At 31.4% G+C, this 71,696-nt stretch overlaps 7 protein-coding genes across 17 annotated transcripts in view; 6 read left to right on the forward strand and 1 right to left on the reverse strand.

Annotated features, from left to right (window-relative positions):
• The first annotated feature begins 15,792 nt into the window (after positions 1 to 15,792).
• Positions 15,793 to 17,871, forward strand: LOC133671671 (large ribosomal subunit protein uL13z-like). The gene is made up of 4 exons (XM_062092490.1): positions 15,793 to 16,173; positions 16,826 to 16,942; positions 17,035 to 17,122; positions 17,532 to 17,871. The coding sequence occupies exons 1-4, from the start codon at positions 15,902 to 15,904 to the stop codon at positions 17,673 to 17,675; spliced, it is 621 nt and encodes a 206-aa protein (XP_061948474.1). The 5' UTR covers positions 15,793 to 15,901; the 3' UTR covers positions 17,676 to 17,871.
• Positions 17,872 to 18,936: 1,065 nt separating this feature from the next.
• LOC133670474 (probable pectinesterase 29) lies at positions 18,937 to 20,705 on the forward strand. The gene is made up of 5 exons (XM_062090976.1): positions 18,937 to 19,352; positions 19,470 to 19,629; positions 19,811 to 20,017; positions 20,104 to 20,330; positions 20,428 to 20,705. The coding sequence occupies exons 1-5, from the start codon at positions 19,003 to 19,005 to the stop codon at positions 20,585 to 20,587; spliced, it is 1,104 nt and encodes a 367-aa protein (XP_061946960.1). The 5' UTR covers positions 18,937 to 19,002; the 3' UTR covers positions 20,588 to 20,705.
• Positions 20,706 to 36,870: 16,165 nt separating this feature from the next.
• LOC133671285 (protein PHR1-LIKE 3-like) lies at positions 36,871 to 41,379 on the forward strand. Its single transcript, XM_062092009.1, has 6 exons — positions 36,871 to 37,363; positions 39,473 to 39,549; positions 39,651 to 39,705; positions 40,039 to 40,126; positions 40,212 to 40,281; positions 40,779 to 41,379. The coding sequence occupies exons 1-6, from the start codon at positions 37,177 to 37,179 to the stop codon at positions 41,229 to 41,231; spliced, it is 930 nt and encodes a 309-aa protein (XP_061947993.1). The 5' UTR covers positions 36,871 to 37,176; the 3' UTR covers positions 41,232 to 41,379.
• Positions 41,380 to 41,914: 535 nt separating this feature from the next.
• LOC133671584 (probable calcium-binding protein CML22) lies at positions 41,915 to 44,485 on the forward strand. Of its 3 annotated transcripts, none has more exons than XR_009834321.1 (3): positions 41,915 to 42,255; positions 42,593 to 43,521; positions 43,609 to 44,485. XR_009834321.1 is itself a non-coding variant. In XM_062092373.1 (3 exons), exons 1-3 carry the CDS (start codon positions 42,240 to 42,242, stop codon positions 43,881 to 43,883), a joined length of 471 nt encoding a protein of 156 aa, XP_061948357.1. In that variant the 5' UTR covers positions 41,943 to 42,239; the 3' UTR covers positions 43,884 to 44,485. The 3 variants fall into 3 exon arrangements, 1 of the variants encoding a protein (XP_061948357.1); XR_009834323.1 differs by having other exon boundaries at positions 41,923 to 42,255; positions 43,398 to 43,521; XM_062092373.1 differs by having other exon boundaries at positions 41,943 to 42,255; positions 43,342 to 43,521.
• A 158-nt stretch (positions 44,486 to 44,643) lies between these two features.
• On the reverse strand, positions 44,644 to 47,472 carry LOC133671583 (receptor like protein kinase S.2-like). The gene has a single exon (XM_062092372.1). The coding sequence runs from the start codon at positions 47,273 to 47,275 to the stop codon at positions 44,780 to 44,782; it is 2,496 nt and encodes an 831-aa protein (XP_061948356.1). The 5' UTR covers positions 47,276 to 47,472; the 3' UTR covers positions 44,644 to 44,779.
• A 13,175-nt stretch (positions 47,473 to 60,647) lies between these two features.
• Positions 60,648 to 65,603, forward strand: LOC133671574 (uncharacterized). Of its 2 annotated transcripts, none has more exons than XM_062092355.1 (4): positions 60,648 to 60,736; positions 61,113 to 61,853; positions 63,176 to 64,767; positions 65,054 to 65,603. In XM_062092355.1, exons 2-4 carry the CDS (start codon positions 61,169 to 61,171, stop codon positions 65,111 to 65,113), a joined length of 2,337 nt encoding a protein of 778 aa, XP_061948339.1. In that variant the 5' UTR covers positions 60,648 to 60,736; positions 61,113 to 61,168; the 3' UTR covers positions 65,114 to 65,603. The 2 variants fall into 2 exon arrangements, with proteins under 2 accessions (XP_061948339.1, XP_061948340.1); XM_062092356.1 differs by lacking the exon at positions 60,648 to 60,736 and adding an exon at positions 60,748 to 61,004.
• Positions 65,604 to 69,698: 4,095 nt separating this feature from the next.
• Positions 69,699 to 71,696, forward strand: part of LOC133670673 (high mobility group B protein 15-like) — a 5,594-nt gene continuing 3,596 nt past the window's right edge. For 2 of the 8 annotated variants that reach the window (XM_062091234.1, XM_062091241.1), the window contains exons 1-2: positions 70,475 to 70,727; positions 71,145 to 71,356. In XM_062091234.1, coding sequence (XP_061947218.1) covers positions 71,175 to 71,356 — 182 coding nt within the window. In that variant the 5' untranslated portion in view covers positions 70,475 to 70,727; positions 71,145 to 71,174. The other 6 variants (XM_062091240.1, XM_062091236.1, XM_062091239.1 and 3 more) reach the window with 6 other exon arrangements.

Here is a 71,696-nt window from a genome sequence, read left to right on the forward strand (position 1 = left end):
TATAATGAAAAATAAATTAGAAAATATTTTCCAGTGTTTGGCTATGTCATGAAAAATGAGCTGGAAAATAACTTATTAATATTTTTCAGGTTTATTAAAATAATAAGAAACAAATCTTATAAATTAAAAAGTTAAATGAGAATGGAATTGAAAAAAAAATCTAATTTCATAAATTATCTCAAATAAAATAAATAACAATCAAAATAATGGAGATCAAATCTAATAGATAAAAAAATTGAAAGATGATAAAATTAAAAATAAATTATTACAATTTCATAAATTATTTCAAATAAAATAAATAACAATAAAAAGAATAAGGACCAAATCTGATAGATAAAAAAATTTAATTAAAAAAATAATAAGAGAAATGCAAATAAGAATTATAAAAATAAGGACCAAAGTTGATATAAAAATCAAATTCTAAGGGATGAAATTGAAAAAAAAAAGTTTCAAAACAAAATATATAACAATCAAAAGTTTGAGGACCAAATTTGATATAATCAGCAAATAACATGACTCTTCTAAAATTTTCACAATTTCTGAAAAGCGTTTTCCGCTCAAAATAAACGGAAAACACTTTCCTGGAAACCAAGTCAAATTTTTCTTTGACTGGAAAGTGTTTTCTGTTGACCAACTTTTCTAATAGCAAACAAACATAAAAAAGTTTGAAAAGTGATTTGCAGGAAGTAACTTTCCATGAAACAAACAGAGCCATAGATAAGTAGGTGCTCTTCAATAGCTTGCATTGAAATAAACTAACATCTATTTTGTGATTAACAAGGCATGTTAGTTCATCCATTCTCCCGCTAACATGCACTAGTTGGTAGTTAAACGCATCTTACATAATCTATATGGTATTTCATCTTTTGGTTTGTACTTGACTCGTTAGAGTGATCTCTCTTATTGAGTTTAATGATCTGATTAAGCTAGTAGTGTTGATGATCAAAAGTCTACTAGTGATTATGGTTATGATGTTTTTCTTAGCCGAAAATTAATTTCTTATAAATATAACAAACAACACATTGTTGCTCGATCTTTTATAAAGGCAGAGTATAAAGTCATTGGTAAGGTTGCTGCATAATTACAATGGTCAAGTCTCTATTTCTTGAACTTGAAAATTTTGATACAACTCCTTTTTTATAGCATGATAACTTGTGAGCCATTTATCTGACAACTAGCTAGTCTAGTTTTCATATTCGCATGAAACACGTGGAGATTATTTTCATTTTGTTCATGACATTGTCACTAGCAAGGATGTCCAAGTTTAATTTAGGCTGTGTTTGTTTTCCGGAAAGTGGTTTCCGGGAAACCACTTTCCAAACTTTCATGTGTTTGTTTGCCATTTGAAAAGTTAGTCAACGGAAAACACTTTCCAATCAAAGGAAAATTTGGCTTGGTTTTCAGGAAAGTGTTTTCCTGAAAATTTGGGCGGAAAATACTTTCCGGAAGTTGTGAAAAATTTAGAAATGTCATTATTTGCTGATTTTATCAAATTTGATCCTCAAACTTTTGATTGCTATATATAATTTGTTTTGAATATTTATTTTTCAATTTCATCTCTTAAAATTTAATTTTTATATTAATTTTGGTCCTTATTTTTATAATTGCTATTTGCTTTTTCCTTATCATTTTTTTATTGAAATTTTTTATCTATCAAATTTGGTCCTCATTCTTTTGATTTTTACTTATTTTATTTGAAATAATTTATGAAATGTTAATTATTATTATTTTAATTTCTTCACCTTTCATTTTTTTTAATTTTTTAGATTTAATCTCTATTATTTTGATTATTATTTATTTTATTTGAGATAATTTATGAAATTATATATATTTTTTTCAATTTCATTCTCATTTAACTTTTTAATTTGTAAGATTTGTTCCTCATTATTTTAATAAACTTGAAAAAATAAAACATTAATAAGTTATTTTCCAGCTCATTTTCCATAACATAACCAAACACTGGAAAATGTTTTCCAACTTATTTTTCATTACTCTACCAAACATCAGAAAATACTTTCCCAGAATTCACTTTCCTGGAATTCACTTTCAAAAAAAAAAACTACTCTCTCATCACCACAATTTACATTTCTACCATTCAAGTTGAAGATGATATCTTTCCCATTCAACTTGCGTGGGGTATTGCAGCAATATGATTAAATATAATTTTAGGTGAAAGCTAATTTGATCACAACTTTCAAAACAAGAAACGAGTCCGCGTGAAGTGTCATCGTCATACTTATGATTCATATAAATCTACAATGGGGTTGACTTTTATTTTTCTTTATAAGAAACAAATTCCTGCTGGCAGCTAGTACTATGGTAATCAAGTGTCTCTGGCCTCTTGTCCTCTGCGTATGTGGATCGAAAGATGCTCTGGGAGAGAGGAGAAAAATGGGTCGTGGAGACAGGCTCTGTTGCTGACGCTTGAACCACAATGACTTGCACTTATTCAGAGGTAGAAGGTCAACGACTCACGTACCTTCTTGCAGTGGGTTGACTTGTCAGAAATCAAGATTTGGTTGTAGCAGGCTGCACCCAGACGTTGCCATTCCCTCTAGGGTCCCTTCACTGGGAATTATTTTAGATCTCCACAGATTCATTCCCTCCTACCAGTTTTTGGATTTCAGTTCGGTCTTGCTTGCCCACCCCAGTTTTGGCCTAATAAATGCATGGAAATTCGGTGTTGCTCGTGAGCTGTACCCTCTCCAGAAGGTTATCTTGTTAAATCTACGAGAAAATCATCAATAGATTTAAACACAGCTGAACGAAAGTGAGATTCTTACATTTGGCTTTAGGATCAAATTCTCTTTACAGAGTATTTGAATTTTAGAAATACTCTATAATAAGAGGAGGTTAGATCATATTACCTTGTCATTTTAAAGTTGTGCAATATATTTATATGTTTTTAAAGGTGTATATTATAATATCTTTATATAATATTCAATTATCAAATGTTTCCTTCAGTCAAATTTTTCATCCAAATTGACCGAATTGTATTTCTTAAAAAAAAATTATTAGAGAATTATATGTTTATATAAAAATATAATAAATATAACTAGAAATATAGGGATATATAATAAAGACTAGTCTAATTTTATAAAGACATAGTATAACATTAATACAATAATTTCCCATGTATTAGATTTGATCCAAATGGAATGTTCATGATGGCTAACAACCCAGGTAACAAATTATTATGGAAGGGAAGGGATTAGGATCAAGTATTTGGAAAATTATTATTAAAAAAACTAAAAAGACTTGGTCTTTACTGTACCCTTCTCACATTACGTAGATTCCAACAACGTGTCGTGTTTTATTTTTTATTTGTTTGTTTTTTTAATTGCCTAGCTTCTTCTTCTTTTTTTTTTTAATTTGATCCTTGAATCAGGTTGATTTAGGCTTAGATTTTATAATTTATTTTGATTGGCTTTATATGAGGTCCTCATGGTGCTGAGAAACAAATCCAACACTCAATTTAATGCTTGATTTGACAAAACTAATTTATTTTTAGTTCATTCAAAACAATATAAAACTCAGGGGCCAAATTGAAACTCAAACAAAATTTCCAGTCCCTTTCCTAGAAAAGTCATAGACCATAGTGAAAGAATTGTTGGTGAATGTTATACATGTGCCAGCATGTGGTGGGCCTTTCACTAGACTTCAAAAGGGGTTTTCACCAATGTCGTTTGAATCATGGTGGTGCCTTTCTTTTAAGGTAATGCGTGTAATTGGGAGAGGTCTGGTGTAGAGCCGGCGACCCTTTATTCTTTTTTTTTATTTTCCTTTCTCCTTTCTCTCTCCTCTCATTGGTTTCCACACCTCACTCTCTCCAAATTAGAAAAAAAGGAGGCTATTAATTTTTTATGTCAGATTTGGTTCTAATTATTTTGATTGTTATTTTTAGAAATCTTTTTTTTTTCAATTTCATCCCTCAATTTTTAGTTAGTTAGAAATTGAGTTTTATAACTTATTTTGATTAACTTTACAAAGGTTAATTTTGACCTCATAACTCAGGTCATGGGTTTGACATATCTATCATATTTTGTCACTTTTCTTGATTGATATTTTTTCCTTCAATTTCATCATTGCATATTTAGTTATGTTTTAATAGGCTTTGTAATTTTCTCAATTTAATTTCTTTTGAATTATTCTAGTATCATTATCGATTTGGGTCACGGGTTTGACATGTTGACTTGAGGTTTTTTTATTTTTTTTTATTTAGTTTTTTTTTAATTTCATCCTTCAACATTGAGTTGACTGAAAATTGGAAATCATGATTTTTTTAATTTTCTTTCTATAAGGATGTCTTAGTCTCATAACCTGATTTGTGTCGTTGGTAGGTTAACCCAAGTTGTGTTTTTTTTTTGTTATTTTTAAAAAAATTATATTTTTTCCCATGTCTCGTCCTTCAATATTTTGTTAATTGGTATATTCATTTATATTCTTTCTATGGGGGTTTTTTGATTTTATGACCTGAGTCACGTGTTTGACAGGTTAACCTGAGTTAAGTAGATTTTTTTTAATTAAATTTTTTTCTTAGTTTCGTCCTGTAATATATTATTGATCAGTATATGCTTTTATATTCTAAGATTAATTAAAGTTGTATTTCATATATTATTTTATTGAGTTCCATTTGATTTTAGCTTTTTTATCAAGCAAGATTATAAAAATGTTATCATAATATTGACAACATTATTTTTATGTGTGTCATCATGATCATTTTTTTAATTTAGTTTATTTATCATGGTTGCTTATTTTTATTATCAAATAATTAAATAAAATAAATTTATTAAACTCGGTAGGAACTATGATATGAGTTGCAAACCTTTCTTGCTTTTGGAAAACACGCTTTCAATACCTGAAAGTTTTTTTTTAGGTTATATTTTTTTAGGTCCAACTCGTGGTGTAGCACAGGCCACCAATTTAGTAAATAAACGGACTCGAAATGGTGTTATTTTGTGCCTCTAAGCACATAAACAATATTCACTCACTTCAACAAAATAATTAACACTATGGTTATATGAAAAAATAGCTTTGGTCTCTGAAATTTAATAGTTTTATAATTTGGTTCTTAATCTTTATTTTCATCACTTTTTAGTTAGTGAATTTTAAAAAACAGAGCGAAAAGTCGTTGAAAATGGTGAGGAGAGAAAGAATTCGCCAACCACATTCTAGCCACAAAAAAGATCAATCTTGATGTTAATAGGTTTGATTTAAAGAGAGAAGTTCAATGGTGGTGGTTTTACTCATCAATCATGCTTGGAAAAATTAATCAAGGCCCGTAAAAAAGTTATATTCAGTTTATTTTTTATTTTTTAAGTAATTCTAAGATGTCTTGGGGTCTAAAGTAAGGCAATTTAAGTTTCTATGTGTTTTAGATGTGTTTTCTAGTCAAAATATACTAAAAATGAGCTTTGAGGATAAAACACCTCAGGCTTGAAAAATTATTACAACAATCAACACGTTGAGCTTACAATGTGTAGTCCGCTCAATGTAAAATGGTGGAGGCTTGTGGGCCTAGTACAAGCCTATACATGTCAGGTTTGGCCCACTTAAGGCCAGACATTTGAGCCTAGCCTCTTAGATAAATAAAATATTTTTTAATTTAAAATAAATTTTTATTTAAACTAATAATTGCAATGCTAATTAACAAAAGTATTGATTATGTCATATTTTTAGATATTTTTATAATACCATTTGCTTACAAATTATATATAAGCATGAGGTTTTAACTAGAATACGAACTTCATAAGAGGATGCCCTATTATATTAGCAATAAATTGTAAAAATTCAAACATTAATATTCAATGGGAATTAAACAGCTTTATGATTATTGATTTTTACATGACATTAATGAATTAATTATTTTTTATTTTTCTCATATAGCCACACAAATTATGAAGAATTTTTTTTTGTTTGAAACTTGCCTTTGTTTTTTTTTTTACATTATGATGAGCTTTTTTTCTTAAAAAATAACATGCTACTAATAAAAAAAACCATGGTTTTTTTATATAAAACAAAAATAAGAAAATAGGACTTTTGCCTCCAAAAATAAATATTTTCAACCCTTTATTTAAAATTTTTTAATAAATTTATTAAAAATATTTCAATCTTGTATAAAGAATGAGTTAGTTTTTTTGTTTTTTTCCTGTAAAGTTATCAACACGTAATTCTAATTACTTCTTAATAATCAATTCTCCCAGAAGAAGAAGGATCCCACGATTGCTCTTGTTTTGCAAGGAATATTTTGCTCGTAGTATATAATCTATATGAACGGTACATGCTAGCAGCAATATTGTGAATAATGCTTCTATTCTAGTTCATGTAAAAAACAAAATGATCTGAATGCTCAAAAATTACCTCAACATTAAGATAAGAAAAACAAAGATAAAAAAAAAAAAATTGTACCTCATCATGGTTCAAAGATAGAATTAAGCGAGCAAAAAGCACAATTTGTTTTTTTTTTTTTGTGCTGGACTTTATTTTCCATATTTCCCATTTCCATGTCAATGTACAAACACTTTTGGAGAACCCATGTATAGTCACTGCATATTAGCTAAAATGATTGAGCATAGACCATCACAGTGATCCAATATCAATCGACAAATGTACACGCGAACATCTTCCATAATATGTATATACTGACCATACCTACCCTTTGGTCAATAAGCTGTCACCATGGAATTTTCTTATATACGAGGAGCTAGGATCTTGCTTCCAAGTTAGAAAGGTAATGCTTGCATACGATAAGGAAATATGATGTTACTCAACATATATATATTGCACTATACTGTAAAAATGTTCATACAAAGAATAAAACATACAAAGGAAAGAAGGAAAAGACAGCTTTAAAAGTTATGATCGAAGTGAGGGAGGGGGAATTGGAGATTGTGAAAAACAATTTGAAGAACACTTGGTGAAACTAGGCTTGTGAAAAACAACTCTTTCTCGTTCATGGACGAATCTAATGAAATGGTCTCCACAAAGTTTGAAAAAAAAATAAATTAAAATCACCCTTGCTCTTAGAAATTTTTCAAGTAAGTCCTAATGACTTATGAAATGTCTATCAAAAAATAAAATGTATCAATTTGTTCCAACATTATCATGGTGAGTTTTAACATGATAAGGTCATGTGTATCCATTCAACTTGTTTTGATTGGATGATTTGTCTAATATCCAATGCAAAATGATGTGTATAAAGCTAGTTTCACTTTTTTTATAAAAAAAAAAGTGAAGAAAAAGAATATAATGGTTTCAAGCATTTGAATTTGCCTAAAATGTTTTATCATAAAATTGTTTATCCAGAAAGCTTTCTACAGTTTTTAATAAGTAATGACGTGAAAAAATATGATGGTAAAAAATAATGATGATATATTTTAATGATAAAATAGAGATAGTAATGGTTACATGACAACATGGTGGCGGTGCAAGGTGGTTATGGGGGTGATAATAGTGAGTAAAGATTACAATGAGTATTCACGAATTAGATTTTTGCATTATTTATACCTGAATCTAAACCCAAAATTATTATTCATAACTAACACAAAATCCAAGAGAGATGAATTTTGGATATTCAACACTGACTTGATTGAGTTTTAGGTATCCACTAGATTAGTGGCCTACCCTAAGTTGCGGGCAAGACCACAAAAAGATTTAATGCAAAAAAGAATGCTCATGTGTTAATTCTTACATGTAGCTTGAGTTATAAGACTACGGGATCTCCATAGAAAGAAAACAAAAAAAACAATTATGATGCCTAATTGTAAGCCAATCTAATATTGATAGACAAAATTGAAAAGAATAATTAAAAAAAGAAAAAAAATCAACTCAGGTTAGCCCACCAAACTTGCAACCCAAGTTATAAGATCGGGAAAACCTAATAGAAATCAAATTGAAAAAAAATTATTAGGCCCAATTCAAAACTAACTTAATATAAAAGAATGAAATTGAAAAACAATACATCCAAAGTAAACCCAGGTGAACCTTCTAAATCCACGATCACATTATAAGACCAGGATAGTTCCATAGAAAGCAAATCATAAACAATTATAAAGTATAATTCCTAACCAACATAATATTGAAGAATGAAATATATATATAAAAAAAACTTACCGCTAAAAATAGCAATTAAAAGAATGAGGATCAAATTTGATAAAAAAATTATTAACAACCCCCTTTTTTATTTTTGAGAGAGTCAATTGAAAGACCAACAAGAAGAGAGAGGAAAAAGAGAGGAAAAGAAAAAAGAAGAAGAATGGATTGCCACAACTATATTGAAGCACCATGTACATACATGATCTTCTAAGAAAGATATTGTCGAGACGATTTCATTAACACTAGTGAAGGCCCCTTTTAGAGCCTAGAGAAAGGCACATGCACTACACAAAAGCAGTTGCTACTTTGAAACACTAGTACGTGAGTTACATGCGCTAACTATTCTTTCCATTTGGTACCTTTCATCGTTAGAAAAAGGCTAAAAGTGTTTCTAATTTTAGATTGTTTTGAATCAACAAAATTGAATTTGATTTTGCTAAACTGATGATTAATTAAGCGTCTAATTTGTTTTTTGACACCACTAGGACCCTATATTAAGCTCAACCCTAAATCAAACTAATGTAAGAGGATCAAATTGGAAAAAAAAAAAGAAGTTAAGTGGCAAAACAAAACAAATGAAAAATAAAAAAGAAATCACATTGCATTGTTAAAATCTATCATGCAATACGAGGGAGGCTACAACAAAAGACTAAGTCTTTTTAGTTTATTATACTAGATATTTGGCTCTCATTACACCATGGATTGGATCTTTTTTTTTTCTGGCCATAAAAATATGTAAAGACATTGCTAACATGTTTCTAGCAAAAACACCCAAATTTTGATGGATACTAGATGAAATAATATTAAAATATTGAGATGGTGATATATTAGACAATATTTTTGTTTTTTTATATATAAAAAAAGCATTAGAAAGACGACATATTGGATCAACATGGGTTAACCCTAGTTAATTAGAAAAACTCGCAACCCAGGTCATGAGACCATGTCAACTCTATAAAAAAATAAATCAAAATAAATTAGGAAGCCCAATTCCAACCAACCAAACATTGAAGGATACATATCAAGACAAAATAATTAGTTTTTTTTTCTAATTAACCCTAGTTAATTAGAAAAACTCGCAACCCAGGTCATGAGACCATGTCAACTCTATAAAAAAATAAATCAAAATAAATTAGGAAGCCCAATTCCAACCAACCAAACATTGAAGGATACATATCAAGACAAAATAATTAGTTTTTTTTAAAAAAAAAAATAAATGACTCAAATAAACTTAGGTAAACTTATCAAACTCGCAACCCAAGTCATTAGAATAAGATTACATTATAGAAAACAAATAAAAAAAAACAAAGGCTAATTCTCAATCAAGTCATCGTTAAAGGATAAAATTAAAAAACATATATAAAAACAATAACTCGAGTAAACTTGCAAAACTTATGATCCAAGTCATAAAACTAGGATAATTTCATAGAAATCTAACATGAAAAAAATTATATTATTTTTAGAGCCAGCTGAAAAATGAAACTTTATCCAAGAATAATCTTTAAAATATAATATTTTTGGTGATCGATATAAAACTCTATCAATTTACCCCTTGTTTTTGTTTCAATTTGATGAATGAGCCCTTATAAAAAGAGTTTCATTATAGATACCCTATGTTCATCACATTTCTTCAATTCAATCTAATTGGATTAAATACATTGTATTATAAGCAGTAGTCTCTTCTTATAGTATAAATTCGTAATATTATGTTTAAAATAGAGTTCAATCATGTTGAAATGGTGGGAAATAATAAATATATAGTATATTTGACAAAGTATGTTTTTTTTTAATTGACATATAATTGATATAAAGATGAGAACTAAATTATGAGTTTTTTTTTCTTTTTGAGATTTTTTCATATATTTGTTTTCTTTTTTTCCCTCTCAAATCCATATACATGTTATTGTTGGATATCTCGAAAGACATATACGCAATAGAAATAGTAAAGGGAGTCCCAAAAATTTTGTTAAACAGATCTAGAGTTGTTTATGGTTTATACAAAAATTACATGAAGATCAAATGTTTTTTTTTTGCTTTGAATAATTGCTTTAAGGCTAGATTATCGCAAACCATAAGTGTTCAAGTGTCCGACTTCGAACAGTAATCCACATGAACCACCAATGAAACATCTTCTAAACTTGTTTAGAAAAGAGAGATTGATATACTTTTGAGTGCTAGCTTTTTTTGTTTCAACTGTTTCTATAACTAATGTGCTATTTTTCAGTTGTATATACTGTACAAAAAATAAAAGGCATAATATTATATTTATAGGGAAACCCGAAAACCATATAAATAGTAAAATATTAATTTACCCCTTAAATAATATTACATATATTATTTTAGGATAAATTTAAAAATTTATTCAATCAAGTCCCTACTTGATTTTTTCTAGGTCTAGAATTATCATCCCCGGTATTAATTACATTATATTCCTCAATTTCTAAAACTTATTTACAATCAAGTCACACTTTATTAATTATCCAATTTTAATTTCTGACCAATGATTCTTAAATGTGTGACCCATTAGGTTTTCTAATAACTTGGCCAAAATATAAATCATTATCCTAAATAAAATAGCATTAAATAAATTAAACAATTTAATTTATTATCAAATGAAAATTGATTAATTTATATTTGAAGATCAAGTACAATGTTTAGCAATATTTCATGATCCCTAAAATACTAGGAAAGTCATAAGTAATTTAACTTAATTTTTTAGTAATTAGTTTTTCAATATAATTATTATTCTTTCATCAAAAATGTTTTTATTTAGACATTATAGCATGATGTCTGCTTTATTAAATCATTTTTTTCTTAACATTATAGTCATTAATTCTTTAAATAAGATTTAAGACTCTTTTCAAATCTCATTCCATCTTGGCCAAAGATTTCATAATCAATATTATTTGAGAATACATAAATATTAATTCACCTAAGGTGATAAATCATCACTTCATTACTCAAATACCTTCATGTAATTTATATTATGCCTAATATTTACTCATTTGTTAACCTTAATTAAAACAATGTGTAGTCAGAATCAAAGCATAACACTAAATTATAAGATAATTTATTAATCTTAAGTTTAAGGATCACTTACATAATTGTCACATAAATCTTTCTATAGACATAAGTGATCTCTCTATATGAAGTTCTCACGCGGGTCAATTCAATGTAGACGTCATCTGATAAGCTTCTATATATTAGTTTCAAGTATCCCTTGCACATTAGCTTATGAGAGTAGTTGTTTTCTTTCATAAAAAAAACATAATATGTATCGGTCTCAACAACTCTAATTAATGTTCAATCTTATTTAAACATTGACCAGAAACATTTAGAAACAATTATTTGATCCAATATGAATCTCATAATTATAACAATTTATAATTTTCTTTGCAAAAAAGTTTTATCCCATGAACTTTATCTTTACTCTAAATTCATTAATCAAATATTAGATTCTTTAATCAAATATAAATAAATATTGAAGATAATTTTTTATTAATAATAAATATGTTTTCCATTAATAAAATTAGTTCTATGTGCAATCAAGTAATTGACTATAATACATATTTACTAACGGTTATGATATCACAAAAAATCCAAAAACCCTAAAAAACTCAAAATATAAATTAAAAACATAATTAGTGATAATATTGGAAGCTTTTAAAAACTAAAGATGTAACTTTTAAAGATTTCAATCTATAAGTATAAAATAGAATATTAATGAATTGATAAGGTGAAAATGAAGCTTGATTACAAAATATATATATATATATATATATATACACACACAAACAAACGTGGTTAAATTAGGTTAAGATTTTAATTTAAGATCTCATAACTAGTAATTAATTCCCCTTCTATATCGGGAGATTCATATGCTTCTCAGTTAAAATATCAAACCTCACCATCTTTCAAACAAGTAGAATGTTTTTTTCCTTTGTTGTCAAATAGGTGGTGAATCTCTGCCATCTCATCTAGACTTGATCGCCATGTGGCAATTGAAACCCGTGATCATCACCGTCTCATGGACCTCTCTACCTCACACCAGTTTTCCCATCAATGATCAACCAGAAGATGAAGAGTGGGGTAGTTCTTATTTTTCCTTGTTTCCTCTTTCTTGTTTATGTTTGTTTCGCGGAAAAGTAAGCAAGGTTGAATCTTTGTCTAATTTTCTGAAGTTTTAAATTAATTTTATAATCAATATATAAGGTTTAATAACAAATAGTTTTTCTAGTTTTATTTTGAAGTAACAATAATATGAATTATTATTGTTCGGATTAGTTTGCGAATATTTCGATTAATCCCACAAGTTCTGAAATTAATGATTATATAAGTTTTTAGTAGTTATAAGATTTGTGACCTCTAAAAAACAAATTTAAGATCTGATTAGTTGAGACATACATTTAGAATTAAGTAAAATCATACATGTAGAGGATCCGGTTCAGCATTTCTAGATGTAAAAATGCTTTCTAGCTGTGTGACTTCCTTGCCTTTTTCCCAGGCTAAGATTGAGCACAACATTTACCTAGGACCTCACGGGGTCCTGCCTTAACAACCAAAGCAGCAAGACCCTTCTGGCTTTGAACAGCGGTTCAAGCAGAAATTGAAGGGATCTTATCAGAGAATCGGCGGGACTGGGTGGAAGAAGAACAAGTTGGAGAACCTGAGAGAGGTAGTGGGTGGTGGAAAAGTGAGTGAAAATAATCAAGGTAGTGTTTCTTTTCGTAGTTTAACTGTATTTTTAAAAAAATTAAATTTTTTTACTTTAAATTAATTTTTTATTGGTATTTTTGAATCGTTTTAATATATTAATATAAAAAATAATATTAAAAAATTAAAAAATATTATTTTAATATATTTTCTAATAAAATATACTTTAAAAAATAATCATTAATATAACATCAATCATTACATAATCATTTTGCTGCATAGAAATACGGAAGCATGATGTTATAAATCTACTCTCAAGACAAAAGTGAAATGCTCAAGTGCTGTTATGGTTGCTGTCCTTGTTCGGGCAGTTCTATGTGGTGAAACAATCTAACCAGATATAGTTTCTTATTTTCTTTTTAATGTGATCGAAATCTTTCTATCTATATAATAAAGACGGAGGATTTGTATTGAGTGATGTTTGTTAATGGTCATTAAGAATGTAATTAATAAATTATTTGTATATGCACTTGAGGGTCTAGTTGTTGTGGTCAACAGTGTGACTTGTTCCGCCCCCGTCCCGGGTTCGACCCTCTATGTGCACGCCTGTCACCCCCGTGGTGCCTTACCTGCTCCTGGGCTTGCAGGATGTCCAGTGGGCCGTGGGGAATAGTCGTGGTGCGCACAAGCTGGCCCGGACACTCCACGTAAATCAAAATAAATAAATAAATAAATAAATTATTTGTATATGGATGAAAACTTAAATAAAATCAATAGATTTATTGTATTTGAGAAATGTCTTGATTCTACAACACTGCAGAGTCTGATTTGGTAGAGAATTTCATCATTAATAGCGTTTGTTATTCGAAAAATGTTTTTAAAGAAAATGTTTTTCTCTATTTTTTTATAGGGAAATAAACATTGAAAATTAAGATAATAGAAAATATTTTTCAATGAATATTGTCAATTTAAAGGAAAATGTTTCATCCTCATGAAATAAAAAAAAATATATTTCTAGATATGTAAAAGAAATATCAATTGATATGTAGATAAAGATGGTAGGTTTCTATACCTCAACCATCCTTTATATTCTTCTTGGTGTTATCCTAATTATTAAAGGAAAAAATGAGGGTTATAATTTTGGTTAAATATAATTGAAAGAAAAAAAAGCTATGAGAGAAATAAATAAGCCATGTTCTAGATATAAGTTTGTACTAATCACAGCTACCAAATTAAGCTAATAACTAAAGAGAGCAATGTGAAAGCAATAAAAAATAAGAGAAAGAAAGCTTGATTACTCAAGCTAAGCTTAGTCCATGGCCGAATATAATTAGGAACAACTGGATCCCCAACAAAAACATTCAAACTCCTCTCTAATTAATTTGTACCAAGAACTTCAACATTTGAATTCAATGACACTTCTTTATAATTGGAATTGGATTGTTTTCGAATGATATTTGAAGAAGGGTAAAATGGAATTAAATAAAAGAGTCTCGAGGAGTTCAAATAAATCTTGAGAATGAAAGATTGATAATTAAGAAGTGAGGCGGAAAAAAATCTTAAACTCTCTCTCTCTATAAATAGTTTAGATTCAAGTAAAATATAAATTGATAAAATTAGGTTTTAGGCTATGTTTGTTTTCTGGGAAGTGGTTTTTGGCAAACTACTTTCCAAACTTTCCTGTGTTTGTTTGCCATTAGAAAAGTTAGTCAACGGAAAACACTTTCTAATCAAAGAAAAATTTAGCTTAGTTTCCAGAAAAGTGTTTTCCTGGAAAATTTGGGCGGAAAACACTTTCTGGAATTTGTGAAAAATTTAGAAATGTCATATTATTTGCTGATTATATCAAATTTGGTCCTCAAAATTTTGATTGCTATATATATATATATATATATATTGTTTTGAATATTTATTTTTCAATTTCATCTCTTAAAATTTAATTTTTATATTAACTTTGGTCCTCATTTTTATAATTGTTATTTGCTTTTTCCTTATCATTTTTTAATTGAAATTTTTTATCTATCAAATTTGGTCCTCATTCTTTTGATTGTTACTTATTTTATTTGAAATAATTTATGAATTATTAATTATTATTATTTTAATTTCTTCATCTTTTATTTTTTTTATTTTTTAGATTTGATCTCTATTATTTTGATTATTATTTATTTTATTTGAGATAATTTATGAAATTATTTTTTTTTCAATTTCATTCTCATTCAACTTTTTAATTTGTAAGATTTGATCTCTATTATTTTGATTATTATTTATTTTATTTGAGATAATTTATGAAATTATTTTTTTTCAATTTCATTCTCATTCAACTTTTTAATTTGTAAGATTTGTTTTTTATTATTTTATTGAGAAAAACAAAACATTAATAAGTTATTTTCCAGGTCATTTTCCATGACATAACCAAACACTGAAGAGTGTTTTCCAACTTATTTTCCATTACACTACCAAACATCAGAAAATAATTCACTTTCCAAAAGAAAACTACTTTCCAGCAAATAAATGAGGCCTTAAATAAGCAATGAATGCAATTTTTTTTAAATTTGAAAAAATTTTATTAGTCATGAAAGTAAATTTTTCAAATTTTATAGATATAAATAAATTTCAGTTCGTGTTCGAGTCAAGTCGAGTAAAATAATATCCATAAATTACTCGAAACTCGACTTTGTTTCTTAAGAGTTCCATATTAATCAAGTTAAGGTGAAATTGATATTTTTAAACATGATGACAATGATAAATTTATAGTGACTAAAATTGTTAAATGATATCTTGAATAAATTATTTTTTATAAAATAATTTATAAAAACATATTTTAAGAAGTGAACTAACACTTAAAAAACAAACAAAAACTAGAATGAAAATATTTTCCACAAAACAAATTTCCCGCAAGTATTATTTAAGATTAAAAAAACTACAAAGCTAGGTTAGAAACAAATTGTGCGTGACATCATTCATCATGGATTTTGCTCGATATTGTATATAGTTCTAAACCCAATCCCAAAATCAAGACCTAAAAAACCCAACTCTCCGCAGCCCATAAAAAAGCAACCCCATATATTACAATCCGAAACCCTAAAGCCTCACTCTTGACTTTCACTTCCCTCACAGCAGCCGCTTAGCCAGAGAAAGCAGAGGCACAGCTACAATGGTGTCCGGGTCAGGGATCTGTGTAAAAAGAGTTGTTGTTGATGCAAGGCATCATATGCTAGGCAGGCTAGCATCAATAATAGCTAAAGAACTGCTAAATGGACAAAGAGTTGTTGTTGTTAGGTGTGAAGAGATTTGCATCTCTGGTGGGTTAGTGAGGCAGAAAATGAAGTACTTGAGGTTCTTGAGGAAACGCATGAACACTAAACCTTCTCATGGTCCTATTCACTTCAGGGCTCCTTCGAAGATTCTCTGGCGTACCATTAGAGGGTGAGTTTTATTTAATAAAGTTTGAGTCTTTATTATTTGGGTTTTCATTTTGTTGTTCAGAAAGTTGGTTTTTTGGTTTGGTTAGTAACAGAAGGTGATGTTTGGATAGTTAAGAGAATAACCCATGTTCTGATTTGTGAATTGGTAGCATCTTTAAAGATGTATTATTGAGCTTAAAGATTGCTGATCCTTATTAGCTAATGTTGGAAATTTCTAAGCTTTAACAGTTGAGAGTCCTGTAGGCATTAAGATTTGTTGTATATCAGGGTTGATTGTTGTAGTTACACTTGTTCTGCTGAAGGTTTTTCTTTTTTTTAATTGAAAACCAATATATGATTCAGTTGTGTGTAGATGTAGGGAATAATAGTTTGTATGTGCAGTTGATGAATAAGAACTGTAAGCTGAATACTGTATACAAAGTTTAGTTATGTTTTTTTTTAATGTTTGAAATGATGTGTTTGTGTTGTTGAGGTTGTATGTATAGAGGAAATGCATCGTGTGCAAGAATTATATGGTTGTTGATAGTTCTTTTTGTGTTTTGATTGTATGCCTCTTTGAATTCCTGCAATGGTTTTGGTAGTCCGAGATACAACTTTAGGGACTCTATGCTGTTTTCGTTTTGTCTATGATCTAAAATTTATTTGGTTTGAAGGATGATTCCTCACAAGACCAAGCGTGGAGAGGCTGCTCTTGCACGTTTGAAGGTTTTTGAGGGTGTTCCTCCTCCATATGACAAGACAAAGAGGATGGTTATCCCTGATGCTCTCAAGTGAGTCTTTTTAGAAGCAATTTATGCAAGAAATATGTTTTGTTGGTTAAGGCAGTTGAATGCTTATTCTTTCTATGTTTTTGATGAATCAGGGTTTTGAGGCTTCAGCCTGGACACAAGTATTGCTTGTTAGGTCAGCTTTCATCTGAGGTTGGATGGAACCACTATGATACCATCAAGGTATGAATTGTCTACCTGGTTTCTTCCTTTTTCACTTTTGCTGCCAGCTTGTGATGTTATTATTTATGGCTTATTTACTTGGATTTCACCTATTTAAGAAATTCATTACATTGTATTTAATTAAGAATTAGAATCTCTTCCCCTGTTTTTCTTTTTTGTTCTTAAATTATGTGGTGCCTTAGTGATGACCACTATTGGCATATACTGGACAATTATTTCAATTTGCCACTATTGGTGTTTCTATTTGCATCAGTAGATTTTGTCTTTCATTTTAGTTTTAGCTTCAAGGGTGACAGTTTTTGTATGATATGGCATGATTTTACTGGCAATCATTTGCAATTGTCAATAAAAAACTGTTCATTGAGCATTTTCTGAGGCGTCTTTTTTATCGATCTGTTCTTTCCTGCAGGAGCTGGAGAAGAAGAGAAAGGAAAGAGCTCAATTGGTCTATGAGAGAAAGAAGCAGTTGGCTAAACTGAGGCTCAAGGCTGAGAAGACCGCAGAGGAGAAGCTAGGTCCCCAGCAAGAAATTATTGCTCCGCTCAAATATTGATTGAAATTTGAAGAGAAGGTTGCTATTGAACGAGGAACTCTGATCCGAGAATTACTGTTTTGCATCTAAATCTGTTTCCTATTTTGACAACTTCTGTTTGAGTGAATTAACTTTATGCTATTTATATTAACAGTTTTCTTGCAAACATTATTCGGCTTTCCAGTTTAGATATATAATAGTTTGAACCATTTCTTTATCCCCATAGCTGTTCTGCATTTCTGAAAATTTTATGGACCGTTTTGTCTCTTGGATGTTGAATGTGTTCCATCGGGAAATCGAGAAGTCAGTAATCAAGAGCAGGAATTGATAACAAAAAAGGTTAGAAGTTCCAGCATTCACTTAGAAGGATTACCATGTAAACTCAAATCGAGTTTTGTTCCCATTAGCCGTCCTTGTCTCAAACTCAAATTGAAAGGCCATGATTAACCCCATCGACGTGGGCTGGTCTTGATCATGAGAAATTCTATCCATGCATAGAAATACTCTTTCATTCTTTAATGATTGATGTTTGATGAATTTACCTGTCCCCACTTGTTACTTGCCCCTTCTGTTTGAGTTTGTATATCATCAATAGAGATTGCCTCGCAATACCAGACCTTAATCATGTTTATAATGCCAATTAGGCAAATCCATGTTCATTATATCTGTGGGAATGGAATTCGTGCCCATGATCTTGGTAACGAATAATTCTTCAAACAAAAGATTGAACATCATTTACTTGTGAAAATCAAATCTTCAGTCTTCAAAAGGAAATCTATGTTGCTAGCTGATCGCATTCAATTTGAGGAGGGGTTTTGGGTGGGCATGGAAATGCCATCCCCTCTCATGGAGGCCGGTAGGGTTTTTCTCTGTTTCTATACCTTTCCTTTTTACGTTACTTCTTAAACATGTGATGGAGCATGTTTCTAAAACAAGTTCCACGATTTTAAGTTCTTTATTGCCTCATCATTCTGATTAGCTGTGCTCATCTTTTGCACCTTTATTGATCTAAATTTCTCTGTGGACAACTGAAAATGGACAACCAAAAGATTTTAGTCCCGCCACTCCAAACGGTCAAGCTTTTCTTCATGGCAAAATGGAGTTTCCAGTACTAGGATGTTCTAGTCATTTTCTTCTGGAATGCCAAGGAGAAGAAAGGTCAGAGGGAGCTGAGGAGGAGTATCAATCAAAATGAATAAATAAGGAAATAAAAAAAAGTTTGCCATATGAATAATCTTTAAGGATCAATTAACTGATTCTAATTCCATAAAAACTCTTGGCTTTCCCTTATCCCCTCCAAAATCTTTAAAACTTTGATCCCTTCTTATTTAAGAATTGCCAAGTATGTATGTTACAACTTGCAATTTCATTTCCCCTACACATTTTTTTGTTTCTTTGTTTAGTCATTTTCTTAACTCAAGTTTTCCCATCCCTTTTCTCCATCAAGATGTTGCTTCCATGGTGTTCATGTTTATATTTTGCTCTCTTGCTGTGCAGTTTTCAATTAGGATTTGCCAATGAAAACTTCCTAAAATATGGTAAGGGGTCTAATCCTCACAGAAAGACACTGCCTTACAGAACACTCCTTATTGATAAGTCAGGCCATGGGAATTTTTCTAGTATACAATCTGCCATTGATTCAATTCCATCAGACAATAAGAACTGGGTTTGTATCCACGTAAGGGCTGGAACATATAGGTAATGTCTTTTTCTCTACTTTTTCAATGTTATCTGCTGACAATCAGGTGCTTTTCTTATGCATGCATGAACACTGATTTTTCTTTTAGTGTCCTGATTATTTTGTGTATTTTGTAGGGAGAAGGTTAAGATCCCTTACAACAAACCATATATCATTCTCAGAGGAGAGGGGAAAAGAAGGACAAAGATTGTTTGGGATGATCATTTTTCAACAGCACAGAGCCCCACTTTTGTTTCTTTAGCAGATAATATTGTAGTCAGAAGCATTACCTTTGTAGTAAGTGATCATTGATCTTAACATACTCACTATTGTTACATGTAAAATAGAAAACTTTCTTTTGTTCCCTAAGAAACTTTTGTGTAAAGCATTGGGAAAATCTTGCTTTCGTTCTCCTAAAGTTTTCAAAAAAAATTATGTTGATTTGTTCCAATTATTGATTTTTTTTTTTTTTTGGCAGAACTCCTATAATTTTCCACATGATAACAACCCAAGATTGCCAGCAGTAGCTGCTATGATAACCGGGGACAAGACTGCATTTTACCAATGTGGGTTTGCAGGGGTGCAAGACACACTGTGGGATGAGGCAGGCAGGCATTACTTCAAGCGTTGCACCATTCAGGGTGCTGTTGATTTTATCTTTGGAAGTGGCCAATCTATTTATGAGGTATAATTTTCTTTAACAATATATAGAGGGTTTCTTTTAATTTTATTGTTTTTTTTTAGTCACTGTATCCTTTCTTTATTTTGTAGGGTTGCTCCATACAAGTACTTGAAGGAGGGTTCATCACAGCACAAGGAAGAACGAATCCAAGTGATGCAAATGGGTTTGTGTTCAAGGGGTGCAATGTGTTTGGCAAATCTTCAGTTTACTTGGGAAGGCCATGGAGAGGTTATTCTAGGGTCTTATTTTACAAGTCAAATTTTTCAAATGTTGTAGATCCCGAAGGATGGAATGCATGGAACTTTGTTGGCCATGAGTAAGCTCTCTAAGCTCATAAATCATACTTGGCCAGTTTGATTACTGTAACTGAAAAATGTGTTTGATTAATGCTTTTATGTTCACGTAATTTGCAGGAACCAAATAACATTTGCTGAGTATGGCAACTTTGGGCCAGGAGCTGAGACTTCAAAGAGGGTTAACTGGGCAAATAAGCTGAGCCCTCAATCCTTGGAAGAATTAACCAGCATGTCTTTCATTAATGCTGAAAACTGGATCGAAAAACAACCTATTTAGATGCAAGCAGATATCTTGTGTCATACAAATCCCTCGAAGTCGTTTTTTAGATAACTTTTCAGGCAAACTATATGCTTATTTTCCATTTTCCATGAATAAATTCAAGCTCGTTTTATCAGATGATGAAGCAGTGGAGTGCACAAAGCCATAAAAACCCTTGGATCCATCATGTACACCATTTGTGGAAAAGGTCCCGAGAATGAAGAGTCCTTGATGTTGTGGATCCTACTTCCTACGCTGATATAGACTAGTACAAAACCTGTGCAGCAGATGATGCATTGGGTTCAATAGGCCTGCAGAAACATGCAACCTCGAGTAAAAGGCACCAGAAGCTTGAAGTTGAAATGCCAAAATTTTACTTATTTCATTACAAACAAATGGATGGTTAATATGAGTAAGTCAATAGTGTTGTATATTCTTGCAGGTGCATTCAGCATTATGTAGTCCAGTATGCCTTCGCACAAGTTCCTGATCCACTACCGATTTCATATATCTGCGTACATTATCAAACAGAAAAATCAATTCTGGATAACTCATTTGCCATGCTGAACTCGAAGCATCAATGTAACTGGGAAATGGGATAAACCATTGAATCTCTGTTATGATTGCTAGATCAGACTCATAATTTCACATGGACAGCTATAATCCATACGAACAGAGAAAAATCCCAAAAGGGTCTATGTCATACAATTCAGTTTGCTGTGACCAGAAGCTAAAGAATAGAGCTAGTTAAGTAAATTTATAGAATCTAACACTATGTTTGGAAACCAAATGCACTAACTTATCTCAAACTACTTGACTTGTGTCAATTTTATGTAGGTGCATCAAAATGTATATATTCCCAGCAATACCAAAATAAATCCGAAATTCATTTGAACAGACAGTTCTATTCATCATGCTTTTAAGTTTAAATCTTTATTTCATGGAGTATAAGGAGCCAAACCCAGTTCAAAAAACTCAAAACTTCATTAAAAAAGTTGTTATCGCCCTGTAAAAAGATTTGAACTTTTTCATTAATTCAATATCAGAATTAAAAAAAAAAAGGATTTTAATTACAACTTATCAGCAATGTCTGATAATGTTAATCTGTTGTAAATTAGTTTACTAGAGTTAACTTAAAATTAGATATGGCTGAATTTATTGAGAGAGAGAGAGAGAGAAGGCAGTAGCAGCAACCAAAAAGTGAGGCAGAAACAGAGAAGAAAAGTAGGAGTAACTCGTGTGTGAACTCTCTCCAATATTGTAACCCCTATCTTGGGTGAGTTTTGTACAAGAAAATTACAGCAATGATATGTTATGGTCGACTATGTTTTGTGAGTGTTATTAGCTGTAGAAACTAATTATACTATAACCAACAGATTGGTATTAGGGCAGAGGTTAAAGAGAAGCTTTATCCAAGTTTAAAAGAAAAAGAAAATGTCCAAAGAAGATAGCTCAAGTTGGAGTTCAGTCAAACCCTCAATATTCAAATGATACAACTATGAGTTTTGGAGCATAAAGATGAAAACTTTACTCATCTCTCTTCACTTGTAAGAGATGGTGGAGGTAGAATATGAAGAACTTGAAGATATCGACAATATTCCTAAGCATAATTCAATGATTTGAAAGGTAAGAGAAGTAGAGATGTTATAAGAAGAGCTGATGATCCTATTTTTTTCAAGGATCATGAGAGCCACAAATACAAAGCAAGAATGGAAGACTTTGCAAAGTGAATATGAAGGTGATGTGAATGTAAGAGATATTAACTTATAAAGTCTTAGAACAAAGTTAGAGAACATGAAAACATAGGAAAATAAAGTTGTGATGATGAGTTGTAGAGAAATTATTGATTAATTATTGATTAGCATTATGAAGAAAAGTTTGATCCTATTATGGTGATTATAGAAGAAACAAAAGATATGTCTAGTTTGAGTGTTCATGAGTTGGTAAGGTCTTTGAAGTCTTATGGGAAGAAATTAGTGAAAATGAGTGAAAAGTTATTAGATCAACTCTTGGTAAACAAAGCCAACAGAAAGGATTTACAAGTGATGTGAGAACATGTGTTAAATCCTTTAGAGGTGGAGGATATGGTAAGGTAGAAGTAGAGGAATAAGTAGAAATTAAAAGAGAAGAGGAAGAATGAATTTTGGTAGTAGATATGGTAATGCTAAAAGATGTTATTCTTATAATCGATTAGGTCATGAGTCTAAATATTGTTGGTATAAAAGGGAGACATAAAGGGTTTGGTTTAGTTAAAGATTATGGTGCAAGGAAAAATCAACAAGAAAATGTTATCAAAGATAGGGAAGGTTAAGGAAATATTTATAGAAGCTTCCTAATTATTTTTAGGCTGAAGTAATGTGTATAACTATTTATTTGATTAATAGGTGTCCTACGAAGGTCATTTAGGATAGCACATCAATTGAAGTTTGGAGTGGGAGAAAGTCATTCATGAATTACTTGAAGGTATTTGATAGTGTTTGCTATGCTCAAATACCGAAAAAGAAGAGGCACAAACTAGATGAGACAAATGATAAATGTATATTTGTTGGTTATACATCAATGTATAAAGTCTATAGGTTATACAACTTGAAGACAAACAAAGTGATTGTTAATTAATATGTGATTTATGATGAAGATTTTGTTTGGAATTAAGAGTAAAGCAAGGTTGAGAAAGGATTAGCCTGATATGATAAGTTATTATTGTAGTAGTAATTAATTAATAAATTATATTAATTTAACTCGTCCTGCAACATAGCGCAAGTCACCTATTTAGTAGACTAATTATGATGAGATATTATTGTAAGAGCAATTAATTAATAAACTATATTTTTCTCCCTACATTTCTAGTGCCAATAATAACAAAAAAAGGAAGGGAAAAAATTATGGCTATATACTGAATTGACCATTCACCATTACAATGTATTTATGTTCTTACCCTTCTTAAAAAAAATCAATGAACTTGTCTTTGGGAGTAATTCGGTCTTTGCATATAATGGTCCATTAGTTATTATGAAATTGTCTACGAACAACTTGGTTTTTTCACATTTCTTTACACAGTTAAATTATTTAACTACCTTTATAAAAAAAAAAGTAGTCAAACAGGGTTGTTTTCATCGTTTTCTTTTTATCTGAATAGTGAAAAGGCGATTGTGCCATTAAAAAGCAAAAATGGATAAATTGTTGCCTAGGGGTTGTCTGTCCTTCCACTCTAATTTTTTTTTCTTAGGGATAATTTAATCTTTTAGTAAATATAAAATGTTAAAAAACAAAAAAAAACATTGTTGACACGTGCATGACAAGTGTCAGCGCGTCAGATGCTTCGTTGTTTTCGAGCAGCACGTGGAAGTGATTACAAGGTGGACAAGCTTGTTTAAGGTGGACAAGCTTGTTTGATTAGGTTGGATTCGTCTCAAAGGCCTCTCCCTTCCACATTGGACCATGTTGCATTCTAACCTACAATTTGATTCTAGTGGGCTTTTTTTCCCTTTTCTTTTTTCTCTCAACTTCAGATTCTCAGAATTTCAAACCACCCTACAATTTGAATTTTTATATAGATTTGATCCATATTGTTTTGATTACTATTCTTTTAATTTGAAATGGTTTATATATTTTCAATTGTTTTTCAATTTCATCTTCCTTTTTTTTTGGTCTCATATTTGGTCTCCATTTTTTTTGTTTTTATTTATTTTATTTTAGACATTTTCTTGAACTGAATTTTTTTTATACGATTTCATCCTTCTACAATATTTTTCTTGTATGATTTGATCCTCTTCTTTTTTTCAATTTTTTTTTGTTTGGGAAATTTTTTAATTAATTTTATTTTACATTTCATCTTTCAATATTAAATTGATTGGCAAATGAGCTTGTTGATTAAATCCAAGTCTAGAATTTTATAGGTTACAAGTTTGAGGGATTAACTTAGATTTAGGATATTCACATGGGCTTGCCTTTTTTTTCTTCTTTTTTAAGTTAATATTTTTCTAGTTTCATCTTTCAACATTTATTGATTTCTTAGATGTTGTCTCTGTTCTTTAATGGAACCCAATGTCAGTTGAAACCTGATCAAGAGGATAAGAGAATGACAAAGACAAAGATAGATTGTCCAACTAGGTTAATTCATTGTTGTCATGTTCATTACTCAGTTAATCGATTTCACGGGTTAGCACGGGTCAATACAATGTCCCAACACCTTTTCATTTCATTCCCTAGATTTTTTACGATGCAATTATTTGATGGTAAATTGTTTCACAATGACAATATTAGATTTTTGTTTTCAAACTATATCACCTTTTGAATAAGGTGATTAGTTCACTCTTATCTTGTTAAATTGAATAAGCTACACCAATTTTATTTTTTTTATGAACTCATATGATAATCAATTAGTTTTATCTTATACATTGGTCTAGTTTTTTTTTATCCTCATTTCAAATATTTTATCACATGCATGAAAAAAAAAAAAAAGAAGAAGCAATGCTCAAACTTTTTAATGCAGTAGTTGAATTTCGATCCAGCCTACAACAAAACAAAACATAGACCCCGGACCTAACACGGACCTAACACAGATCCCAGACCTAGTATAATAATACAAGTCATGACATGCTGGAAGCTGATGGCGAGATCATAGAACAAGGAAAAAGAAAACACCTTCCTAATAATTTGATTTTTCTTGAGAATCATAATACATAATTTCATCTTGGTAGATCATTTGGTTAGTATTTTATCATATGTACTTACAAATTCGAAGGGCATATTTGATCTTTTTTCTTGGAATATAGACCGGAAAAAGTCTTTTCCAAAACTTAAAACAGTGCACTCTAAAGAATAAATTATTTTGATTCATTTAGATGGTTATCAAGACACAATGGCTTTCAAAACTGTTATCTCGAGAGTTGGAGCAAATTAAGAAATTCATTTTCTTTTTTCTTTTTTCTTTTTTCTTTTTTTCTTTGTTTTTTTTTTTTAAAAAGGAGGGTTTCTAGCAAGATGTATTTATAGGTATTATTATTATTATTATTATTATTATTATTATTAACGTGGGTGTCCGAGTCAGTTTGTGCGCAATTCGACTAATCTCACAGGCCCTGAAATTAACGATCATGTAAGTCTCTAATGGCCTTGAGGTTTGGGAAACTCAAACTAGTGATCTTTAGGGAGTAAATTTAGGACCTGACCAGTTGAGCTGCACTTCTCAGAATTGGTATTATTATTATTATTATCCCATAAGTTGTTTCAACTTCAATAATGTGAATGGTTATATATAAACTCGAATAATAATTAAATTTAAGATGAAAGTGATATAAATCAAATTTTTAATAATTGGATAATTAAGTATCTTACATTATGTCAAAAAATCACAATTCAATCTAGGTAAAACTTTAAAAATAAATTTATATTATATGATATCAACAATAATCTATTATTAATAGATCTCAATTATAACCAAGCAAAAATAACATGCACCAAAAACACAATTCCTATCCATAAAAGTTGGCTAAGCATGCTTAATACTTGCATTATTGAGGTAGACCATTTCTCTATGCCATGTGATACACCTGGACACTTGAGTGTTCTTTGAATATTCAAATGCAAAATATGCAATGTATGCTAAGATGCTTGGCGCTTGACAGATCATTTGTGTTTGATAATTCTTTTATTATAGACTTTTTACCTCCAAACCTACCTGCTTATCACGTAATAATAGTAGACTAGTTATTTGATATACATGTTAGGTAGAATAATTTTATTTCCAATTAAAAATACAAGTTTTTTCCACCTGTTTTTATCATGATAAAAATCTCAATTAAAAATAAAAAAATTTATGCATATATTTAAATAAATAAATAAATTATCTATGCTAATAAATATATAAAAAAATTTATTAATGATAAGTAAAGACTAAACTAGAAAAATCAAGAGATGGATGTATATCAAGATATTTGATCTAATAACACGAGTTATATATTCAGTTGTGTCTAATAATTTTGTATCTTAGAATAAATTATTTATTTAATTAAACAATAATAGAATTGGTCTGTGTTATGTTGCGGGTCAGAGTAAAAAAAAAACTTTGAATGCCAAAAAAATATATATATTGGCATTGCTAATGTGTTTCCTAAAATAAATAGATTTTAACCATGAATTCAAAAATAGTTGCATATTGGATGGTATTTTTATCTAATATTGAGACGAAAACATATTGAATTTACATGGGTAATCCGGGTTGACCTGCAAAACCTGCAAGGATAATCTTTCAAAAAATAAATTAAGTTTAATCTCCAATTAACTCCATCTTAAAGAATAAAATTGATAAAAAGCAACACTCAATGAAAAAAAAAAAAACTAAGTAAACTCAAATTAATCAACCAAAATAGTGATGCAAGTCACACAAACTAGTGACGCAAGTCACACACATTATCATAATCAATAAAGTTTTTTAACTCAAAGATTATTTTTCATTTAATTATACAACAATAAAGCACATGAGATTTTTTTGTATACAATATTTTTTTTAAAATAGGACAGACATGCAGGACTAAGATAGAAAAGGTAGATCATTTATAACAAATGGTGAAATTGTATTTTTCTAGTTTTAAGTTAAATATAAATAAATAAATCATCGATAATAAAGATTGAAATCACTACCAGAAAATCGATAAATACAAACAGAAATACCGAGGGAATATTTCTATCGGTAAATTTCCGAGGGATTTTACCGACGGAAATATTCCGTCGGTATATACCGAGGGAATTACAGTGGGGAAAAAATTAATGATTTACCAACAGAATTACTGATGGAATTTATTCCGTCGGTAAATTCATTGGTAAAACTGTGAACATTGTTCATCATGTCAATTACAAAGGGAATCACCAACGGAATTTTTCGTCGGTATTTTCCAGAGAGCTCCAGAACTGTTCACTTTCCAATTGCACTGTTAATTGTTGTTCTTTACGGACAAAATCACCGATGGATTGAAAAGTCGTCAGTGTTATTTGGCGGTTTTCTGAAAAAATTCAATTAATTTAAAATTTTCATTTAGATATTACAGACGGAATCACCGACGGATTGAAAAATTATCGGTAATTATTGGCGGTTTCTGAAAATGTTTTACGAAATTAAAAATTTAAATTAAATATTACCGATAGAATAATTAAAAAATATTAATATTCAATTATCTATCAGTAAATCTATCGCTAACGCATGCCAATAAAAAGTCTGGATCCCCTTATTTCATAAGAGATAAACGCATTTCTTACTATTCTTCTTCTTCTAATTCTTCTTCTTCTTCACTATATGTAAAAACATCAATATATATTTCTTTCTTTTCTTTTCTCTCCTCATCTCTTTCTCTTTCCTTCCATGCTCGGGGTATGTCTTCTTCTTCTTTCTTCTTTTATCTTCTTAGTTTTTTTTAATTAATATGTTTTACAAATTTTTTTTCTCTCCTTAGCTTCACTTGCAATATATTAAGGTAAGATTTTTCTTTTTTCATGATTTTTTTCACTATATTTGTTTTTTATTTTTATTTTAATTTTTTTGTTCTTAATAATTGTATAAATGTTGTTGTGAAATTTTTTTTTTCATATGAGATCAATTTTTAGTTGATTTATTTATAGGGATTTTTAAATTTTTAGCAATTGCAACTTCATTTTTTTTCATATGAATTTTTTTAGTTGAATTTATTTTTTCATTTTATTTATTTGTTGCAAATTTGTTTGAGTTGATTTTCTTATTCTTTTTTCCAAGCATTTTGAGTATATATTATAGAGTGTTGATTTATGCTAATTTAATTATTTTATAATTTTATAAAATAATTTTTTTAAAATATTTTTATATAATTACAGACGGAATTTCTATCGGTAATTCCGTCGATATATCCCTCGGTAATTCTGTCGGTAATAAAAAATATTATTACCGACGCGTCTGTTCCGTCAGTAAATCCATCTGTAATAATATACCAACGGATTTACCGATGGAAAAAACATTACCGACGAATGATTCACCGACGGATCATTTCCGTCTGTGATTCTGTCGGTAATATAATTACCGATGGAATATGTGTCTTACACCGATGGAAAATTTTCGTCAATAAAACTGTTAAATCTTGTAGTGAATTATATTTTTTAAAATGAGGGACAAAAATGCATTAAATAAAAAAAATACTTAACCCATCAAACCTACTATCCGGATCATGAACTCAATCGAACTCAATAATTTTTATTCTTAAATTCATATAGAATCTAAATATAAAATAAGATGTTGAAAAACAAAATAGTAAAAGGCTAAAAATAGCTAAGACGTGTGGGCCTTCATTCCCAGACCTGTGCGTATGGGCTTGGTTAATTTTGTTGTTTTTTAATGGATAGATGACATGTCATTCACTTTTATGTAAAAAAAAAAAATAGGTAGACAATACATCACCTTTTGAGGTAAAAATCTCGTTCAGCTTAGATTCCGATCACTATTGTGAAGCTTAAAAAATTAAGTCAGTTGGAGTTTTGCCCCAAAACCTAATTTTGGACACATTTTTACCCAAAAACACCTTTTCAACACCCTTAAAACACCTAAAAACAATTCTTCAATAAAAAAAATTGGTCTGAAAACCCAAAATCAAACCAAGTTAGATTTGTCTTTCTTGACTTATATCTGTTTTTTAGGAAATATTAAAACTCTAAGCAACCACCATCATACGCATTTCATCATATGGAACTCGTGAACATCAAGAACATTCATTTTTGTGGTTGAAAATGGCTTGAACGATGACTTTCTTTCTCAATGTCAAAATCCAATGATATCTCTCTTTTCTCTCTCAAACCAGGGACTGCAAAATAATAAAAATAAACTTTTGTATCAAAATTGAATTTTTTTAAAAAAATTGAAGGATCATATGGATGAATTTTTCACGAGAATAATTTGCAAAGTGGGAGGACTAAATTGAATTTTTCATGAGAACTTTGAGCCCACCACCATTTCCGACGCCTTTCCCACATTGATGATCCTTCTTCCAATCTTGTCATTAGTAAAAAAAAAATGAATAAATTGTCATTTAATTTGGCCCCAAACGGATGTAACCGCCCAAAAATAAAGTTTGAGGATGAAAATGAAAAGAAATTGTATAATGAGTCCATAGTGAAATGTGAGAGGCTTCATGGTGCAAATGTTTATAGTTATTCTTCAACATGTTTTAGAGTTTTGTTAATAATAGATCAAGAACACATAGACGAAAGGATTGTTAGTTGCCGACAAAGGAAAGTTAGTCACTTGTCATCTTTGGATGACAAGTGTGGCCCACTAAGATCACTGTTGGTAACTTTTCTTGGTGTTATTGGATTTGTGTTGTTGAAATCTTTATGATGATACTTATTGTGTCGCAATTGAAGCTTCAAAGTGCCTCACTGCTTCTAAAATCTCTTTCTTTATTTCTTTTGCTCTCTTTAATCTCTCTTATCATAATTTATGCAATTTATTTCATAATTTATTTAAAATATTGTGTTACTAGCAATAAGTTTAAATATTGTGTTTCCTAATTGTGACATATATAAACTACACTATTTCACCAATTTTTTTTCAAGTTGTATTATTTTATCAATTTTTAGAAAAAGAACATGCTCATTTTATATATATAAAAAAATCCTCAATCATATCCTTTAAAACCATTGGTATAAAATATGCTTACTAACTAATATTTTGAAGATTTTGGATTAGAATGTAGGATAACTAAAATTTTAAAAATTATAGATTAGATGAGAATATAGGAGGTTATAAGAAAGAAAAATGTTTTTACTGTAGCACTTAATCCAATTATAATTATTAAATTTTGTTTGGTCTTGATAAGTTGATTCGAGATCCAACTCCCAACCCGAGTCAAGTTAAAAAAAATAGTCAACTGGAGCTAACTTTGTCAATTCAATTATCAAAACCTCACTTAATTTTTTTTAAAATAAAAATAAAATAATATTATTTTAATTTTATTTTGAAAAATAAAAGAATAATTTTTTGATTCACCTACACATTCTATAACCCAAGATGCCAGAGTTAATAACTTCGGTATCTACAACTTCACAACTTGATATTGATGCCCTACTACTACTGCTACATTTAATTTTACTTAATTAACAGCTATACGAATTCATAATTTTCGAAACCATATAGAATCAAATATTTGAAATCAGATTGAGAAAGAATATAATGTTCTTTTTTCTTTAAAAAAAGAAGAGAAAGTTCAAATACGTTTGTGTGTGTGTGTGTGTGTGTGTGTGTGTGTAAAGGAGGAAGAAATAAAAGAAATCAAGAAAGGGGTGCCAAAAATTGAAAGTCAACTCCAGAGACATTAATGGTCTCATTTAATCCCCATAATTGATAGCACATATGCCAAAAAAATATAGCATTTCTTCCAAAGTTGAATTCATTGAACAATGGAAGTCTCCATTATTGCAGGGTTGAATTGGCCAAGAGACGCATAAAGAATATATATATATATATATATATGAAGCGGTCCTTGCATGCCATCGATGGCTGACTTGAGCTTGTTTTTACCATAACTTCCAAAAATGGCAGCTCTCTCTCGAAGAAAAACCCTACTCCACTGCACAAGTCACAGCCATCTCGTTGCTCTGATAGAGAACAAGGGACCAACCTCCTTCACAAATGTCCTCTTCCCGAGAGCGATGTCCATAAAAAAATTATCAATTTAGCAGAAGGTGGAGGGCCCCAAAAACCCAACACACCATCATCAAAGTTAAGCTGCTTAATGCTTAATTTTGCCCTAACTAACACATGCATGACGCATATAAACTATATACCATGGTCATTTTCTAGACCATTGAATAATAATGTGTATATCAACGGCATAAAAGCAAAGATCTTGAATGAAAATCATCTAGTAGGTGACCCAGTAATAAGAGTTTGGAATTAAAGGATTTGCTCTTCCTGTAGTCTCATGTTCGAGTATTGAGATTGCTAATATTGATCACCATTTGAGGTTTACCTGGTCGTTAATTTTAGGACCCGTGGAGATTTATTAAGATGTGCAGAAGCTAACTTGGATACCTCACGTGAATAATAAAAAAGAAAGATCTTAAATGAATAATGGAAGATGGAAGTGGTCATATTTGGTTAATATTATAATTGGATTTAATATATATATATAAACACACACACCTTCATTTACTTTCTCTACAACAAGCTTTATAGTTTTTGAAACACAACATGACCATTTTTTATTTAGGGTTAACATTTTTATTATCATACAACTTGATAAGAATATTATCGAATCACCTTTTATATATTAAAATTAAATTTTCTCAGGGTCCGTGAAAATTAGTTAAGGTACACGCAAACTGACCCGAACACCTCACATTAATAAATAAATAAATAAGATCTTGAATGAATAATAGAATATAGAAGTGATCATATTTGGTTAATATTATAATTGGGTTTAATATATATATATAGAGGGTTAACATTTTTGTTATCATACAACTTGTAAAGAATATTAACGTCGAATCACCTTTCATATATTAAAATTAAATTCCCCCCCAAGAACTGTAACCAAATTATTTAAACTTGAATTGATATATTCATCAAAACAAGTTTAATGGCATCTATTTTAGGATTCAAAATCTGGATTAATCACAAAGAGAAGACGTCAACTATCATTTTAATCTCATCAGGTTAAGCAACAATTCAGGCAGAGAGAATCTCTTTCTCCTGTTTGGTTCAGCTTAATATTATTTTGTCTGAGACTTCGTTGTCGGATTGTCTTGGTGGTTGGAATACACATGCATGAGTTTTGATGTTGAAAATAATAGGAGTGATAATTGAATGGCAACCACCACTCCTTCTTCTTCTTCTTCTAAATGGGTGGGGTCAACAATGGCGGACCTCGTTTTGTCTGTGGACTGGCCTTGTCCCTTCCCTATCCACTCCTCTCAATGTACTCTACCTCCCGGTGCGTCATTGCTGGGGGGCAGCAAATTGTGCTCTACAAAATAAGAGCAATATTCACATAGTAAATGTTGAAGTCTTTCTTTCTTTCTTTCTTTCTTTCCTTTTTCTTTTTCATTTGTGTTCATGAACTTCTTTTATAAGTATGTTGTTGATAAATTGATCAGATTAAGTTGTTATAAATTGGGTTTGGACTCGTTTCAAGCATTTGTTTTTTTTTTTTATTCGATGGCAAAAGTTATTTTCGATTAGTTTACATGTTAGCCTAGATTAAATCTCCTTCTTTTATGATCTTATGGAGTTTATAAATCTTTGTTAAAAAATATAAACGATAAATAAATAAATATAAAAATTAAAAAAAAAGTTATCAACAATAAATAAATATAAAAATTAAAAAAAATTAAAAGTCAGATATATACCAGTATATTTGGTCAATATAAAAATTAAAAAAAATTTAAGAGTCAGATATGGACTAGGATATTTGGTCTCACGACTCGGATCTTTAACACTATTGTATTTAACAACTTAGTTAAAAAAATTATTTTTTATTTAATTAAATGATAATAAAAAATTAACACGCATGAAACTAATTAAATAAAATAAGAAGCAAAAAAATATTTTGCAATGTTACATATATTATAAATATTATCTCAAAATATGTATCTTGAACATGCAGTCTTTTTCAATATGTTTTTTTTCCATAAATAAAAAAAAATCTTACGAACACATTTAACTAAATAAGTTGAAAATAATTTGTTTCAATAAATGAAAAGAAAATCATTAGTGATAATCAAATACGTATTTAGAAAAGTCAAGAGGTGAAAGTAGATCAAGATATTTGATTCCACAACATGAATTATTTATCCGATTATGTTCAATGACTATGTTTAATAAAATTTATTTTTTTATTTAATGAAATAATAGTGGAAATAAACACACATATAAAAATAATTGAATAAAATCAATGAAAAAAGATATCATGCAATGTTGCACTTCTTAGAAGTATTATTTTTAAAAATAAATATTTTTTACTTTTAAAAATAAAGTTCAATTATATATAACATAAAAAAAATCACAAATGAATTAGAATAACCTCTTAAAAAAATTAAATGCATGCAAAATAAAATAAAAAAATCACTATTTAAGAAAAGCTAAATACAAAAAATAAAAAAATCAGAAAAAATAAATATTAATTGAAATATAATTTAAAGAAATATTGAAAAAATACATATAAAAAAGCATGCTTTTAAAAAAAAAAAAAAAAACAAATGCCAGCTTTTGGCCCAATAAAGGAAGAGTGGGTTGCAAATGGGGTCTACTAACTATATTTTGAAGAGAAAAAAAATCAAGACTACAGGTGTTTTGGGACTCCATATATTAGTCGCTAGAAAAACAATGTATATGTTTTTTTATACAAAAACTTATTTTTAATTTATTTTTGATTCAAAACACCTACAAAAAAGCATAAACACCTTTAAAACCCACATAAATGACCTTAAACAAAAAACACACAAAAACCCAAAATAAACATGAAATAAAAAATCTTCTTGAGATTAGATGTGGTTTTTTAAAACATTTCAAGGTTAAAAATCACATAAATGAAACCTCGTTTAACACCAAGATCGAACATTTTGACAACAAGAATCGGTGACAACATTGATTTTCTCTCTCTATTGCTGAATTTCAGTGATTTTTCTCTCTCCTTTCACAAACCAGAGATTAAAAAATAATAAATATGAACTTTTGTACTAAATATATATAGCTTGTAAAGTTTGAGGACTAAAATAAATATTTTGTATGAAATTTAAAACCATCATCTATTTATAGAGTCTTTTCTATTTTGGTCCTTTATCTTTCAATTTTATCCTTTGTCAACAAATTTGACTCAATTGTCCTTAAATTGACCAAAAATGATGCAATCACATAAAAACAACTTTAAGGACCAAAAAAAAAATAAAAAGGAAAATTTTTTAACAATATATCCATAGTAAAAAGTGAGAGGATGAACAATATTATGTGTGAACAACATTTACCCATGTGTGTGTCTACACACACACACACGTGGGTGTTCGAGTCAGTTTGCGCGTATCTCGATTAATCCCACATGTCATGAAGTTAACGACCATATAAGTCTCCAGTGGTCATGAGGTTTGTGAGACTCTAGTTGGTGACCTCTAGAGAGCAAACTTAAGACCTGAACAGTTGAGTTATACCCTTCAACATTATTTAGCCCATATATTTGAGATTATAGGTAATGTGAATTATATATTCGGACTTTTCCAAATATAAAATCAAATTTATATTATACTTCCATTTCTTGATAAAATATTTTTCAAATAAAATTAAGAACATATTTAGCATGTGTTTGAGGACACGGTTAAATTTGAATTTTTCTTGTTTAAAATTATTATTTTTATGTTTTTTGTTGTTGTTTTGATGTGCTAATATCAAAAATTATTTTTTAAAAAAATAAAAAATATTATTCTGATATATTTTTAAATAAAAAATATTTTAAAAAATAGTCACTACCACACTCTAAACATCCCATTATATTTCAAATCAAAGTTTCTAGACATGATCTAAAATAATTGAAACCATCCACCTAGCCAGCCAAGAGATTATATTCATATAACATGTATCAATTTGTCAATGCTCTAATGATTAAAAGCTCTAGTGTGAAATCTATATATATATATATATATATATATATAGAGGGCATTCCATGTGTTTTCTATAAAATAAAGATATTTAAGAGTATAATAAAAGTTGCGTTTTGAAATGTTTTTTTCTTGAAGAAACATTAAAATAATTTTTTAATTTTTTAAAATTTATTTTTAACATCAACACATCAAAATAATTTAAAAATATTAAAATAATTTTTAAATTTTAAATAAATATTTTTTTTGACCGCATTGCCAAACACTCCAAACTTTAAATGGAAGGGTATTTAAAAAAAAAGCAAAAAATACAGAAATAAAATGTAAATATTTTCAAGATTTGTGGTGCCATGGTCCCACTCCTCAACTTAGCTCCACTCCTCCTCTAATAATTACAATAATTACTTCATGCATGGCCTAAAAATGAAATTCCCTAGAAAAGAAAGGAAAAGGACCGAAGAACAAAATAAGAACCCATCAAAACCAACAGAAACAAGCAGACGACACCATGATGTGGCAACTGGAGATGTTCCCTCCTATTTGCCTTCACATACACAAAGTACACTCCACACCACACCTTTCCTACGCACCACACACCAAAAAAGGAACCTTTATAAAAACATTAAAAAAGAAATAAAAAGAATTATCTCCATATGTGGGTGGCTTCTATGATGAACGAGTTTACTTCCTTCCCTCTATAGTTATGTGCTTGAGAATGTGGATTTACATGAGGTTGACAACTTTTTCGAAAATGTATTAATTTTGAATCTAAATTTGTGGTGATTATTTTTGTTTGGTTCGGTTTTTAGGATAAAACCCAGTTTGAACTGGTTTTGGCTCGGTTTTTCTGGTTTGGCTCGGTTTTTTTAGTTTGGCTTGGTTTTTTTCCGGTTTGGGTTCGGTTAAGTTCGGTTTTTTCGGTTTCAGACTTATAAAACTGAAATCGAGCCGGTAGGTTTTTCAAAATTTTAATCGATTGTTTTTCACAGTTCAGTTTTTTTGGTTATTTTTTTTATTTTCCCAATTTAATCAGTTTTTTTAATTTTTTTACTCATCTCTAATCTAGATTATAATTATTAAATCTGAGAAGAAGTTGTATAATGATTTTGTAATATGTAGATTTCAAGTCTGGTATGAATGTTTTTTAATGAGAGTATATATCGACTTGTCAAATTTGGAATTATTTGATGGGTCGAATTATGTCTCAATTAGCTTCACTATTTTGAGTAAGATTTGGTTGAGTCAATTTTAAAAGAAATTTTTTAATTTTGTTTTAAAAATCTAAAATAATATTGTTTTGTTTTGTTTTAAAAAACCCTTAAAATAATCTTGTTTTACAATTAATTGGAATTAATTCAAGTAACTTGTAACTCAAATTTCAAATCAGCTCTTGATTAGAGTCTAATTATATAGTTATGATTGATGTATTTGAGATTTTTGTAAATGAATTTATAAAAAATAACTTATTAATTGAAGATTAGATGGGATAAAAATTTATGAGATGTTTTGCCTATTATAATATTTTATTTGTTTTTAAAAATATTTTTAAAAGAATTTATTTATTTTATATTTTTAGATTGTTCTATATATTGAAATTAAAAATAATTTTTAAAAATTAAAAAAATATTATTATAATATATTTCTAAAAAAAAAAACCTTTAAGCCACGATATGTAGTTCAAACACAGCCAACAAGCTACCACAATCACATCTCAACTACACGCATCTCTCTGTTCAGACATACAAAAACACAATGTACAAATCGCTGTCTTAAAAACACCTCTCTCTCTCTCTCTCTCTCTCTCTCTCATAAAAACAATAACTTGCAGACGCTCACCTCTCTCTCTCTCTCTCTCTGGAATACCAACACACGCATAGACATCCTCTTTTTTCTGACCTCAAAGTCGGGGCTCCGAAGCCCCGAAAGGAACCCAAAAATCGGATCTTGGGCACCATTTCACCATTTTATGACACTTTTTTTGGAAAATATTTAAAGGGTATTCAAGAATGTACTCTGCAATACACTCACTGCCTTTGGATGGACATGGGGACTTTCAAGCTTCATTAGATGGAATTAATCTGCCTGGGGATGCGTGCTTGGTTCTCACTACGGATCCAAAGCCAAGGCTCCGCTGGACTGCTGAGTTACATGAGAGATTTGTTGATGCTGTTACTCAACTTGGTGGACCTGACAGTAACTACTACTACTTCATTTTATTTATTTTTTTTCTTTGTGTTTGTTTCTTTGTTTCAATTTATGAGCTGTTTTAGCTTTTGTGTGTGTGTCTTTGCTTTTTTCTTGAATGTGGTTTTATTGCCTTAAAGTTTCTATTTTATTCGCTTGAAAGTGTAAAAATGGTTATTTTGTGATGCTTTGTGTGAAGAATGTTTGTTTTCACTATGTGATGTACTTGAAATGCGTTCTGGGGTTTATTTAGTTGGTGAAAAGGGTCTTTTTTTTTCTGTTTCTTTGAAAGAAATGTGGGTTTTGATTCTCAGTCTGGTTAATTAGTGCTTGAAATATTCACTGGGTTTTGTAGTTAATTTTTTTTTTTAATATTTTAGGATATGTTTTCAGATGTGATTATAGTAATTGATGTGGTGGTTCTGGATGTGATTAACCCCTATTGTTGATGATGTATTGAGTGATTAAAGGAGGCCCCTTTTTTCCTATTATTCACTGGAGGGTTTATTCCGGCTATTTGTTTTTACCAAATAGTTTTATGTGTTTATTTTTGTCTTTGTTAGGTCAAATGTTTTTAATGTGTATTGTTAGGTCAAGTGTTTTTAATGAGTATGTTGCTTAAGAAAACTTGAGATGGCCTGCCAGTTAAATTTCTTTAGTATGGTTTAATTTAGAACGATTATCATAATTTTAGCGTGAGAAGATTTCTCTTTCGTTGTTTAGTTGTTTTTGATTGACTAGCTGTCTAAGCTGCCTTGATCTCATATGCTTTTATTCTTTTAATGTTTGTGTTTATTTTCTGGTTATTGTGCACTACATGTTTTTCATGTATTTCACCTACTTGAAAATACAACTAAAAGGACAAATTAGATGAACTATAGCAGCTTGTCCTTGTCTAGGAAAGAATATTCTATTATTTGGGAGTATTAAATTTGTAAAAATTTGTGGTTCTGTTTTTGAATGGAGATTTCACAAAGAAATACCAAGCTTTTACTATCTATAATAGCAGTCAAAGCAGCATCATGCAAGATCTTTGCTCCTATTTCTAAAAAGTTTAAATCACTATGCGATATAATTATTTTATTTCTTTCTAAATGAAAATGTTGAGCTTACTTGTCATGGAGGATTGAATTCTAGTACTTCTAGTAGGGCCCCATTACTAGTATCAACTATGGAATTTAATTGATCTCCTTGCTAGTCTGGAATCACTATACTTCCGGTAAAACAAAGCCACCTTGACCAGGCTGCTATGGTGATTTTACCATTTTTCACCAACCTGCCATTGGTGCAGCAGCTGCCTCTAGTATGAGAAGTACGAAATATGAGGAAGCTAGAAAACGCCAGGAGTTGTGAAATAAACCATTTTCAGAAGGCATAATAAGACGAGTGCTGAAATCTTCGATGGGTCTTGGTAGTATTGTGACGTTCAAAGTCCCCCATTGTGTCTGTGGGGAAGTTCTTGAAATTGCAAATCAGAGTTGGTTATCCCGAAAGCAACTCCAATTTACACTTTTGGATGGTAGGCCCATGCTGTTGCAACCTATAATTGTAAGAACTTGTAAGAGATTTCCATTGCATGAGGCAGCTACCATTTCAATACAATGCATAATAGGCCAATGTAGAGTTCCTTAACCAAAGGAACCAACTCTTGCCTTGGCGTTCTGAGTCACGCACATGCTTGCATTGTAGTTTGTTGTCAAATGATAGACAGGAATCTGTAAATGGCCTGCTTATTAGAAACTATGCTTTTTCAATAGGATATTGATAGCTAAGAATTGGTACAAGTTACCAGGGATTGTTCATGCTTGAGATATTGTCCCTCCAGTATCGTGGTTTCGAAGCATGTTTTTGTTAAAAATATTGTTGTTCTGTTCTAGTGACATTAGGAACTTAATAGGAACATCATTTTGTTCCTCAGCATGTCTTTGGCTCCTAACTGATTTGTACATGAACAAAGTGTAGCACATTGACATCTCAATTTTGAAGAAACATTTATAAGGCAACCTCCATTTGTCAGATGACTTTACAGACTACTTACTATACTTCATTTTGTAGGCACACAATCATGTCGATTTGCTAATTGAAGTTTTTGTTTTGTTTTCTCAATATGAATTGCAGAAGCAACACCAAAGACAATTATGAGAACAATGGGGGTAAAAGGCCTCACCCTTTATCACTTGAAATCTCACCTACAGGTCTGCTGAAACCGTTGTCTCTCTTTATTCTTTTTGATCTTCTAGGTTTTAGCTTCATATGATTTCATGCTCTTTCCTCTAGTTAACATTTGTACTTGCAGAAATACCGGTTGGGAAAGCAGTCCTGCAAGGAATCAACTGATAACTCCAAGGATGGTATTGACCTCTTTTCTTTAGAACCTTTTTATTAGCTGTTTTCTTTTATCTTTTCTATTGAGGGCTTCCCAGGGGCATAAGACTATTCTTCAATTTGTGAACTCCTCTACCTTTTTTCCTGCCAGCTGCATGTTTTTTTTTTATTATTATTCTGTGTATTACCATATTGGCAAATGTCTGCACATTAATTTTCTATCTAGCATCAATTGTAAATGCACATGCACAACACTTTTTTTTTACCAAAATTTTCATACCTTGGGTACCATAGATGAACTGCTTCTGGTGGTAAATTGCTGTGGTTGAAAACTTACTGATATAAGGAATGACGTGTAGTTGGGATTGCACCATCAGTTGCAGAAAGTCAGGATACTGGTTCATCAACATCCGCATCATCAAGAATGATTGCGCAGGATCTGAATGAGTATGCTGTCTCGACCCTAAACATGTCAAACTTGTTCCATCTCTCCTTGTGTTCCAATCTTTACTGCCTTTTATCTTTCAAACAGTGGTTACCAGGTTACTGAGGCTTTGAGAGTGCAGATGGAAGTCCAACGAAGATTGCATGAGCAGCTGGAGGTTAGTATTCATTTATGTGGCTTTTGGACTTTTGGGATAACATAGAAGTTAGAACTGGAACATCTAAGTTGCAATGAGTTAGCCTCTTTTTTTTAATTATGCATGAGACAAGTTAAAGCCTCAACGGTCCAAGCTTATCACTATCTAATCAACTCCAAGAAAAGATTAATTAAAAAGTATAGAAATGTAACCTCATTTGAGGGAGAAGATATTAGGTGAGACCGGTTCACCATGTGCCCACTTTCATGAATATTGGGACCCACCACTTTGTGAGTGTGGGCTCATGGCGAGCCAGGCTCGTGGCAACAATTCCTCTGTATTCCTGGAGAAAAAGCTTTTACCGGTGGTTTATTACAAGCTAAAATAATTATAACTTTTCCCTCAAAGGTGAGACTCCTTTTTTCACTTCTAGAAATTTGTCTTTAATCCAAGTAGCTCAGTGTCTCGGCAATGATTTTGAAATTTTAAGATCTTTCTAAGGGTTTTACCATAAGCAGGTGCAACATCATCTCCAACTTCGCATTGAAGCTCAGGGGAAATACTTACAGTCAATACTCGAGAAAGCTTGTAAAGCTCTGAATGACCAGGCTGTTGCAACTGCAGGACTTGAAGCTGCTAGGGAAGAGCTTTCTGAATTAGCAATCAAGGTTTCCAATGAATGTGCAGGAATTGCCCCTCTTGATACCATGAAAATGCCTTCCTTATCTGAACTTGCTGCTGCTTTAGGGAACAGAAATGCTTCCAATGTGCCTGCTCGCATTGGTGATTGCTCTGTCGAAAGCTGCTTGACCTCAACTAGTAGCCCAGTTTCTCCCATGGGTGTGGGCTCACAAGTTGCTTCCACGAAGAAAAGATCAAGGCCTGTGCTTGGTAATGGAGATTCATTGCCCTTCGAAGGCAACATTCGGCAAGAAGTAGAATGGTCAATGAGTAATATTTTGGATGAATAGCAAGGCATTTCCATCTTAGAAACAGAAACTTCTTTGTTTCTTTTTTTAGCTGTCTAGCTGATCTAAATGTCAAGTCTTAATCAACTATATCATCAGTGGCCTGTATATTCTCAGATCTTTTGAGTTAGAGGATATCATTTTCTTATAACTTGGAACTCTCCCTTTCTGCAAAACGAGTGGCATGCTATTCATTTATCCAGCTTGCCTTTCAAGATGGCATTGAAAAGTTGGCAATGTATATATAGAGTTGAATTGAGGTTTAATTATTCCCGTTGTCTTCCACTTCTAACGTTGACCATTGCCAACTGTGCGTAGATGGACGAGGTTGCGAAAGGCTGCAAATTTGTCTGTCCAAATTCTTGAAGATGTATTTGTTATGGCTCAACACTCAATACTTGAACATCTTACAAAAGTTGATGAATGCTAAAAGTTCAGGCCGTCAAGGGATAATTAGTGGTAGAAAAAAAGAACTTTTCTTCTCTGCTTGAGAATTCACAAAACGACGGGTGCTTCCTCCCCTCCCTCCCTTCCTCTCTTCAAGGGACATATTTAATTCCAACTTTCATGTGCCTGTGAATTAAATGAATTTTTTTTTTAGCTTTGGAACAAATTTATGTCTGCAAGCATGTAGAATTTTCATATTAAAATTCTACATGAAAATTCGGTGACTTATTTCCATGGGAACCAGATAGGATAGCTTCAATACTTGAACATCGGTATGACAAGACTTAAATCCAAGAAAAAGCTTTATTCTTTCTTACCTTGACAGTATTTGAATATTCAATTGAGAGAGAGAAAAGTAAAGTATTTTCTGGCTCTGCATTTGTTGTGGAAGCCATGATGGCATGTCCACAGTAAAGCACTTCATTTTGCTTATTCTGAACTATTTTTTTGTGCCCTCTTTTTCTTTCAAGACAATCAAATGCTCCTTTTCTCCTTTATGAACTGTACCTCAACTCCTTTACTCTCTTGGGGCAACCAGCTGCCTCCTTTCTCTCACTTGCAGGCATGACAGACTCACTGGGTAAATCTTATCTCTTAGTTTATTTTCTTGCTTTTCTTTCTTGGTACTTGCTAATATTTTTTTCTGGACTAAGGGATTTTGTAGATATCCAACAAAAGAAGAAAAAAAAATCCAAAGAATGTGGAAAATTAATGCAAGAAAGCTTCTGCCTGTAGATTAACTTTGAAAGCTTTAATTTTGCCTATTTAACTCATTTTCACTGAGTGAGTTAATACTGTCAGTACATTTATCAGCTTTCCTGATCCTTGCATGCTATTGTTGTCATGTTCTCTGATTTTCTCCCTTCTCTTGTACTGATATTCTATAATTGCTCCTTTTCTCTATCTGTCTATTTCAGTTCTCTTCTTGTTCTTTCGTGAAATATGATGCCTGTTGAGGTGCCATCACTTTCATGTTATGTGACCAGTGCTCCAGAATCTATTTCATTGTAGAGTGCTACATTATCCATTGATGGTACAGTAGAACAAGCTTTGCTAAACTGAGAAAGCAGACAATAGAAATCCATATATCAGAACTAAGATGTCCTTATAAGCTGCATTTAGGTTTTCGAAAGAACGGCAAGGAATCACTCAAGGAAGGAATTCTCTTGATAGAATTTTCATTCATTGCCTTTTCCTTGGTTTTTCCAAGTAGCAGTTTTGCTTGAACAATTTCAAACATGCAGATGGTTGAGGGTAGGGTTCATACTCATTTGAGAGCTAATGCCAGATTTGTCATATAGTAACCTACATATAAGATTTTATTTTGTTGAAATGCATTCAATTATCCTGATATGAATTCATGCTAATTCAGGAACAAATAATAAATAAGCTTTTTTTTTTTGTTCTTTTTCTTTAGCTTTAAGCTTTCATCACAGTCAAGTCTATTGACTGATATTGGCCTGCATAATGCAGCTTCGTTTTAGTAGCATTTAGAAAGAAGTATTGTTACCTTTGAATGAAGCAACATAGCTAGAGAGAAGGAAAAGAAAGGGATTAAATTATGTTTAATATGCATTAAAAGATCTTTGTGAAATTAGTAAATTAAACAGATCTTATGTCTTAACTCTTTTGTTGAGCCTGCATTTTGATTCCTCCTTGTGTCTAGTTTTCAAGGCACATCCCACCCTTTCCCTTCTTTCAAGTCCTTGTCATCTAAAACAGGAGGGATGTTTTGCCATTGTGGATCACCAAACAAATATAAGAGGCTGGATGAATATACTAATCTTGTGGTTTCCTCAGTTTAATGAAGAACTGAAACACATCAGAGGGGTATTTGAACAGTATGGTGAGTTTAAACAAGGTTGCTTTTCTGTTCCCTGAGATGCAATGGTGGACTTTTTCTGCATATTGACTCTCTATATCCTCCTCATAGATGAAGATGTAAATGGATCTATTGACCTTGAGGAACTCAAAAAATGCTTACAAAAGCTGACACTCACTTTAAAAGAGGAGGAAGTTGAGGATCTTTTCCACTCCTGCGACATTGACAATTCAATGAGTTCAATGTTCATTGAAGTCATCTATCTCCTAGTAGAACATTCATCCTCTCCTCCCAAGAGCATCCACCTTAAACTTGACTTTATCTTCATTCATATGTTTGACTTAAAGACGTCAACTTATTGTGATCACCCATATATGATGGCCTGAGGGTTTTGTTTCAGACATCAAAGATGGGTTCCCCAGAGCTTCAGGCCACTTTCGATACAATTATAGAAGCTTTCTTATTCTTGGATAAGAATGGTAATGGGAAGCTGTAAAAGAAAGAGATGATCAAAGCATTCAAAGAGGATTCTCCTTGGGAAAAATCCCCAGCACACATCACCGGATCCAGAATTAGTTCTATCTCTTTCACATGATATATTTCTACTTTTGACTTGTAGTTCCAGTTGTTTTAAAATCCTTAAACCATCCTCTTGGAGATTCCTGTGAATATATGCAGAAGAAATGGACTGGGACAGGAATGGGAAGGTCAGTTTCAGGGAGTTCCTCTCTTCTTTAATCAACTGGATTAGGATTGATGCTGACGAAGAAATTCCTGAGAAGGGAAGTCAAACCAGGCACAAGAATTTGAGCTGGATAACTGTCGAATATGAGGTCAGGTTGAAGCATTTATAAATCATCCAAGTGTATTATTCAAAGCTGTCGCTCCTCTGCCATGCTCAATTGTGCATGTAATATTTGTGGTGACAGTTAACGTTTCTCATATGCTCTATGAATCACCCGGATAAATTAAGGGTTCATTTCTTTCTCGTCCTCACCTTATAGGCTTTGGGGATCATTTTTATTTTCCTTTCATGATTCTGGTCTTCCTCTTCTGTCTAGGTTGTATTGCAAGTACTGTGTATGGAAAGCCAGCGTAGGGGTGGTTATGGCAAGAAGCTATAACTGCAGCGTTACTAGATTCTAATGAAAAAAAAAATCATGGTAGCCTATTGAAAAGCAAAGCATATACATTGATAGTACACAGAAGTTACAGGAAGGGAAAGAACTATCAATCTCCGCAGAAACCTATAGTGACTATCTAGTTGTCACTGACACTCTACTCACTTAATCCCCAGAGCTTGGATTCTTCTAATCAATGACAAAGAACTAGCATTGTTTTGTCTCCATTCTTCTCTGCTTTCCTTCCTTTTCCCTCCTTCCATGAACCATTGATCGTTTCCGTCAAGTATCCTTACAATCTGCCTAATGCTTGGCCTTAATTCTGGGTTGGACCTGGTGCATGCAATCCCCAATTTGACGATTCTGATCAATTCTTCATGATCATATTCACGGTTCAACCTTATATCAGCCAGATCCTCCATTGGTCTCTTCTGTGTCTCAAATTCATGAACTCTAAGAACCAAGAGCACCTCTGGTCTCCGAAAATCAACTGCCATTTGTCCACTGACCACCTCCAGAACCACCACACCGTAGCTATACACATCAGCCATTGGGGTTGCCTCACCAGATTCCATGTACTCGGGAGACATGTAACCAAAGATTCCACGGACTGATTTATTTTCTTTTGCAGCTGCTTTATGGGCATGATCATTTCTTGCCAAGAATTCGGCAAGTGCAAAGTTACCAAGTCTCGGATTCATGTCTGGATCAAGAATGATAGAAGAGGTAGTAATATTCCTGTGGATAACTTGCTCATCCCACTCCTCATGAAGATAAAGAATTGCAGCAGCAAGAGACTTGATGATGTTATATCTGTGCCGCCATTGTAGAATAGAATGCCCAATTCTGTTGTCATGATGGAAAAGAAGGTGACTCATCAGGCGACTTGCTGAATAATCATAGACGACAAGCATCTCTCCATGTTCTGTGCACCATCCACGGAGTTGTATCAGGTTGCGGTGGCGGAGCCTGCCTAAGTTTAGGAGTTCAGTTGAAAATCGCACGCGTATTGCAGGGCATTGGGTCATGCCAAGTCTCTTCACCAAGACTTGATGGCCATCTTCAAGGATGCCATAGTAAGCAGTTCCAAAGTCCACCTCTGCTACCCTTTGTGAGTCCGAGAAATTATTTGTAGCAGAAATGATTTCCTTGTAGGATATTTCCCTGGGAGTTTCCACCATAAAGAAAGCATTTTGCCGGTGACTTCTGTTGTTCGACTTAGAAGAGCTCAGTTTATTACTACTCTCAAATTCTGCTGTTGCATACATAGTTTCTTCCGTAGCTGTGACATACGCTGATGAAGTGAACGAGATTGTCATGTCAGAACTTGGAACGGAGGTGGTCGCGGTGGTGTTGGTTTTGCTTATGCTAGTGCTTGCAGGTGATATAGCTATGTATCTAGGATGAGACCGAAATGATGGAAGAGGTGGCAGTTTGCCCAAAATGTTGCCAGAAAGTGCTTCCACAACCCATTTCATGTTAGGCCGAAGTTGCGGGTTGTGGAGTGTGCATAGAAGCCCCAGATGAATCAGGCGTTCAATATCAGAAAGCCCAAAAGACCCATCTGGAAGCCTATTATCCGCTGCTTGTAAAAGCTTCCCTTCATCGGACAACCCCCTTATCCAGTCAAGCAAAATGATCCGATCATCAGGATACGTCAGATCCACTGCCCGCCTCCTAGACGCCACCTCTAACACAACAATTCCAAAGCTGAAAACATCAGATTTAGCAGTAGCGACACTTCGTTTCTGGAAGCTCTCGGGTGATAAATAACCGATAGTGCCACCAATTCTGGTTGATTCAGCCAAGCGAAACTGGTGATTTTTCATTGAAGGTGTCCGGATTTGATACTCAAGTTCATGTTCTAACCACCGCGCCAAGCCGAAGTCACCAAGTCGGGCATTATAATGGGAGTCAAGCATGACATTGCTTGTCTTCACATCCCGGTGAATGATCTGAGTCTCCAATTGTTCGTGGAGATAATGCAACGCTGCTGCCAAGCCGCTGACTATCTTCCTTCTTCGTTCCCAAGCAAGGGGTTCCGCTTTCAGGTTTTCAGGCCTTCTAAACAGAACCCTGTCCAGGCTGCGGTTAGGCATGTAGTCATAAACCAAGAACAACTGGTCTTCATGAGCACACCACCCTCTTAGCCTGACAAGATTCCTGTGCCGCAGTTGAGCCACAGCAACCAACTCAGCTTCAAAAGTCTTCTCAAACTGTTCCCCTCTCTCAGCCAAGCATTTGACTGCAACAACAGTACCATCACTTGGTAAAACTGCTCTATAAACCTTTCCAAAACCTCCACTTCCAAGAACCTCATTTTCACAAAACCCTTTAGACCCTATATAAAGTTCAGCATAGCTGAATATCCTTGGATTATCACCACCAACCTTCTCAGATATTTGAATTCCTTCCAGGTCATGAAACGGACCAGACTGCTGTTTACTTGGTTTATCGTCCTGAAAACAACCAATCCATTTCGATTCATGTAACCGGCGTAATGAATCACCTAGGACATGAAGTATTTGCCTCCCGCAGCCGCAGTGTTGGCGCTTTTTGACATCATCATGCACAGGTGGTCGGATTTGGGGCTGATCAAATGGCTTGATTTCTTCGAAATCCGCCGGTAAAATGATACAAAAGCAGTTGAGTTTCATGGTTTTGGTGTCTGGAAATCGGCTAGATGAACATTGAATGAAGATGGCGAAGTAAATGAAATGGATGAGACTTTGGTTGTGTGTATATTATGTGATCACGTAATGCCTTTTTTGGGCGTGGGCTTTAAATTCAACACGGTTAGGTTGCATTTTGGTTGAATTATGTGCTGTCAACCGGCTTGAAAAGAACCTACCCTTATCTTAGGAAAAAGAAGTTTCTAAAATATTTGATCTTGGCTCCTATAGCATATAGTTTCTGAAGCATAAATAGAATTATCAGCGGACAATTATCGGGTGGTGAAGTTGGTCGATCTCTTAATTTTATTTTTATTTTAAAAAAAAATCAACAGATTAAGGATCAAGTTTTGATTGGATCAGATCTGGGTAGATCAGATTGATCTGAAGTTTTGACTAAATCAATGAAGTTTTTTTTTTCTTTAACTTGAATCGATCTAGATCCCATGTCAGTCGGGTTTCAGGTTGACCCGTCAGGCCAATCCAGGATTTATACCTATGCTCTGAATCATAACAAAGTGGTTGTGATGGTTGAATTTCATACCTTCTAGCTTTGGTCAAAACTTGCCAAAAACAAACATCCTATAGTCCACAATTGACAAAAGAAGAAAGAAAAACAATGTCAATCAAGGCGAATTGGTCTCTTATTATGATAGTTTATAGAAATGCGATTAATTTGGTAAAGATGAGAGGCATGTGTTCAAATGTATGCGATGGCAAAGACTATCAATAAGAAGCCATGGACGTCTCTGGAAAACATATCATGAAAAATCACAGAAAGGGATGCAACAGGACGTCTAGAACCTAAAACTTCTTATGATTGAAGTTACCTTGCGCTCTTCGATCTTTGAGATGAGCACCGGGAAAGTAAAGCATGCTTCAAGACGGGAATTATATGGGTGAGGATGGATAAAAATCAACATCTTTATCATATGCTCCCATTATAGCTCTTAGTGCTTTGCGATTTGATAGACATAACCTGACGATCTCATTCAAGTTTTGAATAAAAGCACCTTGGATAGAAGAAGATTCTCCCATAATCAATCATGTTCATATATATAGATTTAAAGGAAATTTATTGTCATATGAGAATTCGGTTTCTTATTATTGGATTAATTGTTCTAGTGTTATTTTAATTACGAGAACAATATAGATATTTTACGGTAAGAATATCCTTCCTTATAAATCGATAAGAAAAAGAAAAAGAATTATTATGCTTCTATTCTTGCATCGTTTAATGCAAGTCATGCCTTTATATATAAATTTAGAAAAAATAGTTATTTTTTTTAATAATTTCTCTAAATATTTAAATCATGTTTATTTTTTTATATACGAGCCAAATCTAACCCAATAACCAATAATATATATAATTTTACGATCAATTTTATTTTATCTTTTATTTAATATGATTCATGTCTTCATTAAGTACAGTTTTTCTTACACTCCTGCCTTAAAATGTTTACAAACCTAGCTGGTTAAGCCTCATGATTATTTATCACTCAAGATTAACTCATTGAACTAGATTGAAATTACCTGAACACAGCTAGCTGAAAGCGTAATTAGAGCATACAAGTCTGAGATCAAAAGTCATCATCACCGCTGTGACTCAGAGTTTGGGGCCCTTAGGATTGCTTGATGGCAGAAATCTGAGCCGGGGATTGTTGGCATATGGTTAAATCTAAGGTAATGTAATTCATTGTACGGAGTGCCTCTTATTCTGAATTTGGTCATGCGGGTTGCCCACTTTTTGTTCCGTGTTTTTTTTTTAATTGTATTAGCAGTTATTATTTAAATATTTTTTATTTAAAAATATATTAAAATAATATTTTTTTTATTTTTAATAAAATAATTTTAAGATGAATACCTCAAAACGATTTAAAAATATTAAAAATATAACTTTTAATGAAAAACAAAATTTAAATTTTTAAAAAATATGATTTGCATAGCTTTTCTATAATGCTCTGTATATCAATCAATTAATGATATGGTCCCTTTTTGTGTGGCAAATTCTTGAGGGTGGGGTACTTCTGCTGCCGGTTGGAACTGGTGTTCACCGGGATGTTATCTAATTCGAGCTTGTAGTGTGGTTGCGGGTATTTTTTAAATAACTTTTCATGTCAAAATACATGTTAATAATGTTTTTTTATTTTTAAAAAATTATTTTTGATATCAGCACATCAAAACGATTCAAAACATATAAACCATATTAAATTTTAATAAAAAAAATATATATTTCAAATTTTTTAAAAATACAAGTTAAACCTCGTTCCCAAACATTACTGCCAGCTTATAACACAATTCTTGGGCTTCAAGAGCAAGGAAAAGGAGGGGGAAAGAAGGCTTTCAATGAGATGACAAGGCATGAAGGAGGGAATCAAGAACTTGGACCATCGAGCCATTGAACCTTTCTAGGTTTCTCGAAAAGAAGTTGTAGTTGAGCTATCATGGAGACGAAGAAAATGATAACTAATGATTTCATTCCTTCACTTTTACAGTTGCAGGTACAAACAAAATCACCAACTACTACAACTTCACCTAACCAAGTTTATTTTATTTACTAGGAAATGACATTCTCAATATGAGCATTTTTCTAGTTAATTTCCAAGTCAAAGAATAAACCATGATCATATCCCTTATTCAATATATAGTCGAAGAATTAGAGAAGTTTTGGAAAATCTTTCCCTTTTCTAATCCTAATGATTCCTTCCCGACATTTTTCTAGTTAATTTCTATGTTGAAGAATAAATATAGAGGTGCAGTAGTAATTTCTTTTAAAATATTTTTTACTTTAAAATATATTAAAATTATTTTTTTTATGAAACTATGTTTGAAACGCAATTCTAAATAATACCGTAATATCTCTTATACTCAACCACCTACATCTACTATGCTTGCACACAATAATATATAGTTCTAATTAAATCCCGGCCTAAAAACTTGTTGGGTTAAGAAAAAAATAGTTGTTTATTTGGAGGATGCTAAAAAGTAATATAAAATTTTTATTAATATCTCATTTAAAAATTTAAATTATTGGGTTGAGATAATTTTTTAACATGATATTAAAATTTTGTTGATTAAGCAATCATGAGTTTAAATTTTATCACCTCCATTCTATTCGATAAAAAAATAAGTACAAAATAATATGAGTCTGTGTAAATTTTAAGTTTAATTTTTTTTATTTAAGATAATATATTAAATAATTATACAAATTATATTTTAAAATCTCATCTAAAAATTTAAATGATTGAGAAGATATAATTATTTAACAGAGCCAGTTCTTGCCACTTGCTTTTCGACATTTTATAAGCATCAATTAAATGGGTTTTAGTTCATGGTGTGATATGTCGAACTGCCAAGTGCATAATAGAGGGTTGAAAAGAGAAAATTGTTATAGAAATTAATGCTCGAGGAGCCCTTTCGAGTTGCATCATCTGGCAGGAAATTTTTTTTTTTTAAAAAAAAAAACCTGCCATGAATGAATCATGTTGAGCTCATTGGTGTCTTCTCCTCAGAATGGGGACCCTCTCAGTCCCCATTTGAAAATGAAAAGGAAGTCTTTAGACTTTGGTCAATAATAAATGAGAACAAGAAAGAAAGAAAGTAGCTTTGGTAGCCCTTTCTATCATTATCACCTTTTAAATACGGCCATGATTTATGATGTGAAAATTGTCCACCTAATTCAGCCGAAGATTTATCCCATTAATTCTTTTCTTTTTTTTTCTTTTTCCAAGAAATTTTTCGCATTTTATTAACTTATTCTTTTCCAGCATAAAATAAGGTTTAATTCTAGGTTATTATATCCATAAAGGGTTAGCTCCACCTATTTCCAAAGCCATCTAATTCACTGATAAATTCCCATATCAAATTAAGGATTAAACCTTATTTTAACCTAGAATTAACCTTATTGCACTATCATTTTGATCATATTTAGGTATCTATTGGATCCAACAATATGCTTGTATTAAATGCATGTTTTCATATCAAATTTATTTTAGTTTTTTAAATATTTTTTTTATATATAGTATATCTCCCTAATTAGAAATTAGGTATCTAATCCATTTTTTTATTCTTGTTTAAAAGCTTATAATGAATTACTAGCCTTAGAAGTCCTCATTCTAGCTCAACAACATTCTCAACATAAAAAGCCGGGAAACTCCATGGACATAGGCTAAGCCTAATTAGGCTTTTAACTAGGAGATCTTCTTTTGACATATGTCCAAATTCCTAGACTCATGGTAATAAGACCAACCTTTAATTGTGTTTGAGATTATAGGTTAAGATTTTTTTTATTTGAAAATATATTAAAATAATATTTTTTATATTTTTATTTTTAATATTAGTATATCAAAACAATAAAAAAAATATTAATTTAAAACTTTTAAACAAATTAAAAATTTAGAAAAGTGTGGTCAAACTGCGCTCCCAAATAATATTTTAGTTGAGATATATATTATAATAAGACAGGTTGATGACATGACATTTTCTATCCTAAAAGGCACTCGGGATATCAACACATATTTCCTTGATTAAGATATCTTGAAGTTGGGTAATTTTGTGTTGAACTTCGAGTCTTTTTAACCTTTCTCCTATATGATTGTATCTACTTCCTCTTGTAGAGAAAGAGAGCAAATAAAAAGAAATTATAATTTAAAAGGGTGTGGATACAATGAAAAATATGTTGGGTGAAAAAGAAAAATTGTATTTTAGAGACCCTTCATTGTAGTTGTAACGCCAACCTCCTCAAGAGATGTGTTAGGAATAATGTATGAAGAAAAAAAATTCCTAGAATTATTCTTGAGGAAAGGCTTTTAAACATGATAAAAGTCATTGGGATGTTGATTCTATTTTTACAAATAGCAGTTTATGTTGAATTAGTGAAGTTTGTTTATTAGTAGCAATAAGAAATTGAGTGGTTTTTGTGAGATATTTGAACGGTAATAACCTTTTAAAGTATGCAGTTCAATTCAGCTTTTAAATCAACTAAAGTTTTAATAGTTAATCCTAATTTTTAGTTCATTACAACAATTAATTTGAGTTTTTTATTGATTACAAGGGTGATTTGAGCATATCATTTTTGAGTGATAGCTCTATAAAGAGTATTAATCTATTACATAATATTAATCTCTAGATTAGAGATTTTCGTAATATCTTCTAAATTGAAAGTGTATTCCTCTAAGTTTTTTCTAGAGGATTTATCTCATTCATCAGATTCCAAATAAGCAATATGCTATTTCAAGTCTTTGATATGTTATTTATTCATTTTAGACTTGAGATCCATAGTCGTGGGTTCTTTGATGAGAGAACTCTTTTTTTCCTTCCTAAGGACTTCTTGCAAAGAATATATTGTTTTGGCCATTTATCTAGTTAGAGAAATAAAACTCGTATTAGAGTTTGGACTTGGATTTATGATATTGAGGTAGGTTTCAAGGAGATCTCTTTTTTTTTTTTTTTTTTTTGGATCTTGAGTCTTGTTTATATGAAGTCTAACATAAAACCCTTTTTTTTTATGAGCATGTTTATGCTCGTCTGAAAAAGTCTTTTAGTGATGTAATTGTCACAATCACACTTATTTTTACAACATCGTCATTCAAAAAGGGTAGAGGAAGAGTCATAATCCGATTCATCATTTGACGAACCCGATTTCTAAACTACTTTTAACTATAGATCTTCACCTTCTAATTCATTAAATAAAATCTCACATAATGTTTTCTTAAGGATCGCAAGGGTATTAATCTTCTTATTTGCCTTGTATTTGTTTTCATAATGTCCAGCCTTGCCACACCTATATAGTAAACCAAGACAGTCTTTTAAAAAGTTTTGAACTCCTAAAAAATAAGCTTTATAAGTCTTACTAAACCCTTTTCTAAAAAACTTCTTATTGGAAGTATATTTTTTGTGTTATAAAAAACATATATTTTCTCTTTTTGAAATGGAGGATTAATTCTCCCTTTTCTGGTTGGCTCAACAAGGCTTATATTCTATCAGTTTATCTTCCAAAAGACTGGAGACAAAGGATTGAATAATTATTTTGCTGAACTATGTAGTTAATTAAGAGGACTTCATCCTTAACGACACTCTTGTAAGGAGTGGCAATGACCTCCTTTACTTAATTTTTCACGACAAATGAAGTTTCTGGAGAGTGTATAGATTGGATAATGGCTCATGTTGTGTCAGAACATGACTGATAAGTCACTTCAATGACAACAAGAGCGGAAGAATTGGAGAAGTTTGGAAAATCTTTTTCTTTTTCTAATGATTCCTTCTTCTAGTCAGCTAAGGAAATCTGGCTCATGGAAGGCTTGAACCTGACATTTTTCTGGAGAATTTCTCCGTCAAAGAATAATCCATGATCATACTCCACCACCTGCATCTACTCTGCTTACATACAATATAACAGTTGTGAATTCTGGCCTAAAACCTCAAGATGGTTTGGTGGGCACAAACTAGGCTCAAGAAAAAGAAAAAAAAAACCAAGTAAAAAAAAAAATTGTTGCCTCGTTGGTGGAAGTTCTTGCCACTTGCATTTTGACATTTTATAAGCATTAATTAAATGGGTTTTAGTTCATAGTGTGATTTGTTGAACTGCCAAAGAAACTAGGGCATAATATAGGGTTGAAAAGAGAGAATTATTATAGTACTTAATTAATGCTGGAGGAGCCCATCGTCTGGCAGAAAAAAATACCTGCCATATATGAACCTTAAGAAAGAAAGCAGCTTTTAAATACGGCCATGACATATAATGTGAAAATTGTCTAGCGGAAAATCATGATTAACTTTATCCCATTCTTTTCTTTCCTTTTCTTTTCTTTCCAAGCAATTGTTCACATTATACACACATCTTAACTTAATTCTTGTAATAATACTGAGGAGTAACTTAACTGGTCAGGTCTTAAGTTTGCTCTTCAATAATTATTAGTTCGAGTTCTCTCATAACTACTGAAAACTTACATGATCGTTAACTTTAAGATTCATAAGATTAGTCGAGGTACGTGCAAGCTGATCTAGATACCCACGTTAATTAAAAAAAAAATGTATGTTTTCTAAGGCGGCTGAAAGTATTTTTTCTTGCAAAAATATTAAAATAATATATATTTTTAATGTTTTTAATATTTTCATATCAAAATCAACTAAAATTACTAAAAAAAATCAATTTAATGTCTTTTCATATATAAAAGAATACTTTTATGTCCAAATCTCATTTTTTTAAACATGCCTAAGTCTACTATATCATCGGAGTCCTTGCTAACCCACCCTCTTTTGGTTCATACTGATACTATACTAGATATTCAAAGATAGAGTTGGTGATAAAAAGATTTAATTGCAAGTAACTTGAATTTAGAATTTGCTAAAACAGGACCACAAAATGTGCTTTAGCCACAGCTGATGGCTACGGAGGAGCTGAAAATATTAGTAGCATTAGTTGGCCGTCACCAGAGACGGTGAGAATGACATGCATTGAAAGGTTTTCATGCACGACGTCTGGTGTGCTATCCTTTTCAACTTTGCTTATTTTTAGCTTTAAAAAACGAGTAGTGTGGGAAACAAGAAAAACGTAAGGGTTTGAACTAGCAAAAATATTTTAATATTGTCGAATGATGAACAATTACAAATAAAAACTTGGTGAAGAGAGTTGGCCACTGTTTGCGTCATAAAGAGCTCAATCAAATGATCGTTGTTTGATAATTCAATAACCTGGGAAAACTTTTGTTGCTTTCTTAAAGAGTATTTGGGTCATTTTTTCATATATCAAGGTCAAGTCTTTCTCGATCTAATTTTTGTCCAGCCATTACCTTAGGTTTATAAAGTCTTCCCCCTTGAATTAAAATATTGTTAGATAGACTTGTATACATGACTAATAAACATAAATCCACTAGATATTTGATATCTTATGGTATTATTTCTTAAGATTTTGTCAGGGTTGAAAAAACATTGTTGATTCACTCATTAAAGACTTGGTACGCAAATGAGTTATTCAATTGTTGAGAAAAATAAGATTAAAGTCTTTTAATTAATCACCAAGAATGAAAATTTATCTTCAAATATATGACGATTCCATGAATGAAGTTCAACATTTAGGCCCCGTTTGTTTGCTGAAAAATGGTTTCCTAAAGTGAATTCCGGGAAAGTGAATTATTTTCTGATGTTTGGTAGCATATTAGAAAATAAATTGGAAAACACTTTTTAGTGTTTGGTTATGTCATGGAAAATAAGCTGGAAAGTAACTTATTAATATTTTATTTTTCTCAAGTTTATTAAAATAATGAGGAAGAAATCTTACAAATTAAAAAGTTGAATGAGAATAAAATTGAAAAAAAATATAATTTCATAAATTATCTCAAATAAAATAAATAATAATCAAAATAATAGAGATCAAATCTAAAAAATAAAAAAAAAGATGAAGAAATTAAAATAATAATAATTAACATTTCATAAATTATTTCAAATAAAATAAGTAACAATCAAAAGAACGATGACCAAATTTGATACATAAAAAATTTCAATAAAAAAAATGATAAGGGAAAAGCAAATAACAATTATAAAAATGAGGACCAAAGTTAATATAAAAATTAAATTTTAAGAGATGAAATTGAAAAATAAATATTCAAAACAAAATATATATATAGCAATCAAAAGTTTAAGGACCAAATTTGATATAATTAGCAAATAATATGACATTTCTAAATTTTTCACAACTTCCGGAAAGTGTTTTCCGCCCAAATTTTCCAGGAAAACACTTTCCTTGAAACCAAGCCAAATTTTCCTTTGATTGGAAAGCGTTTTTCGTTGACCAATTTTTCTAATGGCAAACAAACACAGGAAATGTTGGAAAGTGGTTTCCTAGAAAGTAAATTCCGAGAAACAAACTTAGCCTTAAATAAGATTGTTGGGTGATTGAAAAAAACACAAACATTACATATATATTTTGAAGGATGATCTCGGGTCTCATTTTTATGATAATGTGTTCTTTAAAAGCTTGGGTTACCCTTTAAGGATACTCATGAGACAAGATACATTTACATGATCAGGAAAAAAAATACAACACTGATAAAACCTTATAATCACTCATATGTTATGTGTGTAGTAACTTTAAACTTGGTTAAAAGAACTTAATTCATAACATGCTAGATATTATGGTTATTTAAGTAGAGATTTATTAACACTAAGTGAATGTTCCAACCCTAAAAGTACCTAACATCTATTACATAACATTGATTGCTCATTTTTATCTTGTTAATTCATTATACATATAAATAATTTTAAATCATTTGAAGAAATGGTAGAATCTTGATTTAAAATTATAATTAATTAAAGATAGTCATTTTTAATAGTCAATAAATTCTATTGACTTAATTAGTCATTTAAATTTTTTATGGTTCTTTACAAAATCTAAATTGTTAATGTGTTAATATAATTAATATTTAATTATTTTAGTGAGCTAAAGTACTATATGATCAAATTAATTTTTTATATTTAATTATTTTAAATATATTTGGTAATGTATACTTTTATTGAGTTTATATATATTTTATTAACTCAAGTAAGCAAAAATAGTGATTAAAAGGTTGATGCATCATAAGATTTTAACAAATTATTGTATATTGGAAGAAAAGCATGTTATATATAAAAATTTCCTTGTACACAGGGAGAATAGCGCTATTGGATACATGCTATAATCCTGGACTCTTTTTTTTTCTTGAATCCTTACTCTTTCTATTATTGCTTTTGGTTCTAATTATTTTTATTAATGCTTTTAATTAGCTGCTGATTTAATATAAAAGATCTTAGTTGCACTTGTTTAGTTTTTCCCATTTTAATTTCCTATCAGAGATCGATAGTTATCAAACCGAAAATCTTAGCCAGCCATCTTATCAGCATCATCAGCGTTCACGCCTCCTTATTCTTCTGAAATAAGATTAACAGAGGGATATTAGAAAACTGGAACTCTCTAATTAAACCATTCTTTTTTAACTGTTCTTGAGCCCGACACCAAGCATAGAAAGATTCAGAACCAGCTACTTGACCACTCATCAGGCTTGAATCACCATCAGGAACAATCATGAACACACTGCAAATCTTAAACTTCTTCACAAACTGGGCTAGTATCACCGAACCATTCTTTGTTTCCACGAGGAAGACAAGGTCTAGGGATTAATTGGGATCATAAAATCACTCCATGGTTCTGAACTGTCAGAGGGTTTTCCACACCTTGGCAATTCAATGACGTTGATCATGATGGGACCATTTATCCTCGATTAAATCAAAAAACATGTCACCCATACACTTCCTTTTCCCATCTCGAATAGTCTCCAGATTAGATAGGGCTGTTGTGGTGTCAGCGTCCTCCCAACCTCTCTTTATAATAATATAGATGAAGTTGTGATTGGGATTGTAACGGTAGTGATGATTTAAATTTTAAAGTATTTTTTATTTAAAAATATATTAAAATAAAATTTTTTTTAAAAAAAAATTAATTTTGATATTAATATATAAAAATAATTTAAAAATATATAAATAAATTTTATTTTAAATAAAAACAAAAATAAATTTTAAGAAAACACACAAACCGTGTTTCTAAACACACTCAAGGCATTTTAGCGTTGCAATAGCATGTTGTAAAAGATTTTTCAAGTTTTTACGTTTAAAAAACATTTTTAATAAGATTTAAGATTCTTTTTATTTTAAATTAATATATTTTTTAGTTATTTCATATTATTTTGATACGTTAATATTAAAAATAATTTTTTAATTATTTTAATATATTTTTAAATAAAAACACTTAAAAAAAATAACAACTACCCAATCAAACACCCATAAACCTTGCTTTTTAGTTAGCGTTTGGAAACGCGGGTCAACCCGTGTTTCAAAAAAAATCAATTGTTTTTATTAAAAATTAATTTTTTATTATTGTTTTGATGCACTGATTTTAAAATTAATTTTTTAAAAAAAAATATATATATATTTTAAAATAAAAAAACACTTTAAAAAATAACCATAACCATAACCACATTCCAAATAAACAATTATCCGCCTTAATTGAACACTCATGGCCTTGTTAGTATTGATCCCAAACAAAGATAACGAGTCTTTGTCCTTAGATGGCCTGAGCCCAGCTTGGCCTGGCAATTCGATTTCAGCTGTTTTGAATACAAGTGGCTGCTACTCCTCAGTCCTCTCCCGCCTCTGGATTATAATTTTATGGATCCAAATTAGGCATAGAATCCTCCTTACCATCTGATTCAAGGTCCGTTTCCTTCAACTTTGCACGAGTCGTAAAGGGCAATAAATGCTCATGAGAAATGGTAGCAGAATCCCGATTAATCGACTGCAGATCCCAAACACATTGCACTGGATCGATCTACGCATTCAGAGTCTGGCACAATCTAAGTTTATTTTCAAACTAGTTTGAAAACTGATCCAATGATTAACTTTCCGGGTCAATTTATAATCTAGATTGAGCTCGGGTGAAACCGTTAAATAAAATCAATTGTAATTATTTTTTAAAATTATTCTAAAAAAATATTTCTCGAAGAGGAACACCTTTTAAAAAGACAAAACTTATTATGTGAGTTCTAATAAAATAATATCTTTTAAAAAATCTATTATATACAAATGTAAAAGCGATCAAAAAGGAGCTTGGGTAATTGCACATTACTAACGTTTCTACAAATAACATTAATGATGATGTTTGCTCATACCAGCCCATGGTAGGTTCTCCGAGAAATATTTTCCCACTTAATCACATAATAAATTTTGTTTTCTAAAAAAACATCTCTTGAGGAAAGAGATAATTTTTGTGCTTATAAGCGGTGATACAAAGGAAATGGGCACATTCCTTACTTAAAACAAGTTTCTTACATAAACCATAAATTAACAAAGCACAAGAAACATTAAACAGTACTTTATTATTTTGTTTTTTTTATATATATATTATTTTTTTATATTGAGTTTATTAGATATTCAATATTTTTATTTATGTTTTATAAGATTATCTTGGTTTTATGATCTAGTCATGAATTTAACAAATTAACCCAGATTAACCCGAGTTAATCTAATATATTATCATCTAAAAAAAATTTAAAAATATCATCTTATATTTTTATTGATTTTATAAGTTGCTTTTAACTTAACAAATTAACTAGATCACTCTGGATCATCCCCACATGCTCTAATGCAGTATTAATTAACAAAGAAATTATAAATTAGATTCTTAAGGTTTCAAAACATCTCATGCATGCTTTTGTTAGTTTGTATATGTTTAAAATTTAAACAATGTTTTATAGTTTTATGATTTATTGATAAAAATATAATTTATTTTAAAATTTTGATTATATTTTTGAAAATCTAATTTAATTTTTGTTAAAAAAAGATCAGGAGTATCCGTTGACGTGATCCGACCGGATCAGATTCTAAACGGAGCAATGAATTTAAATATTTTGAATTGGAATCGGATGTGCAAAATTCAGCTCCAAAAATATTGATCCTTCGTTTTGACATCCCAGTAAAATCGTCCGGTTTTGGATTAAATTGGGAATTAAGTGAAAGATTAAGGACAGAAACGAGGTTTCACAAAATACTCCATGTGGGCTCCACGTGATGAGATCCACCTGAACGCACTAAAATATTGACTATCCGTTCCTACCTGATACCGCCCACAGCAAAGGCACGTTACGAAACTTCATTCCTACGCTCTGTCATGGAGATTGGCAAACACGATCCAGTAGCTCTTTAGTTCCAAGCCCCTGCGCGTGTTTTAGACAAAAAAATAGAGCGCGTGGCTTTGAGGGATCTAGAGCTCCTTCACTACAATAAAAGTCCTGACTTGGTGGAACCCACGGCGTCGTATCTGCCTCGGAAATGTAACGGAAACTTGTAGCTTGTATGGGATAATTATTATCAGTCCCTCAATTATTAAAATAATTTCATTTCGGCTCTTGCATTACACATTTTTACACTTCATCATGAAATCATCATTGACCTGACAATTAAGTTTCTTCATGTATTTCATAAGAGCATAAATAAATAGTTTTTATTTTTATAATATAAGACATAGTTTTAGCCATGATTTTGAAAAAAAATAAAATTAACTATTGTCCTTATCGTAGATAATATAACACAATTGTACATCAATTAGATCTCTTACTTAAAATATATGGGATGGATTTAGGAAAATGATTTTTTTTTTTCCGAATGGAGCACAATTAGAGAAATTGATTTTACAATTAGTGATAGTGGAAAGGTGAAATTGTAAGGACTAATCATGTAGGTACTAATTTGAAAATTGTATGAAAGTTATGGGATGGATTTAGTAGTTACACCCAGCAATCTAAGACTATCAAATCAAACTTGGCAGCTCAAACCGAAGTCACTCACATAACCGACGAAATTTAGCATTTTGGTCGATTAGACAGAACGATTCATCGTTGACTCAGACTCAGTTTCATCTCGGTGAGCCAGTACTGTACTCGTAAACATAAAAGTAACCATGTTTCAATCTTCCACGGTTCCTTTTCTTTCATTCATTAATTTGTTTGGTTGCTGAGAAACTGAATTGAAAAAATCAATGAAATGAATTGAAACAAGTGTTTTTGGGGTTTAAATTTTTGTTTCCCTTCTGGGTTTTGAGTAAACAGCGTAACGGCAAGCAAAAACACTCTGATTGCTGCATATTGGTTGTTTTAAATGTGGATTTTCTTCGTTTTCTTGCATTTTGTTGGTGATTAAACCGACCCCGTTTCATATTTCCTTCTTTTTTTTGCCTTGTATTTAATGACAATTGTTGTATTTGGCATGAAGTTCTGATTTTTCTTTTCTTGTTGTTCAGTTTAAAACAGGGAGTTACTATATTGGTTTGCCGAGTTTGTTGTCGGGGAATGAAAAATGCCTTGTCAAGAGATAAAGTCATGGGCTTTTGATGAACTAGTTGGTGCATATCTTGATCTTGCTATTGCATATTCTCTGTTATGTGCATCAACTTTTGCTTTTTTTGCTGAGAAATTTCTGGGTTTATTTGGATTGTGTTTGCCATGCCCCTGCAATGGACTTTTTGGTGACCACAATAGAAATAAGTGCTGGCGAAGAGTGTTAGCTGATAGACCATCAGAGAATATATCTTCTGTTCAGTTCTCTGTTAAGAGTAGGTTCCCTTTTGATTCTATGTGGGACAAACACTTGAATTTTGAGTCGAGTGTTGGGACGATGAACGAAGTAAATTGTGGAAGTGACAATGCTGGATTAGAAGGCGAAGCCTGGTGTGGCTCACTTAGGGAGAGGAAGAGTGGAAAGGGAGTTGAGAGATCTGTAGTCAATGTGAGGGATGTGAAAGAAGGGAAGTTTGATGTTAAAGAGAGGGGGTTTTCAATCCAGAAGGGGAGATATCTTAGGAGACGCAGAAAAGTGGCTGCTGATAAAGGGCTGTTTTCTTCTGTTTCGTCATATGATCATTCACAGTCAAATTCTCGAACTCATCCTCAATCTCCAGCCAGTGTCAATAAATTGATGAATAAGCATCATGAAGGTGACATGGTTCCTGCTAGTTCTGGTGCTGATGCTCTGCATTTTGAGGGTAAAGAAAATATTTTCAAATGCTATATTTATTTAGTTCTAGTTTGATTCTAGCATGTTTCTTGTGTTTTACTTTTAACCAATTTTACAGTATGAAAGGTATATGCAATTCATTTGTTTTGTTCTGTGAGTTACAGTCAAAATTAAGAGAGTTGAGAAGCCATGTAACATTATAATTTTTGTTTTTGGTTAGTGACAAGTTCTCTTCACATTAATAGAACTTAAGCCCCCTTTTATGTTTAGGAAAACAACAATTTTTTTCACTTTTAAATGTTTGGTAACTTGTTCACGACAAAACACTTTCTTGTCATGGGAAAAATTAGCTTCAAAGAAAGGAAAGCCTTTTATTTTATTGGAAAACACTTTCCAAAACTTTTTTAAAACATAACTAAATATTTTCATATTTTATTATTATTATTATTTATTTTATTTGAAATAATTTATGAAATTTGAATTATTTTTTTAAATTTCACCTTCTTTCAACTTTTATATCTTTCAGATTCAATTCTCATTTATGTCAATGCTCCTTGTTTTATTTGAAATAAATGAAGTTGGAATTTTTATTCAATCTCGTCCTGTAATTTTTTTATTTGTCAGATTTGATTCATATTCTTTCGATTTCTATTTGTTTGATTTAAAATAATTTTTGAAATTGATTTTTTATATATATAATATTCTCCTTCAACTTTTTCATCTATCATATTTGGTTTTTATTCTTTTAATAAACTTGAAAATAAAATAAAATATTAATAAGTTATTTTTCAGTTTATTTTTCACGACATAGCTAAATAATGAAACTGTTTCTCAGCTAATTTTCCGTAACATTATTATCAAAACATCGGAAAATAATACACTTTCTACAGAAACTACTTAAAAAAAAAAACTATTTTCTAACGAATAAACAGGCCTTAACTGAAAATTGGTAATTTTACTCATTCAAATATTACTAGGAAGATCCATGTGGTAGAATTGAACCTTAAGTTCATTCAGATCCTTGAGGAATTTTAAAGCAAGAAAAGAGTTGACCACGTAATAAGTATGGTATGTCAAGGAATAGTGGCTGAATCTCTTTGTGGTGAATGGCCCTTGTATTCCCACCCGCATATCAGGGGAGGAAGGTCCATATAAACCTTTTTGTTTTTAGGAGATAGCATTTAAGATTTTTTTTTTTTTTTTGAGAGTTATGTGGAACAAACCTTCTATGCTTTTAAGATGTGTTTTGAACATGATCAAGAATGCACTAACATGCTTTGAGTATTCACATGCTAACCATTTCTGCACATTCTTGCTCTGCTTCTAATGTGAATGGTTTTGTGGTTTCAGATAGCAAGGAGTCTTCAGTGGATACTGGATTTGTGGGAACAGTCTTTAATGATTTTGAATCAAATGAACCTCTTGGTGAAAATAAGCCCATGGAAAAGGCTGCACTGCTTGGTGATGATTTGAAATGCAAAGCACAAGGAGAGCCTTGCTTTGATGGTGAAGAAAAACATGGTATTAGAGTCTTGGAACATGCATCAGAAGAAGAACACGCTGCTTGTTCAGCTTTGTACCTGGAGCTCGAGAAAGAGAGAAGTGCTGCTGCTACTGCAGCAGACGAGGCCATGGCTATGATTCTGCGTCTCCAAGAAGACAAGGCATTGATAGAAATGGAAGCTAGGCAATACCATAGGATGATTGAGGAAAAGTCTGCTTATGATCTTGAAGAAATGAACATTCTCAAAGAGATCCTCCTAAGGAGAGAGAGGGAGAAGCATTTCTTGGAGAAGGAAGTTGAAACATACAGGCAAGTGATTTTTGGGAATGAGGAGTGGGAATCTGATGTGCAAGACATAGGAACCACGCATGAACAAATGGCTTCTTCGCAATATTCACGTGAGGATCCATTTCTGGTGCTGCAGAGGATTAGTGAATCCATTGACGAGAAAGAGAAGGGAGAAGAGTCAAACAAATTTTTAAGATCCAAGGTTCAATCCATTGAATCACAAAGTTGTGCTCTTGCTTTTGGGAAAGAATTACCAATTCCAGAGTTGGATGAAGTTGAATCTTTGAAAGGAGGGTGCATTCATAGGCACCCAGGCATTGACAAACTTCACCAACATTTATCAACGGACAATGATGGGACTCAAGAGGAATTTGAAGAGAAAGAACTGCTATCACCTGACAATAGTCTATTTGATCAACTAAGAAAGCCACAAATTATGGAGTCATGCTCACAATTTGACTTGTCAACTCGGGTTTGTAATTTGAATGAGAAAACCATTTCTACATCCGTGGAAGCACAGCAGCAAAGTGATTGCATTAATGCAGGTCACGGGTTGGCGTCAAAGACAACAGAGACTTGTGACCAAACTAAGATTATTTTCCCGTATAATTGTGATGATTCAGAGAAGCATGCAAGAGATTCATCTGATGCAGAATTTGATTTGGGTTCCCTTGTTCATGATGTTCATGTCATTGATGATAAAACCAATTTGTCTTGTGGAATTAATGAAAATGGAAGTGAAAAGTTGTCCGTGAGTGCTGCGTCAGACATCCCAAGAACTTGTGGCAGTCCAAGGATAAGTTGGGCTGAGCAAGATGTCCGCAAAAGCTGTTCTGATATGACTAATGGATTGCCGCCATTGGGTAGCTCAAAAGGCAAACTCTTGACTTCTGATTTGAGAAGAAATTCCATGTCTGCAGTTGATTATGAAAGATTTAAAATTGACAGTGAAGTTGGGTGGCTGAGAGAGAGGCTACGAATCATTCGAGTGGGAAGAGAACAGCTCAATATCTCTATGGAGAACAGGGAAAAGAAAAAGGTCCAGTTGCAACTTTTGGAGAATACAGTGAGTCAGCTTCGAGAGATTCAGCAATCAACAGAGCATGGAAAGGCTGTTCGTCAGGCTTCACTGCCCCCTCTTTCGTATAAGGTAATGATTCTTCTCTTATTTAAATTTGGTCTGCGTGACTAAGTCTACGAATCATTTTGTGCTTGAGTAACATGCATCGTCATCTAATTTTGATAAATACATGCATGATTGTGTGAATGACGAACCTTTATGATCTGGTTACTATCAAATTAAGCTGGGTTCCAAATCACTACTGTTCCCATTGCTTCCACCATCTCCGCTTTTTTCTCATGGCTGATGCTGATCTTTGTACTGCAACTTATTTCTGCAACAGTTTCTGCTTATCACTAAAGCCTTTTGTTTTCAGGTCATGTCGAAGAAAAGGCAGTGGCGAAGTGCTTCTTTGGGAGTGCATAGGAGCACTTAAAATGACTTTTCATGGTCTGACGATTCATGCTGATCATGGATTTTTCAGATAGTGCTTCTTCAATTTTGATCAATGGATAAATTCTGCAGATATCGCTACTGGTCACTATCTTGCTAGGAGCTGCTAGCCAAACGAGACACCAATGACAAAGCCTCAGAAGCCAAACTAATTGGGTTTGGCTCCATGGATCCATTCTGCTCAATCATAAACCAAATCCGCCTTCGTATCAATATATTTTACATCCTTCTGTACTGCTTCCATCCTCATTATCTTAGAAACCCAGTTTAGGGAAGCTATCTAGCCTTCCAGTACCACTTTCTTCTTGAATCTTGAGGTTGAACTTTGCACGTAGCAATTACGTAGCAAGTACCACTTGGAACGGAAATCTCTGCAACACTTAGTTTTTTTTATAGATTAATTTTGAGCTCAATCTTTTGAGTAAATATTATTATGGTTTGTAATAAATAAATAAAAAAGAGGGAACTTTGCAGCTTGTGGCTTTTGACAGGGGCAACCATTGATTATTGCTTGCAAATCAAACACTTATCAGTTGTGATGTAAATTGACCAATCTAAAACAACGGTTTTGCCTTTGAAATATGTTGCAATTTTTTGGTGGTTGTTTACAATGAAATTATATTAAAATAATTTATTTTAGACTGTTTTTTATTTATAATATTATAATATTAAAATCATTAGAAATTATTAAAAAACATTAATTTGATGTTTTTTTAAGCTAAATAAAATTAAAATATTGTAGATGATAGAATAATATTCCATCAGCATTTAAGAAGAAATCCCACTAGTATTTGAATTGCCGATAGAACTTCTAACGGAAAACTATTATCGATTAGTTGTTCATCAGGAATTGTCATTTCATCAACATTTCTATTAGCAACAGAAGTTGTAGACAAAAAAGTTAATGGATTATTCGGACCAAAAAAATCAGATTTTTCTGCTTATTTTTTTGTCGACAAGTTCATCAAGAATTAATTTTCGAGGGAATTTTTAGTCACTATTTTCATTAAAAATTCTCAAACCGTAACTTTTCAATGAAATAGATGTGAAATTATCAATTAAAATGCCGATGGAATAGAGCTATCATTTGATGATTATGTTGATGTTTTCATCAATTTTTTTTGGCTAGTTGTTATAATTTTTTAACCAACCTAAACATACAATAATAACAACACGAAGAATCATCAAACCAATAATTGTTCATATTAAACCTATAACATTGTCCAAAATAATAATAAAAAACTTCATGGAAATATTGAAACAATGAACGCATCTTCAAAAAACATAAAACATTGTCCAAAATATATAATTATAATGTATCATAAAACACCCATAAATATTTTACACAATTTCAATTTTATTATACAATGAAACATAATATTTATATCAATTCATTATTTTTTAATTAGAATCTTCCTCTTCATGGTAATCATGCAACTTGACTTAAAGTTCAATTTAATCTAAAAAGAAGATATATATACATAGAAAGTTTGAAATACATGGACATCAAACATTAATTAAGCATTTTAACAATGTAAATAATGAAGTAAAAGTGATGCCCTTATCAACTAGGGCTTGTTCTAAAATGATAAATCTTATTTGCACTTTAACAAAACCACCCTTGAAGTTTTAACTTCTCACAAAAAGAAGTTTATATACATATATATATATATATATATATATATATATATATATATATATGGGATAGAGTTTTCTAGATAATTTTGAATTTTACCAAAACATCCAAGAATTTTTTGAGATCAATTTTCCATTCATCTACAATTTGTTTAAAATATATTAATATTTCATATTAAAGAACTTACATCGAAATCAAATTTTAATAAAATTTTAACCTCCAAAATAAGTAGGCTTTACTATTAATTTAGTTTTAAATATATTTATTAACCATATTCTTAAACAATTTTTCCAACAATCCACTAGTATCTCAACCTTATAGAGAGAATGCTAGTTCTTACAGCTTCCTTCCATGCCATGAGAAATATAATATAGAAAACAATGTCACCATGAATTGGTTAATGTGATCAATATTGGAATTGGTGGAACCTTTGTTTTTTTTATCAAGTGATTTAATTCATAACTCCATTAATCTAATTTCATTTAATATAAATCTGATCAAGTTTATACTAATAAAATTAAAAAACAAATAACCCTGATGAGTAACTCAACTAGTCAAGCTTTGGGTTTACTTTCCAATAATCATGAGTTCGAGTCCTCTTAGAGCTACTGAAGATTTACATGGTTGTTAACTTTAGAGCCCATAAAATTAATCCAAGTATGCGCAAGCTGGCCCAAACATATACGTTGATAAAAAAAAATCATTTTCAATAAAAATAATAATACATAAAGTCATCATTCAAATTCAAAGACTAGAATCTTTTTTTTAGTGAGATCCTGAGCCAAATAATAGGGGTGATCATTTTCGATTCGGTTCGGTTTTTATAAAAAAACCAAACCGAAATTATTAAAAAAAACAAACCGAATCGAAACCAGGATTTTGGGTTCGGTTTCGTTTTTTAGAACAAAAACCAAACCAAAATCGGGGTTTCGGTTCGGTTTGGTTTTTAGAACAAAAACCGGTTCAAACCGATTTGGCTCAGTTTTTTCGGTTTGGCTCGGTTTTTTCTGATTTGGCTCGGTTTTTTTTAGTTTGGATTCGGTTTGGTTTTTTTGATTTCAGGCTCATAAAATCGAAATCGAACCGAACTGGTTGGTTTTTTCAAAATTCTAATCTATATTAATTTTGTTTACTTTGAAATTGAAAAGAATTAATTAGACAAAGAGCTCTTTATTAAATAAAAAATACAAATTAAAATACAATAACAAAGAAGAAAGCAACATGCTAAAATTATTTGATACGGTGGTAAATGTTGTTTTTTAGAGTGTTTTTTATTTAAAAATATATTAAAATAATATTTTTTTAATATTAGTACATTACAAAAAATTTAAAATTTAAAAATAAAAAAATTTAAAATTTAAAATTTAAAAATAATAATTTTATAAAAATTCAAAAACCAGAAAATTCCAAACAGTATCGAAATGGCTAAGTAAAAGGAGGAGGAGCAGTGAAGCCCTTGCTTATTATTGACTGCGCCTATCTTCGCCCAAAATTATTGTCATAATGGTTTGTTTGTCAACTTAATAACATATTCGTCCCGTAACATAGATATCATTCAATATATTACTATGTCAATATTTTAAAAGCTTATCATTAATATATATTATATTTTAAATTCATAATTAATTTTTTATTATAAAAAACACGTTAATAATATTTACATATTACCTATTACATTAAAAAAATTAATCATACCCGCAACACAATACAATGATCTAATACAACAACCTAGAAACACCTTCCTAAACCCTCACAACAATTTTTTTTTTTTGATTCGAGAAACCCTATTTTTGGAAAACGCATTTTATAGGTCCAGGTGAGTGATTTAAACCCCGGCTATCCTAGATTCTTACAAGAGATGCACGCCCTGACTCGAACTCGAGACCTGCTGTGCAGATCTCAAGCCCTTTACCACCACGCTACACCCCTTGAGTACCCTCACAACAATTTACATGATCTAGGGACATAACTTGAGGAGCATCGGTGCAATTACTACCATAACTAGAACCCTAAGAAGCCAACCTAACACCTTGCTACCATGACAAGAACAAGGCCTCTCTCTTACAGATACATCTGTTGATGTCTCCCTCCATAACCAATCACTTTCCTCTCTCTTACAAGAGCATTTGCTGGGCGAGGTTGTCGGGGACGACAATAAGGTTAGGAATTAAATATACTTAAATAAGGAGATTAATGACTTGTTCTAAAGTGATTATGCCTTCAATTACTATTGTCTCGCCACCCATTTCTCATCCCCTTCATGTTTTTTGCTGGCCCTTATCCCTTTGTGCTTTTGGATCTTTTATTTATTTTTTATTTTATTTTATTTTCTTGCCGTTTCAAAAGGGAAGTCAATAGGGCACGTTTTATTTTTGTCATCTCCTCCAATAAATAATTCAAGTTAAATCCTTCTAAAAAAACAAAACTATTTTCACCTCGCCTCCATTACCATACCACCACCATGGGACCATTTTAGAGCTGCGGGGTAACTTTTTTTTTATTAAAATTTAATATTTTTTAGTATTTATTTATTATAGTGAATTTAAAAAGATAAAAAATATTATTTTAATAAATTTATAAAAAAAAACACTTTAAACGCATCCAAACCACACTAGGAATGATAAACATAAGTTATGGGGCAACTTATTTTTCATTAAAATTTGATAATTTTTAGTATTTATTGATCGTAATGAATTTAAAAAGATAAAAGATATTATTTTGATAAATTTATAAATAAAAACAACACTTTGAACACATCCAAACCGTGCTAGAAATGATAAAGATGTTTAATTTTCACTTGATCTCTAACTATATTGCCATAATTATTGAAACCCATTTTTAGCTCCTTTGATTTGGTCACCCACCGTATACCATTTTTTTATGACATGAAAACCGCACCAGCACCCTTGATTTTACACACATGAAGGCTGGAAACCGTATAGGTATATGAGGTGGGTTTTTCATCTTCATCCATGCTTATCCCTATACAAGAATAATGAAGATAGAGAGAGAGAGAGAGAGAGAGAGAGATAAACATAGTTTATACAATGATAATCTCTCTTTTATCTTTGTTAATTAAATAGGGTTTAGTGTTAAAGGGCCTCCTCCTATTTTGTTATTTCATTTTGCATCTCTCTCTCTCTCTCACTGTAGGTAAGTCTTTTTCTTTTTTATTATTTTATTTCCTTAAAATCTCCTGTGCTTATACAATATTAAAAATCTCTGCTATCTGCATCTGGGTTTCTATTCTTTTACTATATCAAACACAGTAGCCTAAGAACCATGAAAAGTAATTAAAGACATTGTTAATTCACATTAAATTAAGAGCCAAAACAAATAAAAAAACCCATCATTGTATTATTTCTATTTTATTTGTTTTATATAAGCGTATTTTTGTCCTCCATTAAAGAAGAAATCAAGTGAGTTTTGGTCCTTGAATCTTGATTTTGAAATTCAAAGATGGGTCTTTTAAGCAAAGGTGGGATTTGTTCCTTCTTGGGCTTGCTTTCTTTGATTGATAGACAACTACCCCACAGAACCCCACCTTGGCTCTGTAACACTGTGCCAGATAACTGCAACAGATAACAAAAAGAAACTAGAGGATAGCATTACATGTACTAACATAATAAGATATGCATATATATATATTCATGTACATTCATTTATGCAAGCGACCAGACCAGCATATCTTTAGAATGTCAGGCAAGGAAATAGCTGCTGCTTGGGTAGCATTATAGGCCTGTACATCTGAGAAAAAGCTAAGACTTTTTGGTATCTGCGTGTATTTATTATTGCTAGAGCCCATAGGGGTGTCACCTTTTTGGTCTCTGTGTAAGCGTTTTGAAAAGTCTGAAATCTGAGCTTTGAGCTTTGATGATCTTTTTGTTACATCCATCATGGCCTTGACAGCTATCATAATGTACCTGTCACTTGCCTTGGGCTTTGTATTGCATCAACTGAGGTTGTTGTTCATGGACATCAAATTAAGTTTCTTATGATTCATTACTGTAGACTGTAGTATTGTTTTTTAAATTCTATTCTCAACTGCTATCTGCATGTTGATTTTAATGTTTAATAAATTCTGCTCTATTTTTTCCTTAAAAGGGTTTTCCAGCATCTCTTGAAACCATGGCCTTTCTTTAAAGTTTAACCTTTTGGATTTTGCACGGGATAAAGCTGTGCTTTTTGGCAATATCCTTGATGAGTTCCTTTTTATTCCTTCTTCTGCATGCTTTTACTTTCACCTGCAAGTTCTGTTTGTTTGTTGATCTCTTTGAACTCTTTCTTCTTTGTGCAGTCACTTTTCATAGTTAGATTTTTTACTTGAACTTGTCTCTTGTGAGGTGTGTGAATAGGACAATTTCTAATGGTTTTATAGGGAAGGACAAACTGATGTGGGGTTACTGAAATGGAGTTGGCGATGGCATCGACTTCTTGTGCCAAGCAGAGTCCGACGCTTATGAAAGAACCAGTTATGAACTATGTTCAATATCCAGCACCTGGGGCCACATATGAGGATGTTATAGTTAGTCCTAAACTCTTTATGGAAACTTTGGAGAAGTTCCATGCTGCCATGGGAACCAAGTTCATGTAAGCTTCTTAGCATTGGTGTTTAGCATTATTTCAACTTATGGATTTTGCGTTTTGATGGTCTACCGTATGTAATTTTGGACGCCGTGTTTATGCTGCAGGATCAAATGTATGCGCTAGTACTCTTATCATCATTTCTTTTTCTCTGCTCTTTGTGTTCATGTTAGACGGTCCTGTTCCTATAATTTTATCAACAATAGTTTTCAAATAATGATATCAATGCTACCTGCAAATGTTGTGCCAACTTCTCCATATTTGGCAGTAGTTTACGAGCTCTATCGCAAGTCACTTTTGTTAGCAACTGTACTCATAAATTCGTTTAATCTACACAGGTCAATCA

This window comes from Populus nigra, chromosome 13 (genome assembly GCF_951802175.1).
Source record: "Populus nigra chromosome 13, ddPopNigr1.1, whole genome shotgun sequence".
NCBI classification, from domain to species: domain Eukaryota; kingdom Viridiplantae; phylum Streptophyta; class Magnoliopsida; order Malpighiales; family Salicaceae; genus Populus; species Populus nigra.

Excerpts from the sequence above, each read along its gene's own strand:
- LOC133670474 (XM_062090976.1), top strand. The coding sequence starts at position 19,003 with ATGTTACAACTTGCAATTTCATTTCCCCTACACATTTTTTTGTTTCTT. Across the intron at positions 20,018-20,103 it reads GTGGCCAATCTATTTATGAG|GGTTGCTCCATACAAGTACT; the intron begins GTATAATTTTCT and ends TTTATTTTGTAG. Across the intron at positions 20,331-20,427 it reads TGGAACTTTGTTGGCCATGA|GAACCAAATAACATTTGCTG; the intron begins GTAAGCTCTCTA and ends CGTAATTTGCAG.
- LOC133671285 (XM_062092009.1), top strand. The coding sequence starts at position 37,177 with ATGTACTCTGCAATACACTCACTGCCTTTGGATGGACATGGGGACTTT. Across the intron at positions 37,364-39,472 it reads TCAACTTGGTGGACCTGACA|AAGCAACACCAAAGACAATT; the intron begins GTAACTACTACT and ends TATGAATTGCAG. Across the intron at positions 40,127-40,211 it reads ATTGCGCAGGATCTGAATGA|TGGTTACCAGGTTACTGAGG; the intron begins GTATGCTGTCTC and ends TCTTTCAAACAG.
- LOC133671583 (XM_062092372.1), bottom strand. The coding sequence starts at position 47,275 with ATGAAACTCAACTGCTTTTGTATCATTTTACCGGCGGATTTCGAAGAA.
- LOC133671584 (XM_062092373.1), top strand. Across the intron at positions 43,522-43,608 it reads AGGGGTATTTGAACAGTATG|ATGAAGATGTAAATGGATCT; the intron begins GTGAGTTTAAAC and ends TCCTCCTCATAG.
- LOC133671671 (XM_062092490.1), top strand. The coding sequence starts at position 15,902 with ATGGTGTCCGGGTCAGGGATCTGTGTAAAAAGAGTTGTTGTTGATGCA. Across the intron at positions 16,943-17,034 it reads GTTATCCCTGATGCTCTCAA|GGTTTTGAGGCTTCAGCCTG; the intron begins GTGAGTCTTTTT and ends TTGATGAATCAG. Across the intron at positions 17,123-17,531 it reads ACCACTATGATACCATCAAG|GAGCTGGAGAAGAAGAGAAA; the intron begins GTATGAATTGTC and ends TCTTTCCTGCAG.
- LOC133671574 (XM_062092355.1), top strand. The coding sequence starts at position 61,169 with ATGCCTTGTCAAGAGATAAAGTCATGGGCTTTTGATGAACTAGTTGGT. Across the intron at positions 61,854-63,175 it reads TGATGCTCTGCATTTTGAGG|ATAGCAAGGAGTCTTCAGTG; the intron begins GTAAAGAAAATA and ends TTGTGGTTTCAG. Across the intron at positions 64,768-65,053 it reads TGCCCCCTCTTTCGTATAAG|GTCATGTCGAAGAAAAGGCA; the intron begins GTAATGATTCTT and ends TTTTGTTTTCAG.